Here is a 72,089-nt window from a genome sequence, read left to right on the forward strand (position 1 = left end):
GATATTTGGTATTACGTCAGGTGTGGCTAGCCCCCCCACATGCAATTTTCAGGTAAAATTTGATGCAGACTAATAGGCCTTCGTTAGATCCGGTAAGATCAAGTGGTTTCAACGTTAGATCTCATATAATTACAGAGATATTATGGATATTTGGTATTACGTTAAGGGGGGCTAGCCCCCATAATGCACTTTTCAGGTAAGATTTGATGCAGGCTTATAGGCCTTCGTTAGATCCGGTAAGATCAAGTGGTTTCAATGTTAGATCTCATTTAATTACAGAGATATTATGGATATTTGGTATTTTACGTCAGGGGGGGGCTAGCCCCCCCACATGCAATTTTCTGCTAAAATTTGATGCAGACTAATAGGCCTTCGTTAGATCCGGTAAGATCAAATGGTTTCAACGTTAGATCTCATATAATTACAGAGATATTTCACATAAAAATACAGATATTAGGTAGTAATAAATAGGGGGGCTAGCCCCCCACATGCAATTTTCTGGTAAAATTTGATGCATACTAATAGGCCTTCATTAGATCCGGTAAGATCAAGTGGTTTCAATGTTAGATCTCGTATAATTACAGAGATATTATTGATATTTGGTATTATGTCAGAGGGGGCTAGCCCCCCCACATGCAATTTTCTGGTAAAATTTGATGCAGACTAATAGGCCTTTGTTAGATCCGGTAAGATCAAGTGGTTTCAACGTTGGATCTCATATAAATACAGAGATATTATGGATATTTGGTATTACGTTAGGGGGGGCTATCCCCCCATAATGCAATTTTCAGGTAAGATTTGATGCAGGCTTATAGGCCTTCGTTAGATCCGGTAAGATCAAGTGGTTTCAACGTTAGATCTCATTTCATTACAGAGATATTTCACATAAAAACACAGATATTAGGTAGTATTAAATAGGGGGGCTAGCCCCCCCACATGCAATTTTCTGGTAAAATTTGATGCAGGCAAATAGGCCTTCATTAGATCAGGTAAGATCAAGTGGTTTCAACGTTGGATCTCATATAAATACAGAGATATTATGGATATTTGATATTACGTTAGGAGGGGCTAGCCCCCCATAATGCAATTTTCAGGTAAAATTTGATTTAGGCTAATAGGCCTTTGTTAGATCCGGTAAGATCAAGTGGTTTTAATGTTAGATCTCATATAATTACAGAGATATTATGGATATTAGGAATTACATAAGGGGGAGCTAGCCCCCCTATTTAATACTTCCTAATATCTGTGTTTTCATTTGAAAAATCTCTGTAATTATATGAGATCTAACGTTGAAACCACTTGATCTTACCGGATCTAACGAAGGTCTATTAGCCTGAATGAAATTTTACCAGAAAATTGTATGTGGGGGGCCAGCCCCCCCTTATGTAATACCAAATATTTATAATATCTCTGTAATTATATGAGATCTAAACGTTGAAACCACTTGATCTTACCGGATCTAATGCAGATCTATTAGTCTGAATCTAATTTTACCACAAAATTGCATGTGGGGGGGCTAGCCCCCACCATTATGTAATACCAAATATCCATAATATCTCTGTAATTATATGAGTTCTAACGTTGAAACCACTTGATCTTACCGGATCTAACGAAGGCCTATTAGCCTGCATCAAATTTTACCAGAAAATTGCATTATGGGGGGCTAGCCCCCCTAACGTAATACCAAATATCCATTATATCTCTGTAATTATATGAGATCTAACGTTGAAACCACTTGATCTTACCGGATCTAACGAAGGCCTATTAGCCTGAATAAAATTTTACCAGAAAATTGCATGTGGGGGGGGTGGAGGGGGGGGGGGGGGGGGGTAGGGCTAGCCCCCCTATTTAATACTACCTAACATCTGTGTTTTTTTTTATTTTTTATAATATCTCTTTATTAAGTTTTGTGAGTCTCCATACAGTATCATACAATTCGGAAGCATTACAATCACTTCCATTCAGCATTGCGATACAGAAATCAGCTTAAAATATAGCATAATTGACATAGCACAGTTGGAGACCCCCACCCCCCTTGGATCACCCATACCCATGAACAAAAGTCCCTTCCAACTCCCTCCCCCCTCCCCCCCTCGGATGATGCGGTATGTTGCCCCAAACAGCAATCAGTAGAGTCGCACTCCCCCTGAGGGCGCCTCAACCTATACACTCTTATAATGCTGGACTATCATTTACTCCTCTGACATCACTTGCGTCCACTTGACGCCTCAAACCCTGATTGATTCTGGGCCTAACAATGAGACATTAATTGGGAATTTTAAATTTAATAGTCCCAGGTCCCCCCTCAAATCTTCTTTTAGATACTATCTGTGTTTTTATGTGAAATATCTCTGTAATTATATGAGATCTAACGTTGAAACCACTTGATCTTACCGGATTTAACGAAGGCCTATTAGTCTGCATCAAATTTTACCAGAAAATTGCATGTGGGGGGGGGGCTAGCCCCCCTATTTATTACTACCTAATATCTGTATTTCTATGTGAAATATCTCTGTAATTAAATGAGATCTAACGTTGAAACCACTTGATCTTACCGGATCTAACGAAGGCCTATTACTCTGCATCAAATTTTACCTGAAAATTGCATGTGGGGGGGCTAGCCCCCCTCATTAATCACTTAATAAGTCTGCAATTATGTGAGATCTAACAAAACAACTAGTTGATCTTACCAGATCTAACAAATATCTTCCAAAATAGCTAATTGTTTGGTCAATTTTTTGATAAGGGGGGGCTGATGACGGGTTAGCCCCCCCTGCAAATAACTGTTAATATCTCTACTTCTGTATGAGATCTAACGCAAACAACAATTGATCTAACCTGATCTAACAAAGATCTAACCAATTGCATATGTTTTGTTCAAAAATTTTGATATGGGGGGGCTAACACGGCTGAGGTGAACCTAACACTAAGGCTACTTTCACACTTACGGCAGAGTGATCTGCTAAGAAGTTCCGTCGCCTGAACTTCCTGGCAAAACGTATGCCAACCGATGGCATTAGTAAGACTGATCAGGATCCTGATCAGTCAGAAAAATGCATTGAAATGAAGGATCAGTCTTTCCGGTGTCATCCGGTCTGCGCATGCGGATCCGGCACTAATACGTTCCTATGGAAATAAATGCCGGATCCGGCATTCAGGCAAGTCTTCAGTTTTTTTCGCCGGAGATAAAACCGTAGCATGCTGCAGTTTCTTCTTTTGCCGATCAGTCAAAATGACTGAACGGAAGACATCCTGATGCTCCATTCAGAATGCATGGGGATATGCCTGATCAGTTCTTTTCCAGTATTGAGCCCCTAGGACGGAACTCTATGCCAGAAAAGAAAACCGCTAGTGTGAAAGTACCCAACACTTCCTGAACATTATGGCGCATAACAGGTAAAATTTATTGTTAGGACCCATCTTACAGAGATCGCCTTTACGTTTGGCAGACGGGCTCGGTTTTGTACAAAATGCATTGGCCAAGCATCTCACTTTATAAATAAGCGCAGCATTAGCACTAGAATGTGTGTTGTGACTATGGCATTGTTGTACTTCATCTGGTTTGCACAGTGCTGTTGCATTGTCTTTTTTCTCTATGTTTCTAGCCATGGCAACGTGCACCTGCGCATTGGGATGTGCTGACTAACCCCCCTTTTTTTTTCACGATGAGAGTAGTAGTCATATTTTTTAGTAAATGCATTATTTACATGAAGAGTTTAATGAATAATGTGGCTGATGTGAATAGACACCAACAGGATTCACATACCTGAATGGTACGGGCTGGCAGCATGGCGGGCACGTCCCCTGTAAAATATCATGACATATTGCAGTTCGCACGCTTACCGCTAGAGCAGAAACAATACGACAACACTGCCTTCTCCCTACTGCTTACTTGTCAGCTTTGCTGTGTAGACTGGGACAATCATTTCAAATTTTGAGTCATATTGTTAGAAGGAAAACTTATCAGTCAACTAATGGTTATATGTGGTCATCAGAGTCATCTCATTATCGTTAGAGGGTGGAGCATTGCCATTAGAGAGCTGGCCAGCAGAGTCATCTCATTATTACAGGACAAGGTCATCAGAGTAATCCCATCATTAGTAGAGTTTGGCATCCGTAGAACCTTCTGATTACCATTATGGGACAAGGTCCGTAGAACCTTCTCATTACCATCATGGGGCGAGGTTCTCAGAACCTTCTCATTACCATCATGGGGCGGTCAGCAGAACCTTCTCATTACCATCATGAGGCGGTCAGCAGAACCTTCTCATTACCGTCATGAGGCGGTCAGCAGAACCTTCTCATTACCGTCATGAGGCGGTCAGCAGAACCTTCTCATTACCGTCATGAGGCGGTCAGCAGAACCTTCTCATTACCGTCATGAGGCGGTCAGCAGAACCTTCTCATTACCGTCATGAGGCGGTCAGCAGAACCTTCTCATTACCGTCATGAGGCGGTCAGCAGAACCTTCTCATTACCGTCATGAGGCGGTCAGCAGAACCTTCTCATTACCGTCATGAGGCGGTCAGCAGAACCTTCTCATTGCCGTCATGAGGCGGTCAGCAGAACCTTCTCATTGCCGTCATGAGGCGGTCAGCAGAACCTTCTCATCGCCGTCATGAGGCGGTCAGCAGAACCTTCTCATCGCCGTCATGAGGCGGTCAGCAGAACCTTCTCATTGCCATCATGAGGCGGTCAGCAGAACCTTCTCATTGCCGTCATGAGGCGGTCAGCAGAACCTTCTCATTACCGTCATGAGGCGGTCAGCAGAACCTTCTCATTACCGTCATGAGGCAGGGTCCTCAGAGTCAGGTGTACATTTAAAAAAAAATAAAAAGTATAAACTAGAACATGTAAAAGCAGAATGTGCAGAATATTTCTCCTCTGCAGAGTAATCTCTAATGAATGATACTGGAATGACACAATCCCTCTGATTCCATCATCACTGTCATTGTCCTCTGTACTTTAGAAGTGGCCGATGAGGTCGCGGCTGTACGCTGAAGCCCTGGAATGGGAGGTGTCCAGCAGATCCGCAAGCAGCGAGGACTGAAGAGAAAAGAATCTCAGACAATAGAGGAAGCAGTCCCGAGAAGATGTGGAATTAAATCCTCCTATGAATCATCCCCGTTATAATGTATATTATAGAACATTCTCAGGGTCTGTCCACCTATCGGCACTAGATTTGCATTGCTAATGTTAAGTTATATGAATGCAGCTCTGGAGTATAATACAGGATGTAACTCAGGATCAGTACAGGATAAGTAATGTATGTACACAGTGACTCCACCAGCAGAATAGTGAGTGCAGCTCTGGAGTATAATACAGGATGTAACTCAGGATCAGTACAGGATAAGTAATGTATGTACACAGTGACTCCACCAGCAGAATAGTGAGTGCAGCTCTGGAGTATAATACAGGATGTAACTCAGGATCAGTAATGTATGTACACAGTGACTGCACCAGCAGAATAGTGAGTGCAGCTCCAGAGTATAATATAGGACAAGTATTGTATGTACACAGTCCCCTGCTCGGACAGCCTGCTGGATCCTTACCGATATTTGTCTGGCTGCATTCAGATCTCCACCGATCCCCATTATAGTGAATGGGGTCGGATGGATTTTGGGAGCGCACGGTAGTTAGTAATCCAGCAGGCTGTTCCCCTGCCAGAGCCATTAACGCCAGTGTGAAACAAGCCCCAGTCTGAGTCTTGCTCTGCGTCCCGTTTTATGAACACCTTACTTACGCGCGCGCGCCCCCCATATCGCTGCCGTCTATACAGCTGTATACTATCACTATCCTTGTAAATACATTAATGCACAAGATTATTTATTGGCTTCAGCTATTTTCTTCTGAAAAATTATATACTTCTGGCTGCCTGCAGCCTCCACTAGGGGCGCTCACTGCCTATGGGTTTATACATTTGTTGCATAGAGCTCCCTCTAGTGGTGACTGCTTATTCCATCCTGTCTAGGTCACCTTAGTGCTGGTGGGCTGGTCCTTTGAGAATAATCCTTGATCTAGAGCAGTGATGGCTAATGGCACCCCAGTTGTGGTGAAACTACAACTCCCAGCATGCTCCATTCATTTCTGTGAAGTTCTAAGACCAGCCAAGCAAGTGTGCATCTTGGGAGTTGTAGTTTCACAGCAGCTGCTGGAGTACCGAAGGTTGCCGATCCCTGGTCTAGAGGGACCTTGACATAAAAGGAATCCGATGCATGTCCCCCTATGTTTTACTCTCTGCCTCCTTCACATTTAGACGCAATGATTGTGTCCAGGATCGCTTCTGCCCCAGTGCGGCTGGCAGGTAGACCTGGCACCGACTACCGGGGGTCTGCTCCACCCTACTCATCAGAGGATCCAACTAATGATGCCAATCATAGCACCATACACCGTCTAGTGGCAGTGAGTGGTATTGCAGGCTTGTATGAGCCTAGACGCGGCTCAGTCTTTGTCCGATAAGTGTGACATCACTGATTGGCAGCGGTGTGGGGGTAACCACCGAGTAGATCCTGAGGATATATTCAACTCCCAGAGAACCCCTTTTGGTAATAAAAGCTGTATTAGGATGAATGATGGGAGTGATGGATTACATACCGTATAGGAAGATCTGATTGGAAGCTCCTGGAGAGCTGAGGTTGTGAACACAGATTTGTAGAGCTGGGTGACAACCCTTGGGGTAGGGTAATGGCACCCGGTGGTCGTTGTCACTCTGCATAACGGATCTTACATTTCTACTCAGCAGATACAACACACATCAGACAGGGGGCGCCACACTGCAAAGACTTTTATTACTACATCTGATCCTGGAATGACATCATACGCTGAGAAATTAACAACATTTATGAAAAAAAACAAAACACAAAAAAACAAAACCCCTACAAATTCAGTGCATGAAATGATCCGGGAGACACGTCAGTTGTGGCTTTGGCACAGTCAGGACGAGGCGCCCGCTGCTCAGGACGAGGCGCCCGCTGCTCAGTGGGTTTCCAGACCACAGATTCACATAGAAGCGGCAGATTCCTTATCATACAAGATTATGAAACACGTGAGCACAAGTATATTAAATGTATACACAGTAGGCGGAGGGTGCAGAGCGGGGACCTTCCTGTAGTAAATGTCCCCTCCGGCATGACGCTGGAGCTCCCGTCCCCAGACACCGTCTGTGCGCGAGTGTCCGTCGTGGGACCTTAAGGCGCATTGGGCACAGAAGCTCCGGCTGTAACCCGAACAGAACTGTTATATTTACGGGGCTTGCTAACGAATGGCAACCAGAAATGTAAAATGTAGCAAAATAAAAATATTTAAATCCATCAATGATCGACTAATCAGTGATGGAGGCCAGGAGGTAAGTCATCCCCCCCAGAGCCCCCCATTCACTGCAGACAGCAAGAAGATCGCAATGGCCGCCCCTTTAACCTCTATTTTCTTATATAATCGTCTTCTTCCCGTGGGAAGAAAATCACACCGAATACAGAAGTCTGGGAAGGCGCCAGTCAAATCTCACTCGTATATCACAAGGTAATAGAGTCTCTTCATGTATCCTTCGCTTTACTAGTCACATACTCCAGTCACATCCAAAGCTGTGAACCTACAGACCTGCACCTACCGAGGCTCTGGTGCACTGCAGAAGACATAGCTTTCTCTACACCACTGCTTTATACTACTCTACCCAACATCTGCCTCGATGCAACAGAGCAGAGCATGCAGTGACAACGCTGCCTCAGCAGGGGGCAGTAGGCAGGACCTATTTTCTTTTTGCCGCCAGGAAATCAGCAGAACTTTGGATACAGCTTTGGGCTCATTCAGACGACCGTATGAATGCGTCCGCATACGTTTTGCAAATTTTAAGTAACAAGTGCGGACCCGTTCACTTCAGTGGGGTCTCAAAAGATGCGTACAGCCCACACCCTTAGTGCCGTTCCACGGCCACGCAAAAAAGATACAACATGTCCCATTCTGGTCTGCAATTGCGGACAAGAATAGGCATTTTCTAGTGTAGCGGCGGCCGTGTGCAGTCTGCAAATTGCGGGATGCACACGGGCCAGTCTCAGTGTTGTGCGGATCCGCAAATCACTACGGTCAGCTGAATGTAGCCAATGGCTGAGACAACATGAAAGAGGATTGTTAATGCAGCTTTGAATGTAACTGGAGTATAAAACAAGATGGAACTCAGGATCTGTACGTAAAGTAAAGGATTAGCTAAATTTAGAATCACGGGAAGGTCTTGCCTTCGAATGAGGCTAAATCTGTACATCTCATAGTCCGGCGGCTGTCCTGGATTACCAGAATTTTGCCCCGATTGGACTAAACTTCAACATTTCACTCCCTGAGACAAAGTCCGTTATAATCTACAATAATTATCGCCATTTCTGCTGGTGGCAGCAGTCACACGTCTCTCCCTGTCCACCACTGGATGAGAGACTGAGCAGACTCTACACACCCGACTACCAAACAGCTGAAATTTCTTGCATTTAAATACAAAAAAAATATAATAAATTTGAAAAATATTTTTCGACACTCTGCCACACTACACGGTATAATTATATTAAAATAAATTACATTTTCATTGGTCGAGGCTCTGTACAAATAATTCCCAACATCTTACGAAACTCTCCGGAACCAGAGGACGCTTCAAAGACCAAAAAAAAACAACAACTCCTCTCTTGGGCAACCTTTTGGCAAGATAGTGTTACCTCTGGACTTCTACACTAGTCACATCCAGAGCAGCACTCAAAATGTCTGCAGGTTTTTGGGTTGGAAAGAGTAATGCAAGGAAAGTCGAGGTATGGCTCTTAGACAACGGAAAGGCTAGATAGCACTTTACTCATTTTGGGCTATATATAATTGAGCCATGCTGTCAAAGGGTTAATCATTTTCCTAGCTGTGTGACTGGTACTTTTTACTTTCACATTGTGCCGTCATCTACTAACCCTCATCTCTAAATTATTAAGAGGTTAAACACTTATTTAAAGCTGATAAAAATTTGGCTTAACGACGTTTATAAAAAGGTCAGAGATCAGGAGCCGTCAGGTGAGCTGGCTGACTGAACAGTGTAAATTCAGATCCTGCTACTAGACAAACTCAGCCCTGTACAGAGACAAGGGCTCCTCATTTTTAATAAAGGCCAATTAAAAAAAAATGCTTTTTAGCTCAAAATGAGCACAATTCAATAAATAAAGGCCATGTACACCTTTAGTGGCATTTTATTACATTTTTTGCATTGGACTCCTGTATGGCAGATAACCACCGACTGACTCCAAGAAACAACAAGTCAAGGTGCACTGTTGCTTTGGATGTGACTGAAAGATAAATCATGATGATAGAACAAGACCACAAAAATATATATATTTTTTTTTTAAAAGGTTCAACCCTTAGAGATGGTAGCTGTGAAAGACCTTAAAAAAAGTGGAACTCTCCTATCTTGGAGACTCTTCTCCTTCCCCATGAGAGGAACTTATTGGCAGATACTTTTTGGGTAACCTTGTTTAGGGAACAGCTAATCTCGATGGACAAAGTCTAATGCGGTTCTTGGGGCATCCAAAGAGCTCCTGGTTGTTACAAAGAATTTGGGAAGGTTGACCGAAACTTCTTCCGAGAGTGTGGTAGCCTATGGACTCTTATTCAGCTAGACACAGTCTAGAGCAGCTGGTCATCTAACCAAAATGGACTGTTTAAACCAGGCCTTGGACAAATTTCAAGAGCATGCCACCCTCTAGAGAGCCTGCAGGTCCATCCACAGTCTGATTAACCATAGAAGATTGGTTGAGTTTTCACAAAAGCCAAAAGGAAACCAAAGTCCCTGGTGCGACCTGAACGTCAACCATAACCGATTCTAGTAGACCAGGGTTGCTCAACCTGCGCCCCTCCAGCTATTACAAAACTACAATTCACAGAATGCCCCAATATCTGTAGGCTGCCCAGGCATGCTGGGAATTGTAGTTCTGCAAAAGCTGGAGGGATGCAGGTTGGGTATCCCTGTAGTAGACCATGTGGTGGAGAACCTTGAAGGCATAAAACGCCATAAGAGGAAAGGTCTTGACCACCCAAGATGAAGCAAAGAATAGATTGCTCAACCAATTATCTCAGTCTACCATAGCCCAATCCCAAGTCAAATCCTTCATAAGACAAATGGACAGTCTTGAAAATGAGAACAAGAACTTCAAGGGCACAAAGGTTTGGGTTCCAACTCACTGACTTGGCACAGAAAAAATAAAAATAAAAAAACTCCAAAAGGTTTAAGACAACACAATAGTCAAGAGATCCTTCAACATTAGAGTTCAGTCTTCAAGACTCAAGGCCAAGGAAGGCTTAGAAGGTCCTCCAGATTTTGGGGGTGGAGGAGGGGAATCACTTACTCAATGCCATCTTATACTACAGCCACCTACAGCTTCATTCACAATTCGCACCGTGTACTAGGTCAGTCAAGTCTTTCGGGGAGATGGCCACTCAGCAATTTTCCACAATCTGCTGCGTTGCTTTCTTTGGCACAGAAGTTTAAATGTAGACAATTGACAGCTCCCACAATGCAAAGCCAAGAAGATAGGCAACAGAACTGTAAATGCAGCTCTGGAGGAGACTGGAGTAGAAGACACAGGGTTACTGAAAAGCATAGCAAAGTAGTTACCAGGCTGGACTCCTACAAGAACGCTGATAAATAAGACGAGCGCAACGTTTACTGCAGGACACTGGCAGGAGGTGGGTGCGATACTTTTCCATGACAGGTCCAGGATATTATAATCATACACCCATCCAGAGCTGGGCACTACATACGGCACATAAAGCTAGAGTGGCCATGACCAGGTTACAAACACAGACAGATCGGGGTAGGACGTCCGCCCAGACTCCAGGGGGCCCTCATTCAAGTTGCTCTAAGGCAGTGGTCTGTAACCTGCAACTCCCAGCATGGCCTGACAGCACATGGTTGTAGTTTCAGACATTGTAGAACAGCTCCACATTCTGCCTGCATTAAAGGAGTCCTCCAGCAGCACATACGCAACTTTTCTGAGGTCTCTGCTCGCTGTCAGTGAATGGGAACATCAGGATCGTGGCCGGTGGTGGACTTGTGGCAATGTCCCAGCTCCAAAATGCTACTGATCAATTGTGACAAGCCCTCAACTGTAGTGTTAGCTCTGACTGGTTTCAGCATCTGGATGCTCCCATTTCCTGACAGCAAGCAGAGATCATAAAATAGTGAAACCATATAACAAGAAACGCAGTACCCCGAGCTTTACGTTCAGTGGTCTGCCATAGAAAGGGGTGGTGTAAGTGGTGGAACCTCCCCCTCAGTGATCACATGTACAATACTAGGACCAACACACGGAAAGACGCGGTTCTAGACTGGGGCCAGACTGCTACGATCAAGGCGGCGGGCGGAGATATAAACGTAGATAGTCACATTAGACAGGTCACTTGAGAAGATCCTGAGTCCAGCTCAAGATGAAGATCACTGATCAGCACGATCAGTGAGATCACAGAATCCATCGATCGAGGGGATCAGACGTCAGCTCTTTAAAGGGAACACAACACCAGGGATGCAACTGTAACGACACCACCCCCCCCCCCCCCACTGACGCAATCAAGGGCATGTCATATTCAAATTTGCACCTACAAGACAACCTCATATCCCTTAACAGCCCAGGATATATTTATGCAAGGACATCAGCACCCACCTGAAGAGAACGCAGTGTCCTACAAGTCCTTGGCATGGAGGATGGGACAATCATAGCAGGCTCCTCCTTATAGGAATTGTACATCCCAGGGCACACATTAAGTATCTGAACCCAATTATAGAGGCAACACATGGGCTTTGAAGGGACTCCCATTATTTTTACCAACTAAAGTTATCTGAGGTGGAGAAGCCCTTTAAGAGGTCTGTCCTGGTGAAGTGTCCCCTTTAAGAAGGTGCCACGATCTAGTTAGCAGCGCAAACGCCCCGGACTGAAGGCATTACCCACCGAGAATCTCGACTACTAGCAGGTAACAAGGCAGGAAGAAAAAGGTCAGGACCAGAAGGAGCAACTTGAGATTTCTACACGTTACATCATGGCCTGAAAGTCTTAAAAGATTGTGGATGAAAAGATCATTGAAGGAACCACAAGGAGAAAACAGAGGCCAAGAACGATGGAACGACCTCCACATTTGCCACACTCCTGGAAGACCACACACCATCATGGAGGCTCCTCAGGCACAGACCGGCCGACTTCTCCGAGGTCCCAGATGTCTTGGGTCTGGCACATTCCATCACAGGGAGGTCTCCTGGACAATGTAGGAATGTCCGCCGTTGCAGCGGGAGTAGCCGGCGTAGTGCTCTTCCATCTCGTCTTTTTCTGCTCCTTTGGCGCTGCCGTTCAGGAAGCCATTGCAGGATTTCTCCTCAACATTAGGGTCTGGAGAGTTCAGTTTATCCTGGAGTAAAAAAAAAAAAAAAAAAAAAGGACAGCTTTAGGAGGAACATCGTCTGAGCTGGAGGTACTGCAGCTAAAATAAACTGAATGCAGCTCTGGAGGCGACTGGAGTATAAGAAACGAGAGCAAGATGAGGAACCGCACAGGAACATAAGGGTTTGTTCACTTTAGACATCGGTTGCTTTACTCAAGTGGAGGACATCACTAGTTTCCCATACAGTGATATCTTCCAGAGAACCCCCACCCCCTTCCTCAAATGAATGACATTCCCAGTCCTCCATGCATCACCTGCCCCCTCACTGTGTGATATCACCAGTCCTCCACTATGTAACCCCGCCTCCTAAGTGACATCAGTCCTCCAAAGATAACTCCTACCTATCTGCTCTTTGTAGACTGTAAATTGCGATGCTTCTGCAGTATGGTTCTTTTGACCACTAGATGTCAGCACATGTGAAAAAGCCATTTTTTGTCAGAATGAGGAAAAAAAAAATATATAAAAAAAAATAAAAAGGCAGTGTGTACCTTTAAGAGCCTGGTGGCGTGACGGTCCCCTACCTCAGCAATGTGTGGCACCCCGAACCTCAGCCTCTCCTTGTATCTCTCCGGCAGGAAGAACAGCAGCTTGGGCAGGACGAGGTACACCGTTCGGGGGTCCACGTCCCTCCCCTTCATTGGGCCTGAAACACGTACGTATGTAGAGATCAGAATTAATGGCCTGGAGATGATGGGAGTGGTCCATTGTGTGAGCAAGCAGGTTAGATTGTGAGCTCATAGGACCACAGACTTCCTTTAGGCATAGCACATAATATATCCACTTTGTAATGTAACTTCTCCCCGCTTGCTGTCAGTGAACGGAATACAGTCTAGAGCAGTGCTTCCCAACCAGTGTGCCTCCAGCTGTTGCAGAACTACAACTCCCAGCATGCCCGCACAGTCAAAGGCTGTCCAGGCATGCTGGGAGTTGTAGTTTTGCAACAGCTGGAGGCACACTGGTTGGGAAACACTGCTCTAGAGAGCCCTCTGTGAGGCCAACACATCAGCAGCATCATCATCTCTTCCCTCTCCTGATGGTTTGTTACAATGTATCAGTCTGGGGGTGCAGAATGTTGAGCACCGGTCTACAATCATTACAATCCTCTGATGTAAACAAAACAGTTTAAATTCCCTGACAGCAAGGACCGGACTGGGTAAGAAGGGGTTAACAGGACACTGACCGGTGAGCAGGCTGACGACGATGCCCACAATGACCACGGTGGTGGAGTTGTGGGCGCTGTACCACATGTAGGACAGGGCGTGGAACTTCTTCAGACCGCTCAGGCTGGAAGGCGAGAAAGAGATATGAGAAATTACATATGGTAGACGCCACCCCGGGACCTGCAGCATAACTACTACCCCCACAGCAGACCATCAGGATACGTTGAGAGTTGTAGTTTTGCAACAGCAGAAGAGCCATGAGCTGAAGCGCCCAGCTGTACAGGTCACTCAGTGATAAAGTCACGATTACTCAGAAATTCTCTGGATGGAGCCTGACAAGCAGTTTTATTTAAGCTTCCATTCTTTACACTGCAGGCTGCATCCCAGACTGGAAAAGCTCCCAATGACTGAACAGATTCACTTTTTGCTTGCAATAGTATTCCACACCCCATAGCCCCCAACAGCTTGTGCGGGGCAGACGTCTACTATCTATATATTTGCTCCCTGCCCCTCACCTCTTGGTGGCCACAGCAGATGTTAGCAGTGTTGTCATGACGGTCGCGGTGACATTCCCCACATCCGGGGTGCTGGTGACGTTCAGCATGGGGACGGGGGAGTCCGCCATCCTGTCCACAAAACTGCCAATGCCGATCCAGAAAGCCATGACTAGTCCGGCCAGTAGACCAGTGACGGCGCCCTGCGGAAGTGTGAAGAGATGGCAGCAATGAGCAAAAAGCACACGGACAGATGTATGTATGGAATCTAAAAATATAATACACACCAACATACAGTGCCTTGAAAAAGTATTCATACCCCTTGATTTCATGTTACAACCACAAACAAATTTATTTTATTGGGATTTTAGGTGATCGACCAACACAAAGTACAAGTATGTGTGAAGTGAAAAGTAAATTATACATGGTTTTCAAATTTTTTCATAAATTAAAATCTGAAAAGTGTGTTGTGCATTAGTATTCAGCCCCCCTGTACTTTGATACCCCTAAATAAAATTCTGTGTGACCAATTGGCTTTAGAGTCCACCAGTGTGTAATGTATTCTCAGTATACCTCCAGCTGTTCTGAAAGCCTCAGATCAGTTAGAGAACATTAGCCATCAAACAGCATCATGAAAACCAAGGAACACACCAGACAGGTCAGGGATAAAGTTGTGAAGAACTGTAAAGCAGGGTTAGGTTACGGAAAAAAAAAAAAAAAAATTGCTGTTCATGGATGCTTGCCATCCAATCATCCACTAGATGTGCAAAGCTGGCAGAGACATACCCCAAAAGACCTGCAGCTGTAATTGTGGCGAAAGTTGGTCCTACAAAGGTGGCTTAATACAAGTGTACATCACACTTTCCAGATTTTTAATTTCTTAAAAATCTTGCAAACCCTATATCATTTCCTTTTCACTTTTTGTTAGTCCATCACATAAAATACATTAAAGTTTGTGGGTGTAATGTGAAAAAAATTCAAGGGGTATGAAAACTTTTTCAAGGCACTATGTCTCCTCCAGTGCTACAGATGTACTCACAATGGAATTGGTAAATGGAAAAAAGAATCCCAAGGAGAAGATGCCGAGAAGGGGTCCTCCGACAATGCCGAAGATACTCAGGGCAGCCTGTGGGGAGGAGAGGAGACGTTAGGGCATTCACCTGCAGAGTAAGGATCCTAGTGTGCTGGGGATGGACAATACCATTACACAATAAGCCTCAAGTCAGAAAATCTACTTTATTTTATCCCAAATTAAATTATATAAAAAAAAAAATATATCCCCTATTTCTTAAAGCTGCAGAGCACAGGGTCCTTCTACACAGTGTCCAGGGAGTGGATGAAGAATGACGAAGGGAACCTATTATCTTAAAAAGGGGGTTTTCTGAGACGTAGTACTGATGACCGCTCCTCTGGATGGGTCACCAGTATCTGATCGGTGGAGGTCCTGCCGACCAGCGGTTTGCGAAGGCGCCTGTGTGCGCAGTGGCCAGTGAGGTCACGTGGCCAGGGAGCAGCTCAGCCCCATAGAAGTCAATGGGGCTGAGCACGATACCAAGCACAGCCGCTATACAACGCTCAATCTGTTAACCCCCTCAATATCCGTACACCCCTCTTCTGAAACACTCTGTACTGCTGGGGGCTCCCATTACCAATGGTCAATGCGGCACTTACCTGCAGCACGGAGCCCATCAGCGAGGAGACGTAGGCCATTCCCAGGCAGAGGAGTCCATACATCATGGCTGTAATGAGACAAGACGTTAGATCCGGCTGCGAGGGCAGCGCTCAGGATGAATGAATGACTGATGAACGCTGCTGTGGATGGAGAGGGGGTGGGGAGGGAGCTGCAGGAGCACAACTCCATCCGAACAGTTCAGCCCTCCCAGCAAAGAGGCGCCATCATCATCATCCAGACTCCAGAACGTCTAGAAAGCTAGATATAGCTGGGTGACAACCCTACTGGTCACCATGGCAACCACCATTACACTCAGGAGTCTGGGAAAGCTGGGTGACAGCTGTGAGATGAATGGAAAATCTGGAAAGGGCCATTCAGGACCCTGGAAAAGCCGGAGGGCTGGAGCGTTCACACGGGGGACGGGGGGGGGGGGGACGGGTTCGGTGTAGATGGTGGAGACGTTACAGTGACCTCATGCGCCACTTGGAGCTCTCATACCCAGAATCCAATGGGGCGTCAGTCAGGATACCTCAAACTGTGTGTGGCTCCCATGTCCGCGGTAGGCGGGGGACCTGCGCAGGACATGAGCATTTACCGCACAGTTGTAAAGTATGCGCTGTGCACAACATCACGTGGGATGGCCGGGGGCGCAAAGACTAACGCAACAGACGCACACATATGGAGGAGATGGATCACACACACCATGCAGCACAAGATTAACCTCCTGGGGAAGGGGGGGGGCTGCCGAAAGATGGGGAGCACAACAGGGAATTACACAACGGGAGAGCGCCACCTAGTGGACAGATCAGGTAGAGCGCTGCAGTGTGACATGGGTTACTTAACGGAGCCGCTCAGCTTTGTGCAATTAACACTTAAACGTATTGCGAGCCCAAAATAATACTGCACTGCCCCCCGCCCCCCCAAATTAAAGCGACAGTGCACTGTGGCTTACCTTACACTTCATGTTTATTCCAGCATCTTTTATGACATTTTTTTGCCTTTAGTTTCCCCTGTGCAGTGCAGAAGAAATCTGCTGCTAAATGGAAACCATCAACAAGCAGGACAACTGCTGTCAATGCATGGGACGTTAGGTTTAATTCATTATTAGGTCTCGGACAGTTCAGTTGTACAGATCACTAATTGCAGGATGCCTACTTGTTGATGGTTTCCAAGTGGCAACATCACTTGGGCATTATGACAGATGCCAGATTGTACATTTCCTGACTACAAAGACAACGTTATTTACAGGGATGCTTCACTTTTTAAATAAGGAGAAGTAGATTCACAAATATTTAACATAGACCTATAGTACAGCCCGGTCCATCCCTGACATAATGGTACGGTCCGGCAGCTGCCGCAGCGCCGATACTCACCCAGACACTTGGACAGCAGTGTTGCTCTGGACTCGGTGAGGTTCGGGAAGTACGGCTTTACCAGGTCCTCCATTGTAACCGTGGCCAAAGAGTTAAAGGCTGAGGAGATGGTGCTGAGGACAGGAGCAAAAATGAAAACCAAAGCCTCGGGAAATGGTGACATGTCCCCTTTAAATGTGTGTGTTACAGTAGATGCTAGCAGTAGTCCTATGTAACACCATAGAGTCATTGTGACATCACTAAGAGCTACATTAACGCGTTCAGCTCTGCTACATCATACCCATGTATATGAGAAGGGTGGTAAGAGGCGAAGGTCACAAACTCACCTGAGGGCTCCGCTGAAGAGACAGGCCACAAAGAGTCCGGGGAGACCAGGGAAGTCCTTCAGGATGTCCATGACAAAGTACAGCACCAACTACAGCGGGGAAACCACAACCATCAAAGTGATCGTCCAAACAGGAAACCACAACATGACTCCGCCTCTTCCTCATAATATGCCCCTCCCACCAAGTGACCTACTCCCCAAGCACCTGCAGAACGTATCGTGTGCAGTTTCTGGTCTGTGGGCATCTTGAATGATCCCAAGTCCCTTTAAGACACAGATTCTTGGGGAACTCACTGCCTCCATCTTGGAATGTGCCCAACAAGCGTCTAACAACTCCCACAGCTTCCTTGCGCCCCTTTAAAGGGGCTCTCTTGCATAAAATGAAGCTCATTGAGAAGACATTCAGCCTGCTAATATACTTCAAGATCTCTGCTTGTTGTCAGCGAATGCAAACATTGTTTACAGCCTAAGCTTGAAAATCCTGGGACTAGACTGGTTCTCTTAGGCCTCTTTCACACAGATGTCACGGATTTGGGTCGGATAGGATGCGGGTGCATCGCTGGAAAATGCACGATTTTTCCGCGCGAGTGCAAAGCATTTTAATGCATTTTGCATGCGCACGAGAGAAAAAAAAAGCCATGTTTGGCACCCAAACTTGAACTCTGACTTCTTCACAGTAGTTCGGGTTTGGGTTAGGCGTTGTGTAGATTGTATTATTTTCCCTTATAACATGGTTATAAGGGAAAATAATACATTCTTAATACAGAATGCATAGTACAATAGCGCTGGAGGGGTAAAAAAAAAAAAAAAAAAAAAATGAATAATTTAACTCATCATAATCCACTTGTTCGCGCAGCCCGGCTTCTCTTTTTCTTCTTTAATGATAAGGAGGAAAAGGACCTGTGCGCTCATCACATGGTCCGTCACATCACCACAGGTCTTTTTCCTCAAAGAAGAAGAAAGAAGAGAAGTCGGGCTGCGCGAACAAGTGGATTAAGGAGAGTTAAATTTTTTTTTACCCCTCCATCCCTATTGTACTATGCATTCTGTATTAAGAATGCTATTATTTTTCCCTTATAACAATGTATAGGGAAAATAATGAAGATCGGGTCCCCATCCCGATAGTCTAGCAACCATGCGTGAAAAATCACACCGCATCCGCACTTCCTTGCGATTTTCACCCAGCCCCATTCACTTCTATAGGCCTGCGTTGCAGGAAAAACACACAAAATAGAGCATGCTGCGAGTGATGTGTGAAAATCACCGCTCATGTGCACAGCCCCATAGAAATGAATGGGTCCGGATGCAATGCGTTCACCTCACGCATTCCACCCGCGCGGAAATCTCTCCTTAGGGTATTTTCACACTAGCGTGTTATACCGGAAAAATAATAAAATCAGTTTGGTCCTAATGCATTCTGAATGGAAAGCAATCCGTTCAGTATGTCTTTTGTTCCGTCCTTTTTACGGCATTTGGGCAGAGAAAATATATCGCAGCGTGCTGCGGTATTTTCTCCCGCAAAAATTCTGGAACACCAGATCCGGCATTAATTTCTATTAAAATGCATTAGTGCCGGATCTGGTCTTCCTGTCTGAATGTACAAAAAAAAAAAAAAAAAAAAAAAAAAATGAATACCGGATCCATTTTTTTTCAGATGACACCGAAGAGACGGATCCGATATTTCAGAGCATTTGTCAGACGGATCCGGATCCATAAACAAATGATATCCGTTTGCAGACGGATTTCTGGATCCGTTGCTGGAACTGCCTGCCAGAACCCAACAACGCTAGTGTGACAATAGCCTTAAATGTGAATAAGCTTTCCATTCATCGAAAGCAAGCAGAAATCATGACATACTCCCATCAGTACAAAAATATGTATATTTTTAAAATTAGGAAACTTATTAGTTTGTCAGCTTTGTATTCCTCATCACTTTCTCATTCCCTTCTGCGGGGAATTCTGAATCGGGTAGCTCCTGCTTCTTGATTGTTTCCAATCTGTATACAAGCACGGGTTAGGAAATGCAGGATGGGCCTTAACCCCTCAGTGACCAGCCTGTTTTGTGCCTTATTGACAAAGCAATTTTTTTCCCCTTCATTTTATTTTGCGTATTAGAGCCACAAGGGGACTTTGACAGGCGATCTTCTGATTGCTTCTATAATACACTGTACCGCTTATGCAGTACAGTGTATTATACGGTCAGTTCTTTACTGACAGGCACCACCAGGCTGCGCGTCTGGCACATCCTAATAGGGCGTATACACAGGGTAGAACTGGGGGTCTTCAGCAGGCCTCTGGCTGCAGTGTACTGGCATGCCTCAGAGAGGATGCTCCCTCCCTCTAACCCCTTAAATGCCACGACCAGTAGCAACCGCAGCATCTCTAGTGCGAGACCCATGCTGCGCTTAGACTAGAGACTGTTGTGAAAAGGCCACTAAGGAGCAAAGCTGAAGAGGTTCCCATTATACCAGACCCAACCATTGTCTAGTTCAAGGGCATGGGGCTCACCTGGTCTGGGACTGCAATCATCTCTGGGTTCTGGATTTCATTCTTCTGGTAATAGGCAAACATCACCAGTCCGGTGAGACAACCCAGAGCCAAGACCAGCTGCTGGCAGGGGAACACCGCGTAACAGGACCTGGCGGGAGAAATCCAGAAAATCCTTGAGATTCAGTCCACGTTATGCCATAAGCACTGGGGAGTCTGGTGCCTACGGCGGCAATCTACGAGGGGCAGCAACAAGCACGCTACTGGCAGCAGCAGGACAGTGATAAAGGTTTGGTAGTGGAGATTTGTTTTTCTATGGATGGCAAGTAGGAGCTGGAGAAGTAAGGAGACAAAGATGTCCAGGCAGGAAAGGAGAAGTCATCATAGAGGTCTGGGAGGGTGGAGAAGATAGAAAGACAGCAAATTCCTCTGCACTACTGTAAAACCGCTCACATCACTGCATTGTCACTGAAGTTATACAGTTACAGTACACCGGTATAACAACATCACAAATCTAGCAAGCTCTGTGCAGACCCTGAACAAGCAGGGAAGGAAAGGATATTTTAGATGAGAAGTCAGCAGAATAGTGAGTGCAGCTCTGGAGTATAATACAGGATGTAACTCAGGATTAGTACAGGATAAGTAATGTAATGCATGTACACAGTGACTGCACCAGCAGAATAGTGAGTGCAGCTCTGGAGTATAATACAGGATGTGACTCAGGATCAGTACAGGATAAGTAATGTATGTACACTGACTCCACCAGCAGAACAGTGAGTACAGCTCTGGAGTACAATACAGGATCAGTAATGTGTGCACCTTGGGACAGAAATTCTAATTTTTTCTATAAATACCACGTTACAGATACTTACAAGATGGCCTCCCTCTCCGTCCGGGAGCTGAGATATCTCTGCACTTGTGCTTGGTTCACCCCATACAAGGACAACATTAGGAAAATTCCTCCGATGCCAAGAGACCATACGGAATGGCGCACAAACGGGTCTGGGTTAAAGCTAAAAATCAGAATGGAGCATTCAGTAAAGTACAGGGCACAAGGTGAGGGATAGTGCTCCGTCTCCACTCTAAGGGAGATTTAGGATTTGCTTAAAATGTGACTTGTATGACCCAAAATATAAACTCCCCAAATAAAGCTAAGCACCACATTATAGTGAAGGCGCCAGGGTTTCCGACCACCTATACACCGCTTACCCTATAGATCAGTGATGCCCAACCTACGGCCCTCCAGCTGTTGCAAAACTACAATTCCCACCATGCCCTGCTGTAGGCTGCCCAGGCATGCTGGGAGTTGTAGTTTTGCAACAGCTGGAGGGCCGCAGGTTGGTCTGGGCATCCCTACTACAGAGGATACCTGTACAGCCCGTCTTGGGCCAACAGGATCATTGCCCCGAAATAGGGCAGTCCTATGCTGGAACCTTTATGCCCCTACCCATTTCCTCCTGGATATCACCCAGGATTCCACGGGGCACAGACATCAGGTCACTGGTATACGACACTGTAAATCGGTACAACCATGGTAACTGTGGTAAGAGCAATTTTAGGTCACTAATGGCTGATGCCATGTACCCAACACTCAGTTACTGTCCATGTTCTATGCACACAAGACATGGTTACTGGAGTGACTACTATTTACTACAGACTCCAAGAAGAGAAAACAGAGGGGGATTTCGAAGGAAGGAAGCATAGCACAAGCCTATCATTAGGGACTACACTCAGAAGAGTTACCCATGTCCTCTCCTCTGGAGACCGACTGATCAGGTCCATCAGTTCTGCAGGTAAACCCTAACATTGATAGAAGTAGATTAGCGAGGACCTATCCTCAGGATATCCGATTGGTGGGGGTCTAACTGCACCCAGTCCAGTTTGGACGGAGTCCCTTAATGTATACATGATGGATCTACTGACAACCCATATCCAACTGGGTTGTCAGACTCCATGAGTTAGGCTGGACCTTCCGAATGGCTTCACCTGAGAAGGATTTTGATACGTCCCCTCCCCACCTCACATGGCTGGTTGGCGATGGATTTGGGTACCACAGTGTCAAGTCTATCAGCAGGCTACATGGATAGGAACAGGTAACCCTCCCAGCTGTGGCCCCTGAGGTGTTTTTCGTTGCAATGTTTCAGGGCAGAATCAGCACTCACTTTATCCCGGAGATCTTATCATGCGACATGGTGATGTTCCACACCTCCTGTATGCTGCCAACCTTTGATGTGCCGACTATGATGACCGCCAGCTGGCCTGCGAACATCACCAGGGTCTGAATGACGTCTGTCCAGATAACGGCTTTCAGCCCACCCTGTATGGAGGAGAGGAAGAGGAGGATATGGTAATCAGCAATGACTGATGGGGGCGCTGCAGAGACAAGTGCCGGAAGATATAGGGAGAAGGAGACGACTGCTGCACCCAAAGACGTTCTACAGTATCCACAGAGGGCGCCCTAATACCGCAACACAGACAGGCCGGGGGAGGGAGAGCCGCCACCCTCCTCCTATACAAGGACTGATAGTAACCAGTCAACCCAAAGTAAACCTTACCAGTGTGGTGTACAATGTGCAGACCAGTCCCATAGTCAGTACCACCCCCCAGAGGCTGATCCCAGTCACTGCAACAACAAAAGAGGAAAAAATAAAATAAATTTCTAATTCTAAAAAAGGACTGATGGGGGAGGTCTGAAACTTCTGACAAACTGCACATATGTAATACTTCTACAGCGCAGGAGCAAAGGGGAGGGGGCAGGAGCAAAGGAGGAGAGCGGCAAAGAGAGAGCAAGGGGCAGGAGCAAAGGAGGAGGGGCAGGAGAGAGCAGAGCGCAGGAGCAAAGGAGGAGGGCGGCAAAGAGAGCAAGGGGCAGGAGGGCGGCAAAGAGCAAGGGGCAGGAGCAAAGGGGGAGGGGGAAAGAGCAGAGGCAGGAGAAAGCAGGGGGCAGGAGCAAAGGAGGAGGAGGGCGGCAAGGAGAGAGCAGAGGGCAGGAGCAAAGGAGAAGGGGGCAGGAGCAAAGGAGAAGGGGGCAGGAGCAAAGGAGAAGGGGGCAGGAGCAAAGGAGAAGGGGGCAGGAGCAAAGGAGAAGGGGGCAGGAGCAAAGGAGAAGGGGGCAGGAGCAAAGGAGAAGGGGGCAGGAGCAAAGGAGAAGGGGGCAGGAACAAAGGAGAAGGGGGCAGAAGTGAGCAGAGCGCAGGGGGAAGCAGGGTGCAGGAGCAAAAGAGGAGGGGCAGGAAAGTACAGAGTGCAGGAGTAAGGCTAGGTCTACACGACGACATTTTGTCACACCAAATTTAACGCGTCATTTTTTATAATTGTAGTCTTTGGTGTCGCACTGACCCGGTCGCAAAAAATACATTAGAGATGGATTTTTCTGCGACTGTCGCAGTGTGACACCACAGACTACCAATATAAAAGTTGTTGTGTGACAAAATGTCGCAGCGTAGTTGTGCCCTGTCGCGCGACAACTGTCATCGTGTAGACCTAGCCTAAAGGAGGAGGGGGCAGGAGCAAAGGAGAAGGGGATAGAAAAAAGAAGAGCGCAGGAGTAAAGGAGGAGGGTGCAGAAGACAGGGCAGAAGACAGAGGAGGATCTTCTCCTCCCTACTACTAGTGTATAAGGCTACAACACTGGATATATCACTTCTCCACTCATTACTGAAGGGGTATTCCCATCTTGGACATTGGGGGCACATCGCTCTTTAGAATGGTGCCTGCAAAGTGCTGGAGGTCGCACCACCTGTGCGTGGCCGCCTTCCATTCATTTCTATTGGACCGATGAAAATAGCCAAGCGGCACGCTTCATTCACTTCTATGGGGCTTATTTAAGTAGCCGAGCTAGCACTTGGCCATTTTCAGCTCTCCCATAGAAAATGAAGAGGGGGCCACACGTGTGTGGTGCGTCCTCCATCACTTTGCGATATGCCTCCAGTGTCCAAGATGGGAATAGCCCTTTAAGCTGAATTACCTGCATTAAAGGCCAGGGCCGGAGCGTACAGGACCACCCCCATGTAGATAACCTGCAGAAAATAGAGAAGAAGGAGGAGAAGTTTATTTTAGTTAGGCAGATTTGTGCGGAATAGCAGAGCTGTGCGCAGACCCTTGTCATAGTGCCCACAGCTACCATACAGGTTACTGAATAACCATAAGACTACAGGATACAACAGGTTAATGTGCGCCTCCGCCTGCACAACGTATACGGCACACGGCTGAAATACAGTGCCTTGCATCACCACTAGCCATGCTCTTCTCCTCCGCATTTTTCCAATCCGTTGGGGCGATTTGCAATAGAAAAACCTTCCATTTCTTGCAGGTAAAAAAAAAGGAAAACAAACAGGAAGTGTTGTCATGGGCTCGCCCCGGCCTGTAGATTTCACAATAGCAGCAAAGTATAAAACATGAAGAGATGGCCGTCCCCGCAGCCTTCAGGAAATCCTCCCTTTTCAGGATCTCCGCTTGCTGCCAGTGAACAAAACCTTATTCCACTATTACAATAAATATCGGTTCTCCTTTATTTGCCTCATGGGATCCCACAACACCTTCCGTTCAGTGCGCGGGCGCAGGGAAGATAGAAGATGACGGGACTCACCATCTGGAATATGAAGGTGATGGTGCCGCAGAGCCGCGCGGCTTTATTAAACCGCAATTCCAGGTACTACGAGAGAAGAGAGACAGGTTATAAGGGAGGGGCGCGCAATTCTCACAGGTTTCGGGAGGGCACGGTTGCCCTTGGCAGCCCCATAGCCCTGGTAGACACTCTGGTCTCATCCTCCACCCCACATGTGATGGGGCCATGGAAGACATTATCTTTGGTTAATAAACCCTGCTCCGCCTGCACGGGGATGGAGAGAAGCAGGTATGGAGTGCGGCACGCGGCGCTGGAGGAATTCTCCACGTGGGGCTGATAACACAAGGCAACGTGATCAGCCCTCCATTATCAGAATCAGCAGATACAGACATAATAAATCCGTGATTGACCCGTGACCTTGGAGCCATCATGTAATAATCCTGATAACGGCCGGTACTATTAGTGCGCCCCCTCCCCCAATACTGGCTTCAAAATATACACAGTCCTGCAAGGTTAGAACAAGGAAAGTCAGGGGACAACTACGCCTGACATTGTACCCCGCTGTGGGAGTTGTCATACAGCAATCCAAGGGTAAGGGAAGCATCACCAGCTACCAGGACAGACTTAGGAGCCAGGGAAAGCTGGAGGACAACCCGAGCAGGAGCTGTAATATTGGTCACCACCCATCTTTCCCAGAAACAGACACAATGGAAGAACACAATTACTGACATTAGAGGTTGGTCACGGGTGGTACCTCGTAGGTGCTGGTGAGCCGCAGCCGGTAGAAGACGGGGATGAAGATGTACGCCGGGATGAGCAGCCCCAGGATATAGGAGCAGCCGAGGAACCAGTACTCCGTCCCAAACCGGTATATCTCCGACGGGACGCCAAGAATGGCCACTGCCGACTGAAAGGTCGCCAGGAGGGAAAGGGACACCGGAATGAACCCCATGTTGCGATTGGCCAGCAGAAACTCCTGGGTGGTGCGCTGCTTCCCTCCGCTCAGCGCGTAATACAGTCCGATGGCCGAGGACAGGATGAGCAGCAGAGCAAAGATGATGTAATCCACCGTGGTGAACCTCATGGCTGCCGGATGGCGTGACGCTGCCCGGTCACTTACAATGGATCAGATATAGCCAACGTAGTGTTCTCAGCGATTCCACGCGATGACCGTCCACGTGTCATAATATCGAAGCCTGACGCGGAGCTCGCCTGTGCTCCATGGAAGTGATGGACGCCAGATCTGAAGAGTGGTATTTAAACCTGGAAAAAGAAAATCCAGTCAGGGGTTAATCAGTGGTCCAGTCATAAAGAGGTTAATGCTTTACTCTGCAGAGGAGCGCGGCACAGGCTGAAGTCCAGTAATAAAAATTAAGCAAACAGGAACATTAAAAAACATAATGTGTTAGACCGCCACTAAAAAGTCTCCTCCTGAGATCCCGCTATAATCGGCTTGCTGCAGTCCTCCAGCAGAACTACTTTGCTGCTGCCCCTCCTCCCCCGTACATATCTCTTCCATTCCCAAAGTCCTTTTATGATGCCCTTTCCCCTTAGATCTCTCTGGCACTTCTACCATCCCGTGCTGCCCTTTCCTCTAGATGTCTCAACCACTCCTCTGGTGCCGCACCTTCCCCTCCATCTCTTTTCTCCAGAACTCCTCTGGTGCTGCCCCTTCCCCCTAGATCTCTCGACCACTCCTGGACTCCTCTGGTGTTGCCCCTTTCCCCTTAGATCTCTCTGGCACTGCTGACCTTCCCGTGCTGCCCTTTCCTCTTGATGTCTCCATCACTCCTCTGGTGCAGCCCCCTCCCCTCCATCTCTCTTTTCTCCACCACTCCTCTGGTTCTGCCCCTTCCCCCTAGATCTCTCGACCACTCCTGGACTCCTCAGATGCTGTTCTCCCCTTAGATCTCTCCTCCACTCCCACCCAGCAATTAAGAAACATTGCCATTACTAATCGACAGACAACAGTCCCAACGTGAAAAGACACAATCAGTTGTAGTACTGGAGGTAAGAGGTCAGCTAGAACTAAGAAAAATTCCCCAAACAGGTTATAATATAATTACAGGGTTGGAGCAACACAAAAACAAAAAGTCTATCAAGCTCAACCAGAGGAAGGAAAAAATAACGGCGGAGACCCAACTCCTTCCTGCTCGCGATTGGACAAATCACAGGATCCATATTCTATAATAATATCAGTAACTACATATAATGTGCTCCACAAGAAGGACACCCAACCCCTTCTTGTATCTCTCCACAACATCAGCCCTTACTAAATCCTGAGACCTCATGTTCTCCGCTGGGTCCATGAAAGAAAATTATTGCGTAGGTTATGACATGGACCATATACATAAAGACATCATGCCCCCCTCAATCTTCTCTTCTCAAGGATAAATAAATACATTTAGTTTTGATAACAGATCTTCCATGGCTCCTAGTCTTTAGGCAGATCTATTTTTTTTTTTATGGACTGGTGCCCAAAACTGGACTATCTACTCAAGATCTGGTGACACCGATGCTTTTATAAAGGGGTTAAACGAGAGCCTCTTCTCCAGAAGCCAGTTTGTTCTTAAAACAGGACAATATATTGTTGGCTTTTGAAGCAGCAGACTGGCATTGAGAATTCAGTTTATGATCAATAATTACACCCAAATCCTTCTCCATCGTAGACTCACCCAATAGTCATCCATCCAGGGTATAGACTCCAAGGCTCTGCAATTCTTGCCATCAAACCCAGACTAGACCACGGATGAAGTCAATGGGTGGTCACAGGGAGGACGCATCAGCACTGCGTCGGGACTTCTGATATGAACCCAAAGCCTTTATTTACACAAAGTCAATCCACAGCACCCACCCCCCCTCGGTGCCCCTCCCCACATCACACTATGATAGTCATATGGTAGTCACTAATTACATTACAGTTAATCATTGTGATCCCATCATCTCAGGACTGTGGGAAAGTCTCCGGCTGCCGCTTATTATCAGATCCCCTAAGCCAAGGAGTACAGGACAATACCCTATGCTATCTCCCAGTCTCCAAATACAGTCTACTGCTCCCTGTTATCAGCCATTCATTGAAGCGCCTGAGCCGCCCAAGTCTCTCAAGGTCTTTGCATAGTCATCACCCAACTTTCCCTCAAGCAGATATAAGAAGCCCAACCTCAGGGGTCACCAGACAGATGAACTTATCTTCAGAGCAGACATTAGGTTTCGAATTATTGGAATTCACTTTGTGCCCAGTTCAACACACCCGGGTGACAGGTGAGGCGCAGAGCTGACGGTCGATATCCCCCCACCTTTCCGACATATCCGAGGCAGGATAACCCCGTCTTTAAAGGAATGAGGGGGAAAGGTCGGGCAACAGTGACTGTGCAGATACACGAGTGTGCCAAAGGCTCGGTCTGGGCACCGGTGGCTGTGGTATCAGATGCCGGCGGCGGGAGGACTGTGCCGTTACATCACTATTACAATGTAGCCTCTAAACGAGCCCCTGAAGGGTTAATTAGGGGGGCCTAAGAGAGACAAGGAGAGCCGACTGGAGTCGTGGCTCTGTACATTATATACCGATAGTGTACAGGTGCTGCGCATCCATCCTCCAATCCCCAGAGGAGGCGGCAAGGTAGCAGCAACAGGTCACCCCCGGCATACGCTGCCGCCATGGGCGCTCACAGCCCAGCATCCCCTCCGATCTGGGATACGAGGAATTCCATGGAGCGTAAATAAGCAGCGAGACGCCAATAATCCCTGAAAACTCCTAAATCTCCTATAATCCAGGATTAGCGCTGAAATAAAACCATTTAAAAAATGTATTCCATTTAAAGCTACAGAGTCAGGGTTAAATCTACCTGCATCTTCTGATCAAACACCCACCGACCACCTAAACCTGAATATCTAATGAGAAGGACGCCTACTCAACCGGTGATGCAAGTTCTTTATCCTAAGCACTTAAAGGGGTTTTCTGGAAGTTTTATACTAACGACTAGTGTCGCGACGGTCGTTTGAATGCCGTACGGAGATCCGTCTTCAATTGTATGGGCTCCACGGAATAACCTCGAACCTCGATTTTTAAACTTGAAATCCTTTTAAAACCGGGATCCAAAGTCGGCTTTGGTACCTACTAGTACCTGGGTACCGATGCCCTGTTAATCTGCTCGCTGCAGCAACGAGCAGTGTATTTACAAGCATGGCGCCCCCATTAACTTCTATGGGACAGTTCTGTAGTCTTCACTTGTTCGCCACTGCGGTGAGCAGGTAAACCGAGCAGAGAAGGCAGCGCCAAGAGTGGAACTCTGCAGATCCGATATTGATGACCTGGGGATAGGCCCATCAATAGTTAAAAGTGGACAACCCCTTTAAGCAAATACTTTCATGCATCCAGAGATGGGACACAATTTTAAGCCGATCCGATCATCATAAGCTAGGGGGTCTATCATATGTAACTATTGGCCGACAACTCCGAACGCGACAAGAACGTTCCTGCACAAGGACTATTCAGTTGCAGGAAGCCGGGCGTAGAGAAGGCAGAGACTTTTTTTTTCCCATAGCGGTGTAAATAGCTCCCAACGTGCACGGCGCACACAGCTCAGGAAACGGCCGCATATGATAGTCGTGTATGTGCGTGAGCTGCCGGGTCTTAGCAGGTCCAGATCAACTCTACGTACAGCCTGTAACCAGACCAATTATCGGAAATGAGCGTTTGTAAGAAAGGCTCGTTCCCAATAATCGGCCTGTGGTCGAGGTTCCTGCGATCACCCGATCATCCACCAGATGATGGTCTTCTCCTGGCACCAAAAATCCCTGTTCCCGTTCAGCAGGTTGTGCCGTCTACACAAGGATCGGCTGCCCAGGAACAGTGATTTACTACAGGGATGCGCGATCGCTGTATCACTCACTTGTCCCCATACGGCGGAGGCAAAAACGTGGCGATCAGGCAATTAGTTCATGCCTGATAATCGGTCCGCGTTAAAGGACCCTTATACATCAGCCCCAGTCATGGAAAAACCAGCAATGAAAAAAAGTCAAGGCCTCATGCATGTGACCGTGTCCGTTTTGAGCCGGCCGTGTGCATTTTCATGGAACGGAATGGCCGGCCCTCAATAGAGCAGGACTATCCTTGTCCGTTCCATGGACAAGACGACATGTTGCTTTTTCTTTTTATGGGGCCGCGGAACGAAGATGGTAGAACAACTGGTTAATCTGCTGCAATGGCCAAGTGGTGGCTGAGCAGGTAACATGGCTGCATTTTCAGGATTTTTGCCCTCTGGCTGTGCTTGCCTTAAAGGGATATTCCATTTGTTTGAAGGAAATGAACAGAGCAGCCGGTCGGGCATGTGTGCAGCCGCTCTGTTAATTTCTATGGGAATTCCAGAGATGGTGGGGCGCTGTACTCGCCCATCACTGGAAGACGTCAACGTCTTGTACTAATTAAAAGGTCACATTTTGGAGGTAAGTGTCTAATGGCTCCACATTAGCAGGGCTTGGCTTCTTACCCTGCGCTAGGAGGCGGCAGCGATGTCGGGCCCGCACTTGTAAGAGTTTAAACAGGCCACAGAAGAGGGAGCGTGCCGGCACTCCAGCACGTTCATACGTGGCACACGTTTAGGACAACCACCCGACCCCCATATGACATCACAAAACCTGACCTGAAGAAAACAGAGGCAAAGTCACAACCCTAGACCGGGGGTCTTCTCTCCGCTCACCAAGCACATTGTATAGCGTCTGTGCTGACCCTAGGCCACGTGACATCACTAGCCTAGGGAAAGCTGCGAGAAGAACCACTGTCTCCTCGAATAGCTGAGCAGCGAGGGTCCTGGGCGTCGGACCACCACCGATCAGATACCAGAGGATAGGTCATCAGTTATAAAGTCCTGGAAAACCCCTTTAAATTAGAATTTTTAATTGCCCCCATCTTGCGAGCCGGCTCATTTGCTTAGTAATCTCGCAGGACGCTTGACGACATACTTAGAAGTTGTGTCATCTGAGACAATGGGGGACATAGCGCTAGGATATGCCCCCACCCATTGTCTGTTCGAGTCACACACCTACCTCCTAAACGGAGCTGATAAAGTCCAGGAGGGTGCACTGCGCATGCACGGCCGCCCTCCATTCATTCATTTCTATTGGGCTGCCGAAAAAGGCGAGTGGTGGCTCTGCCATTTCCGTCAGCCCCATAGAAACGAATGGGAGAGGTGGCCGCGCAAGTGCGGTGCGCTCCCATTCATCTCTATGGGGATTCTGACAATAGCCGAGCGTGCCACTCCGCTGTTTGTGGCGGGCCAATAGAAAGCCTTGGGGGGTGGCCACACCTGGCACCGCCGGCCACCACTTTTCCAGCCTTGTGTTAGCGATGGGACCAGCACCTATCAGACAATACTGGCATATCCTAGCGACATGCCCCCATTGTCCGACATGGAAACACCCCTTTAGAGGGATAGGCTAGTTCCCCCTTTATCAGGTCTCAAGGCTTGTTAAAAAGCGGGACTTTGTCTTATCGGGCGTCACAATGTTTGTCCACGGAGTCCCGATGCAACATGGCGTAACCGCTGCAAAAAATACAAACCCAACACTGCTGGATTTTTGGTCACCGGGCAATCAAACTGCGACTTTTTTTTCCCCTGGAGACAATCTGTGGTTCCTCACCATGCAGTCCAGCATTTAAGCAGAAGCTGCACTTGGCGTAATTTCCGCTGCTCATTTTCTCCTGTTCCCTCCGCAAAACCGGTGTGAGACATAAGGGAATGTCACCCCTTGCAGTATGAACTGACACGGAGGATTTAAAGGATAGCTGTCATATTTTCATTATTTTTTTTATTTATTTTTTAAGCATATGTTACTGCTGCAGCAGCATTATGCATAAAGCAATCTTTAGTTTCTTCACTTATCACTGTTTTCCTTGAGTTTTGCATCCTACATTATGAGGATCTTCTCAAGATGGCTCCTCTGCCAGTTCTCTGAGGCCAAAACTGCTTTCCCTCAGGTCACATACAAACTGCTGTAACCAGCAGCTTCCTGCCAGCCAATCAGATTGGATTACTGAGAGACACGCCTCCTCACTCTGAAGCCTAATGCAGGCATGCAGTGTGAAGGCCCGCCCCTCCTTTCTAGTCACAGACAGAGGAGCCATAGCAACGGTCTTTTAAAGGGACAGAGGACATTAATGAAAGCTATTATAAGGTAATTACAGATCTTTTGGCAATCACTGACAGACTGACTCAGGTATACATGCCTAGCTCTAATAAACTAGCAAATAAAAATTTAAAAAAAATGACGGTTTTACTTTAAAAACTTTTTTTTCCCCCCAGTCATGTCATTTCTTACAATCTGCTGATGCTGTGGAGTTGGCGCACACAAACCCATGGAAGCGAATGCACAGCTGCGGTCCTGAGGAGACGTGACACCATCAGTTCCCTTCAGGCTGCAGCGGTCACGAGGGGTGTACGGTCACATCACCGCTGCAGGCGTGTAAACACGAGGGGGGGGGGGGGGGAAATCAGGTCGTACAACCCCTTTAAATATCCGCCATAGTTATATCCCCATCATAAAAGTGAATCCTGAGCGATGGTCTGGTTGTCACCCAGGTTTCCTGCAAACAGGATTTTAACAATGTGACAGGAAACAACAAAACCCAACAAATTTAAAGGGGCGGCGTCCTTTTTTCCACTAGGTCTGTTGCGACCCTTTTAATAAGGCAGCCCTTTAACCCCTTGCCATTGTGGTCTAGTTTTTACTTTTAACCCCTTGGCTCCCTACAGCCTCCCTCGGTCACCATTGACTGGTGCATCTAAGGGGGGGGGGGGGGGGGGGGGTGTTACGTGGCCGGGATCGGCATTAAAGTTAAGGTCAGCTCCTCCATTCTGCAGATATTGGGGACCCGCCACTTTTCCTAAATTTATGGAAACAGACGCTGATCGCCCCAGTCCAGCTGCCGCCATCTTGCAGGATGAGATCTGAACCCAACTGACTCCGGCATCCCGCAGTCACTCATTAACAGCGATTGTTATATGGGAGTCAATGTATAGCTAGGATCGGAGCCCGTCCCGTACCCATTAACAAGATTCCAGGCTGTTAAAAAAATAAATAAAAATTTATTATATATAAAACACGGATGACGTCTGTAGGGCATCCGTTTTTTTGCAGATCCATTGTAACAATGCCTTTCCTTGTCCGCAAAACGGACAAGAATAGGACATGTTCTATTTTATTTTTTTGCGGGGCTACGGAACGGAGCATCGGATGCGGGCAGCACACGGAGTACTGTTCGCATATTTTGCAGCCCCATTGAAGTGAATGGGTCCGCACCCAAGCTGCAAAAAGTGCGGCTCGGATGCAGAACCAAGCCATGTTTCGTGTGCACAGGAGCGAGTCCCACACATCAGACTCAGTGTGCGTCAGGGAGAGCACCCGTCCCGACCTCCCAGCACCGCGCGGGGAATCACATAGCATTATATTGATTTAGGATGCCATGTGACCCCGGCAGTGCTGGGAGGTCGGGACGGGTGCTGTGCTGCGAGTCCGGAGCGCTACATGCATGCATAAAATAAAAAACGAGTCCATTAACAAACATTTTCCGTTTTTCATGACCACTTCTCAACTATTTCCGCATCCATTTTCATGGTCAATAAAAACGGATGAATTTCATTGGCTTTTTAATAAAGTTACTAACCCCTTCAGTGCGCATAATGTCCCCCACAATGGACCCCAGCAGTAATAACGCCCCCCATAGTGGCCACAAGCAGTAATGTTTTGCTGTAGAAAAAATATAGGTAAATTCCCCTCATCCACTTGCACGCTCAGAGGCCGCCGCTCCTCTCTTGATTGAAGAGGACCTGTGATGACATCACAGTATGCTCCCAGCATGAGCGCCTGATGACATCACGCTGAGCGCAGGTCCTTTATAATAAACCGCGCAGAGCCTGCAAGTGGATGAGGCGGGTATTTTTTTTCTATTTTTAGCTTTCTACAGAGGCTGAGAACCTCAAGCCTAGAAGCCCCTTCCTAAGCATCACCCACCGCCGTCTGTGTACCCCGACTTCACCCCACCGGTGTACGACGGCGCACAGCGAGGGCGGCAGACGAAAATACTCAAAATAGGAAGGAGGGAAGAGGCGCTTCTTCTGTCTGCGTCAATGGCAGTAATTACTGCCTGCAATTAAAGCGACAGCGCGACATGCAGCAATACAGCCCAACCCCCGGCTGGCGAGACCCCCTCCCAGTCCACTCTGTTACCAGGGAAACTCACCGGAAGGTGGTAATCAAAGCTGCGGCTGTCTACGAGTGTAACGTATAGATGAATAGCTGTATAGATATACTGCACAACCTGCAGCTCACAAACGCAAGGGCTCCGTGCTGCGGACCGCAATGCATGGGCACCGACCGCGGGGAAGCCAAATGCGGATCACAGACCCATTCACTTGAATGGGGTCCGCAATCCGCATCCAACCGCTTTTTTGTGGTGCGGAGGCGCAGCCAGAAACGCCACGGAAGCACTTCCGATCCGTGCTTCCGCACCACATCTCTGGGTTTGTGTACCCATTCGAGTGAAAGGGTGCGCATCCGTGATGTGGGGTGCACGCGGCCATTACCCCGTGTATTGCAGGGTAACGGCTGTGAGCATGAGCCCTTACTAACAATTTTTTAAGATCTCTGCTTGCTGCAAGGATTTTCAGAGGATTTCTAACTGATGTGATGACCTAAGTTACCAGTATTTGATCAGTGGGGGGCCGACACCCGGGACCCCCACCAATCAGCTGTTCTTCAGTCACATGACTGAGACAAAGCTCAACCCCATTGAAGTGAATGGTGCTAGGCTGTAATACCAAACACCACCACTATACATTATATGGCGCTGTGCGGAGAGAAGGTTGCGCCAGTGCCTTCTCAAACAGCTGATTGGCGGGTGTCCCAGGTATCGGACCCCACCCCCACTGATCAGATACTGGTGAACTGTCTGGAGGGTTCTGAAAAACCCCTTTAATAGACACACCGGGTCGGAGTCCTCACCCCCCCCCCCCCCCACCGATCAGCCGTTACAGGAAGCCGTAGCGATCACCGCAGCTCTCTAAAACAGCACCGTACATTGTATAGTGGCTGTGCTTGGTATTACAGCCCGGACCCGTTCACTTCTATGGGACCGAGCTCCTCCTAGACCACGTGACTGATGTATGTGATGTCACTGGCCTAGAAAAGAGAGAAGTTACTACTCTAGGGGTGCGTCAGGGGGTCTTCAACTGCAACATGGCAACTTAAAATGATCACAGTGGAATCTGCCCTTCAAAATCCATATATCGCTCCTTCCCTTCTGCGCCCTACCATGCGCCCATACAGCAGTTCACCTGTTACACATCAGGGTAATAAATATTAAGGTTTGTTGCTGTTAACCCTTGCTGTATTACAGGGAAAATAAAAATTGGAATGCAAGCCCCACAAAGGGACTTCAGACCTGAACTGGTCCTAAAAATGTGGGTTTGGGGGGGGGGGGAAAAAAAAAAAAAACACACAGCATCTTTTATAATCTGCGTTTTCCCCGCAACGCAGGCCCCATAGAAGTGAATGGGGCAGCGTGAAAAATCACAAGCACGTGCGGAGGCGGTGCGATTTTCACAGATAGTTGCTAGGAGACGATGAGGAGCCCCGCGACCCCATTAAAGTCAATTTACTGTATTATTTTCCCTTATAACATGGTTATAAAGGGAAAATAAGAAACTCTACAGAACTTCTGCGAAGAAGTCGGGGTCTGTGTACCACATTCAGTTTTTTTTTTTTATCACGCGCGTGCAAAATGCATTGCACTTGTGCGGAAAAAAAACGTAACGCAATTACAGACAAAACTGACTGAAATTGCGTGCCTACTCGCGCGGGTTTGATGCAATGAATCCGGACAAAATCCGTGGCGCCCGTGTAAAAGAGGCTTTACAAAGTGATGCCAACGTGAAGCATCGCAGAGAAATTGCTAATTTGGGATTTTTTTTATTCATGTTTACCACCAACATGAAGTACGATGTGCCCTGAGAAAACAGTCTCAGAATGGCTTCGATACGTAGAAGCGATCCAGAGTGATCACCACAGAATGTGACAGGTCAGATTTACAGAAATCGGAAGGTGAAAAACTGACCCAGGGGAGAAGGGGTTAACCATAGCCAAAATCTCTGCCTGCTGTCAGTGAATGGGAACATTCACAGCCAGGGCTGCTCTCAGCTGGGAAGAGGATACAGTTGTACCCAGTGCAGACAATGCTCTGTGACTCCGTTACAATGTGTCGGTCCGGAGTGTTTACTGCATTGTGTAGACTGATACAATCGTCTCCGCCTCTTAGCTGAGGAAAGGGTTACTGCCTGACAGCAAGCAGAGCTCCTGACAACAGGCAGGGATGGAACTAAGTCTATTAGGAAATTGTAGAAATTTTGGTGTGTAAAGAGCAAAACCAACATAAAACCAGAAAACCCTCCACATCAGGAGGAAGACTCCGGGAACGGCGACTCCCAGTGCGGAAACCGCCAGAGACGTTCCGGATTATCAGAATGCACTTACCGGTCACTGCCCCCCCGTCATCACCAGCGGACGACCGACCCCCAAACAGACAAATCACTTCTGCAAGAGGAGAGGGAACAAGAGTGAACGTCCAGCACAGGGGAAAACCAACTGTGTGTGCGCTGTTACATGGGACTGCAGGTGACAGCTACTACATTATCTGTACTCAGAACTATCACTGTCTTATCTGTGGTGTTACATGGGACTGCAGGTGATATTTTAGAACTTCCTCTCATGACCTCCAGTGACTGGATGTCTTGTGACCTTTCCTCCAGAGCTGATGTTCGGTGCCAGGGTGAAGGTCCGGGGTGAGATCTTCTGCCTCGCTCAGAGGGCAGATAACCAATTACATATTACCAGAGGCGGACGCACCTGCGACAGAACTGCAGCTCTGCTGTGTCACCGATCAGGAGTTTCAGGAGGGAACCAAAGTTCATCTCATTTGGACGGCTCAGGTTTTCCTGAGAGGCAGAAAATAAAGAGTTAAACACGGACGGATCCAAATCCGTGGTCACATGATGCGGATTACTCATAATGACAAGTTAGAGAAGAATGGAGGATCCGGGCACAGCGCCACCTGGAGGAGATAGGAGCCTGTACAGATAACGCGTTACATTGTTTCCAGTGGGCAGACATGTCACCTGTACAGGTATCACTGAGGGGCGTGCTGCGCAGGGACGCCCCACGTCCGGCGAGAACGACCTACACAGCGAACTACTAACCCCAGCATGCCGCCCTGTGAAGCACAGAGGAACTACAAATCCCAGCATGCCCCCCCTGTGAAGCACAGAGGAACTACAAATCCCAGCATGCCCCCCTGTGAAGTCACAGCAATAATGACCCGCACGTGGTGAGGGACAACAAAACCCAGCATACCCCACAATGAACTACACGTCCCAGCATGCCCCGCGGTCAGTACCGCCTGCGATCACCACACGCCGTGCACATTGCTGCGCTTCTATGACTGCACACAGCACATGGGGGCGCAGGGAATGCTGGGACTTGTAGTAGTAGCGGCACCACGCACGGTACCTGTCCCGTCCTCCTGACCGCAGCCGCCGCGGACGAATCTCCTCACACAAGGACGAGCGTTTTCTCCTGCGAGCCTTGAAGCCATGAGGTGGGCGGGGACATGTCACCATGCCAGCCAATCACCGGGCTCCGATATCATACTGACCCTCTGATTGCTAATAAGTAGCGTGCAAAAAGCATACAGCCTGCGGGGACGGATGCGCATGCGCAAGCGGCGTCATGGTGCGCGGGTCTTCAGCCAATCAGTGACGGGAACTTTGAACATCCAATGTTGAGGGGGAAAAAATTGTTAATGCGCCTGTGCAGTTCACATGTGAAGCCACGAGACGCCATGTTTATTGTGGGAAGCTTTGCTGTGTTATAGTGAAGGGAAGTGAAAGACCGCAACAGTTACATAACAGACTGTGATAGGCTGTGTATCTAATCTAATCCTGTGTGATACTGCCTGGCGAGCTGTGTATCTAATCCTGTGTGATACTGTCTGCTGAGCTGTGTATCTAATCTAATCCTGTGTGATACTGCCTGGCGAGCTGTGTATCTAATCCTATCCTGTGTGATACTGTCTGCTGAGCTGTGTATCTAATCCTTTCCTGTGTGATACTGTCTGCTGAGCTGTGTATCTAATCCTATCCTGTGTGATACTGCCTGCTGAGCTGTGTATCTAATCCTATCCTGTGTGATACTGCCTGCTGAGCTGTGTATCTAATCCAATCCTGTGTGATACTGTCTGCTGAGCTGTGTATCTAATCCTATCCTGTGTGATACTGTCTGCTGAGCTGTGTATCTAATCCTATCCTGTGTGATACTGTCTGCTGAGCTGTGTATCTAATCCTATCCTGTGTGATACTGTCTGCTGAGCTGTGTATCTAATCCTATACTGTGTGATACTGCCTGCTGAGCTGTGTATCTAATCCTATCCTGTGTGATACTGCCTGCTGAGCTGTGTATCTGATCCTATCCTGTGTGATACTGCCTGCTGAGCCGTGTATCTGATCCTATCCTGTGTGATACTGCCTGCTGAGCCGTGTATCTGATCCTATCCTGTGTGATACTGCCTGCTGAGCCGTGTATCTGATCCTATCCTGTGTGATACTGCCTGCTGAGCCGTGTATCTAATCCTATCCTGTGTGATACTGCCTGCTGAGCCGTGTATCTAATCCTATCCTGTGTGATACTGCCTGCTGAGCCGTGTATCTAATCCTATCCTGTGTGATACTGCCTGCTGAGCCTGTGTATCTAATCCTATCCTGTGTGATACTGCCTGCTGAGCTGTGTATCTAATCCTATCCTGTGTGATACTGTCTGCTGAGCTGTGTATCTAATCCTATCCTGTGTGATACTGCCTGCTGAGCTGTGTATCTAATCCTATCCTGTGTGATACTGCCTGCTGAGCTGTGTATCTAATCCTATCCTGTGTGATACTGCCTGCTGAGCTGTGTATCTAATCCTATCCTGTGTGATACTGTCCTGCTGAGCTGTGTATCTAATCCTATCCTGTGTGATACTGCCTGCTGAGCTGTGTATCTAATCCTATCCTGTGTGATACTGCCTGCTGAGCTGTGTATCTAATCCTATCCTGTGTGATACTGCCTGCTGAGCTGTGTATCTAATCCTATCCTGTGTGATACTGTCTGCTGAGCTGTGTATCTAATCCTATCCTGTGTGATACTGTCCTGCTGAGCTGTGTATCTAATCCTATCCTGTGTGATACTGTCCTGCTGAGCTGTGTATCTAATCCTATCCTGTGTGATACTGCCTGCTGAGCTGTGTATCTAATCCTATCCTGTGTGATACTGCCTGCTGAGCTGTGTATCTAATCCTATCCTGTGTGATACTGTCTGCTGAGCTGTGTATCTAATCCTATCCTGTGTGATACTGTCTGCTGAGCTGTGTATCTAATCCTATCCTGTGTGATACTGTCTGCTGAGCTGTGTATCTAATCCTATCCTGTGTGATACTGCCTGCTGAGCTGTGTATCTAATCCTATCCTGTGTGATACTGTCTGCTGAGCTGTGTATCTAATCCTATCCTGTGTGATACTGTCTGCTGAGCTGTGTATCTAATCCTATCCTGTGTGATACTGTCTGCTGAGCTGTGTATCTAATCCTATCCTGTGTGATACTGTCTGCTGAGCTGTGTATCTAATCCTATCCTGTGTGATACTGTCTGCTGAGCTGTGTATCTAATCCTATCCTGTGTGATACTGTCTGCTGAGCTGTGTATCTAATCCTATCCTGTGTGATACTGTCTGCTGAGCTGTGTATCTAATCCTATCCTGTGTGATACTGTCTGCTGAGCTGTGTATCTAATCCTATCCTGTGTGATACTGTCTGCTGAGCTGTGTATCTAATCCTATCCTGTGTGATACTGTCTGCTGAGCTGTGTATCTAATCCTATCCTGTGTGATACTGTCCTGCTGAGCTGTGTATCTAATCCTATCCTGTGTGATACTGCCTGCTGAGCTGTGTATCTAATCCTATCCTGTGTGATACTGTCCTGCTGAGCTGTGTATCTAATCCTATCCTGTGTGATACTGTCTGCTGAGCTGTGTATCTAATCCTATCCTGTGTGATACTGTCCTGCTGAGCTGTGTATCTAATCCTATCCTGTGTGATACTGCCTGCTGAGCTGTGTATCTAATCCTATCCTGTGTGATACTGTCTGCTGAGCTGTGTATCTAATCCTATCCTGTGTGATACTGTCCTGCTGAGCTGTGTATCTAATCCTATCCTGTGTGATACTGCCTGCTGAGCTGTGTATCTAATCCTATCCTGTGTGATACTGCCTGCTGAGCTGTGTATCTAATCCTATCCTGTGTGATACTGTCTGCTGAGCTGTGTATCTAATCCTATCCTGTGTGATACTGTCCTGCTGAGCTGTGTATCTAATCCTATCCTGTGTGATACTGTCTGCTGAGCTGTGTATCTAATCCTATCCTGTGTGATACTGCCTGCTGAGCTGTGTATCTAATCCTATCCTGTGTGATACTGCCTGCTGAGCTGTGTATCTAATCCTATCCTGTGTGATACTGCTGCTGAGCTGTGTATCTAATCCTATCCTGTGTGATACTGCCTGCTGAGCTGTGTATCTAATCCTATCCTGTGTGATACTGTCTGCTGAGCTGTGTATCTAATCCTATCCTGTGTGATACTGCCTGCTGAGCTGTGTATCTAATCCTATCCTGTGTGATACTGTCTGCTGAGCTGTGTATCTAATCCTATCCTGTGTGATACTGCCTGCTGAGCTGTGTATCTAATCCTATCCTGTGTGATACTGCCTGCTGAGCTGTGTATCTAATCCTATCCTGTGTGATACTGTCTGCTGAGCTGTGTATCTAATCCTATCCTGTGTGATACTGTCCTGCTGAGCTGTGTATCTAATCCTATCCTGTGTGATACTGCCTGCTGAGCTGTGTATCTAATCCTATCCTGTGTGATACTGCCTGCTGAGCTGTGTATCTAATCCTATCCTGTGTGATACTGTCTGCTGAGCTGTGTATCTAATCCTATCCTGTGTGATACTGCCTGCTGAGCTGTGTATCTAATCCTATCCTGTGTGATACTGTCTGCTGAGCTGTGTATCTAATCCTATCCTGTGTGATACTGTCTGCTGAGCTGTGTATCTAATCCTATCCTGTGTGATACTGTCTGCTGAGCTGTGTATCTAATCCTATCCTGTGTGATACTGTCTGCTGAGCTGTGTATCTAATCCTATCCTGTGTGATACTGTCTGCTGAGCTGTGTATCTAATCCTATCCTGTGTGATACTGTCTGCTGAGCTGTGTATCTAATCCTATCCTGTGTGATACTGTCTGCTGAGCTGTGTATCTAATCCTATCCTGTGTGATACTGCCTGCTGAGCTGTGTATCTAATCCTATCCTGTGTGATACTGTCCTGCTGAGCTGTGTATCTAATCCTATCCTGTGTGATACTGCCTGCTGAGCTGTGTATCTAATCCTATCCTGTGTGATACTGTCTGCTGAGCTGTGTATCTAATCCTATCCTGTGTGATACTGCTGCTGAGCTGTGTATCTAATCCTATCCTGTGTGATACTGCCTGCTGAGCTGTGTATCTAATCCTATCCTGTGTGATACTGCCTGCTGAGCTGTGTATCTAATCCTATCCTGTGTGATACTGTCTGCTGAGCTGTGTATCTAATCCTATCCTGTGTGATACTGTCTGCTGAGCTGTGTATCTAATCCTATCCTGTGTGATACTGTCCTGCTGAGCTGTGTATCTAATCCTATCCTGTGTGATACTGCCTGCTGAGCTGTGTATCTAATCCTATCCTGTGTGATACTGCCTGCTGAGCTGTGTATCTAATCCTATCCTGTGTGATACTGCCTGCTGAGCTGTGTATCTAATCCTATCCTGTGTGATACTGCCTGCTGAGCTGTGTATCTAATCCTATCCTGTGTGATACTGCCTGCTGAGCTGTGTATCTAATCCTATCCTGTGTGATACTGTCTGCTGAGCTGTGTATCTAATCCTATCCTGTGTGATACTGCCTGCTGAGCTGTGTATCTAATCCTATCCTGTGTGATACTGCCTGCTGAGCTGTGTATCTAATCCTATCCTGTGTGATACTGTCTGCTGAGCTGTGTATCTAATCCTATCCTGTGTGATACTGTCTGCTGAGCTGTGTATCTAATCCTATCCTGTGTGATACTGCTTGCTGAGCTGTGTATCTAATCCTATCCTGTGTGATACTGTCTGCTGAGCTGTGTATCTAATCCTATCCTGTGTGATACTGTCTGCTGAGCTGTGTATCTAATCCTATCCTGTGTGATACTGTCTGCTGAGCTGTGTATCTAATCCTATCCTGTGTGATACCTGTCTGCTGAGCTGTGTATCTAATCCTATCCTGTGTGATACTGTCTGCTGAGCTGTGTATCTAATCCTATCCTGTGTGATACTGCCTGCCGAGCTGTGTATCTAATCCTATCCTGTGTGATACTGCCTGCCGAGCTGTGTATCTAATCCTATCCTGTGTGATACTGCCTGCTGAGCTGTGTATCTAATCCTATCCTGTGTGATACTGCCTGCTGAGCTGTGTATCTAATCCTATCCTGTGTGATACTGCCTGCTGAGCTGTGTATCTAATCCTATCCTGTGTGATACTGCCTGCTGAGCTGTGTATCTAATCCTATCCTGTGTGATACTGCCTGCTGAGCGCTCTACCACTCATAGTTGTCAGCACGATTTCCACTTGTCCCATAGATTGATACATGTGCTCAATGTGGGGGAAATCTGCCTTGTTCTCTGCTGCCATCTAGTGGATTTCTAGCTCCTAGCCCGGGTGATATTCTCTGCTTTCTGTGCTCTCCTCCGCTGCCGTCACAGTGGGGGAGGATTTATTTTGTTGTCTGTGAGTTTATTTTTTACCATTATAAGCTTTTGGTAAAAATTGTCAGGGTGCTGGACGACCCCATTAGGCTGCATTCAGACGACAGTTACATGGTCTATAAGACTGAAGATGCCTCCGTCCATCCAGTTCGGCCTGTCATCCTGCAAGTTGATCCAGAGAAAGGAAAAATATTCTCATGAAGTAGAAGTAAAAAATTTTTATTTTAGGGGGAAAAAATTCCTTCCCGTCTCCAATCAGGCAATCGGAATACCTCCCTGGATCAGCGACCCCTCTCTAGTAGCTATAGCCTGTAATATTATTACGCTCCAGAAATACATCCAGGCCCCTCCTGAATTCCTTTATTGTACTCACCATCACCACCTCCTCAGGCAGAGAGCTCCATAGTGTCACTGCTCTTACCGTAAAGAATCCTCTTCTATGTTTGTGTACAAACCTTCTTTCCTCCAGACGCAGAGGATGTCCCCTCGTCACAGTCACAGTCCTGGGGATAAATTGATGATGGGAGAGATCTCTGTACTGACCCCTGATATATTTATACATAGTAATTAGATCTCCTCTCAGTCGTCTTTTTTCTAAAGTGAATAACCCTAATTTTGATAATCTTTCAGGGTACTGTAGTTGCCCCATTCCAGTTATTACTTTAGTTGCCCTCCTCTGGACCCTCTCCAGCTCTGCTATGTCTGCCTTGTTCACAGGAGCCCAGAACTGTACACAGTACTCCATGTGTGGTCTGACTAATGATTTGTAAAGTGGTAGGACTATGTTCTCATCACGGGCATCTATGCCCCTTTTGATGCAACCCATTATCTTATTGGCCTTGGCAGCAGCTGCCTGACACTAGTTTCTATAGCTTAGTTTGCAGTTCACTCCAGATTCAGGGTGGTTCAGGTTCGATGATACTTTCCAAAGTTTGGTTTGGACCCTAATCAATTCTCTCTGAACCAAAGTTGCTCCAATTGCCCTGAAAGTTGGTCTATAACGCCCTCTCGCCTCCTAGGACCTCTTTAAAAAAAAAAAAATGTAATGATTTTTTCCTCCGCTCTGGAACGCGATGATAGCAGTAGTAAATGGCGTCTGAGGGACACTGACATACACAGGGGTACAGGTGATTCCCACTGTGGGCCCCAGAGCAAGTTGGGCCCCTCGTCTCCCATAAGTGGCACATTGGACTGACTGACTACATATAGATAGACCGCAAGATGCCTCGGGTGGTGGAGATGACTTCTCGGTACCCGTCAGACCAGCCTTTATCCTGCCCTCTCCAAGTCGCCGCAGGGACCCCAGAAACATTCATCTTGCTGCGGCCACTGTGTGGGAAGGTACTATTTGTGAGTAGCTTTACAGTGGCCCCCCCAGAATCAGTTTTACTGCTGGGCCCTAAGTTCCCCAGTCCGACACATAGCTGTGGGTAAACATACATTTAACGGCATTAACAGCGAGTTTTAAAACGCACCGCGCCGACACATGTTCTGCTTTTTTATCTTCCAAAGCTTCCAAAAAAGATCCCTTATTGGGGGCGCACGGTGTTATGGGACAGAAGTAAAAGTGGCTTGTTGAGGCCAAGTGTCCAAAAATGATACCTTGGCAGGGTCAGAAGGCGGCCTGTACGACTCGAAGAAGTGCTGATGGTCAGAAGAAAAAGTGGCTCCTTGTGAACAAGTCTAAAAAAAAGTGCCCTTTTAAAGGGGTTATCCAAAACTATAAACTGCCCCCCCCATACCCCCATATACCGGGCTCCTCGCACGGAATATACTTACCCAACTCCCCATGCCGCCATGGCGGATATGTGCCTGGTGTGGAAGCCAGCCTGATGCAATCAGGGGAGGGCTGCAAAAGGACCTGGCCATGTTGCTGTGGTGCTGTCGCTCCACTGCCACAAAAAACATTGACCCAGTGGACAGTGACATAGTTGCAAGTCCAATATATAAATTGGACTTGCAACTTATATCAGGGGGGCTGGAGGGGTGAAGGTGGGGATATGTCTGAACCCAGACAACCACTGTAAGGTGATTGGTAGATGCAACTCTTTCAACAGAGCAGGTATGTAGTTTAATGGTAACTCTTCTGCCTGACATAGAGAAAGTGTGAAATTCAAATTCTGATGACAACATGTTCAATAAAATTTCTTTAGCAAAAATCTATGTACTTTAAGAGGGCCCCTTCCCCAACCCATATCTAACACCGTTTCATTAGTATTCACTGTGTTGAAGCGAATCCTAATGAGGCGGCTTTCCTTGCTTGGATCTGTGATGTTCCAGCTGGGAGGGGAAGAAGAGGCAGAGACCTGATGCTATAGACACTCCCCATGAGTCTTGCGCTGAGATGTAGGCATCTGACTTAGGCCTCTTGCACACGACAGTATGCCCTCCGAGACATATGGTCTGTATTTTTTACATAGTTATTTCCTTAATTTTAAGCACAGCGAGCAACTGTATAGTGTGCAAGAGCTACTGGACATCGGAATGAAAGGTCCTGTTCCACCACCACCTCCTAATATCCCGGATGAGATTCTAAGGACATTGGTGCCCGAGTGGATAATTATACAGTCGAAGCGACGGCACAGGAGGAGATGGGAGAGGAAGCAGAAGCGGGGCGGCATCAATACTCCATTAAAGAACCCCCCAAACAAGCAAGCACTACCCAGCCTGTTCGTCGCAAACACCTACTCTATAGTGAACAAGATCGATGAGCTGAGACTGAGGATCTCGTCTAATAGGATGAACACTTGCGCCTAATTTTTCACCGAAACCTGGCTTAATACTAACTTCCCGGACGAGGCTATTGAACTTGCGGATCGGACTGTTTATCGAATGGGTCGAACTGCTGAGTACGGTAAGAAGAAGGGAGGTGGAGTGTGTATTTATGTCCATAATGCTTGGTGCACCTCCACAGTCACTGCTGAACAATATTGCTCCGCTGATTTAGAACTTATGACACTTAAGTGTAGACCTGTAAAGAATAAATCAAGGCAACTGGACGTACTGTAGATTTCTTGAAAACGTTTCACTCGTTCTTCCAACGAGCTTTCTCAATTCTGAGTGACTGTACAAAAATTCTGGGAATAAATATGTAACTGAATCAACATCTGGTAATTCTACCCAGCATTGGGTCAAAGGTGTTGATATCCTAATTGGAGTCAGTAGGTGATAATGACCTCCCAGAAAAAGGTGTCAAGACAGCATTGTATGTGGCAGACAATAGATGTCTAACCCCCCCACCTCTATTCAAGCTTGGCTTCTCCATTTTTACGTAGATGGCCTCCTTCACGCCTCGTTTGTACCAATCTGCCTCCTTATCCAAAACACGTACTTGACTGTCTTCGAAGGTGTGACCTGTTCCTTTTAGATTCAGCCAATCTTGACCAGAGGTTTTGGCTCTTCTATGCTGAGCCATACGCTGATGTAGTTGTTGTTTTGTTTCGCCGTTATACAGTTCTGAGCATTCCTCAGTCCAGTGCAATGAAGAATGGTCAAGATTCAGCCGTGTACTTACATCTAAAAGAAACAGGTCACACCTTTGAAGACAGTCAAGTACGTGTTTTGGATAAGGAGGCCGATTGGTGGGAAGGAGGCCATCTACGTAAGAATGGAGAAGACATCTATTGTCTGCCACGTATAATGCTGTCTTGACACCTTTTTCTGGGAAGTCTTTATCACCTACTGACTCCAATTAGGATAATGGAATCAACACCTTTGACCCCATGCTGGGTATAATTACCAGATGTTGATTCAGTTACATATTTATTCCCAGAGAATTCTTGTACAGTCACTCAGAATTGAGAAAGCTCGTTGGAAGAACGAGTGAAACGTTTTCAAGAAATCTACAGTACGTCCAGTTGCCTTGATTTATTCTTTACAGATATACCATGACCTGGATAAATGAGAACCTTCACAGACTTAAGTGTAGACCGTTCTACTTACCGAGGGAATTCACAGTCGTGTATCTCACCGTAGTCTATATTTCTCCACAAGCTAATATTAAGCTGGCACTGTCCAAATTGCGTGACATTACGAAGAGTCTGCAAAATATCCATCCAGATGGAGCGTTCATCTTCGCGGGTGATTTTAACCAAGCCAATCTCAAAATTGTGCTCCCCAAATTTTACCAGTTTGTTAAATTCCCAACTAGGGGGAGAAATACATTAGACCGTGTTTACTGCAACATAGCAAATGCTTATACAGCATCCCCTGCCCCCCATCTGCAATAATTTCAAAACTAATAGACCACAGCACTCTTTCTGAAACTGGCAAAGGTGGGTGCACGTCCGGATTATGTTCTGTAGCTCCACCTGAAGAACTGTAGATCTTGGCAGGTCAGATCACATTTCTTTGTTTTTAGCTCCAGCATACAAACCTCTTATCGCCAGGATTAAGCCCACTTTGCATACAATCAAAGTTTGGCCTGAAGGAGCCACAATGAGACTACAGGATTGTTTTGAGGACACAGATTGGGATTTGTTTAAACAGGCAGCTACAAAGGAAAATCACACAGACTAACATATATGCCTCCTCTGTCCTATCCTATATAAAATTTTGCATGGACAATGTCACTGATGCCAAAATCATCCGGACCTTCCCAAATAGGAAACTATGGATAAACAGAAATGTCCAAAACCTTTTGAAGGCACGTGACATTGCTTTCCATAAGGGAGACCCAGAGGAGTACAAAACAGCCAGGTCCAATCTGAAGAGGGGCATTAAGGAGGCGAAGCGCTGCTACAAAATAAATACAACATCATTTTACAAGCTCTGATTCCCGACGCATGTGGCCGGGTATCAAGTCCATTACGAATTATAAGAGCAACACCTGTTCTATCAACACTGGAAATTCTTTCTCTCCTGATGACTAGGGATGAGCGAACTCGAACTGTATAGTTCGGGTTCGTACCGAATTTTGGGGTGTCCGTGACACGGACCCGAACCCGGACATTTTCGTAAAAGTCCGGGTTCGGGTTCGGTGTTCGTCGCTTTCTTCGCGCTTTTGTGACGCTTTCTTGGCGCTTTTTGAAAGGCTGCAAAGCAGCCAATCAACAAGCGTCATACTACTTGCCCCAAGAGGCCATCACAGCCATGCCTACTATTGGCATGGCTGTGATTGGCCAGAGCACCATGTGACCCAGCCTCTATTTAAGCTGGAGTCACATAGCGCCGCCCGTCACTCTGCTCTGATTAGCGTAGGGAGAGGTTGTGGCTGCGACAGTAGGGCGAGATTAGGCAGATTAACTCCTCCAAAGGACTTGATTAACTGATCGATCTGCAGCTGTGGATCATTGAGCTGCTGATCCTCAATTGCTCACTGTTTTTAGGCTGCCCAGACCGTTTGTCAGTCACATTTTTCTGGGGTGATCGGCGGCCATTTTGTGTCTTGTGGTGCGCCAGCACAAGCTGCGACCAAGTGCATTTAACCCTCAATGGTGTGGTTGTTTTTTGGCTAAAGCCTACATCAGGGTGAAGCTGTCACACCAAGTGCATTTAACCAGCAATAGTCTGTTCATTTTTTGGCCATATACAAAATCAGGGGCAAGCTGCGCCTGTCACCAAGTGCATTTAACCCTCAATGGTGTGGTTGTTTTTTGGCTAAAGCCTACATCAGGGTGAAGCTGTCACACCAAGTGCATTTAACCAGCAATAGTCTGTTCATTTTTTGGCCATATACTAAATCAGGGGCAAGCTGCGCCTGTCACCAAGTGCATTTAACCCTCAATGGTGTGGTTGTTTTTTGGCTAAAGCCTACATCAGGGTGAAGCTGTCACACCAAGTGCATTTAACCAGCAATAGTCTGTTTATTTTTTGGCCATATCCCAGTCTAATTCTGTCACTAAATCCATACCGGTCACCCAGCGCCTAAATACTAGGCCTCAAATTTATATCCCGCTAAATCTGTCCCTAGTGCTGTAGCTGGGCGAGTTATTTAGTGTCCGTTCAAGCACATTTCTTGTTCTGGGTTGAAATACAATTCCCAATTTAGCAATTTCATAATTTAGTGGTTTCTGCTATATCAGAGCTATTTGAAATCTATCCCTAAAAGGGTATATAATATTCAAGGTGCACATTGGGTCATTCAGAATAACTTCACACACACCCGCTACTCTGTATTTCCAAGTCTAATTCTGGCACTAAACCCATACCTGTCACCCAGCGCCTAAATACTAGGCCTCAAATTTATATCCCGCTAAATCTGTCCTTAGTGCTGTAGCTGGGCGAGTTATTTAGTGTCCGTTCAAGCACATTTCTTGTTCTGGGTTGAAATACAATTCCCAATTTAGCAATTTCATAATTTAGTGGTTTCTGCTATATCAGAGCTATTTGAAATCTATCCCTAAAAGGGTATATAATATTCAAGGTGCACATTGGGTCATTCAGAATAACTTCACACACACCCGCTACTGTGTATTTCCAAGTCTAATTCTGTCACTAAACCCATACCTGTCACCCAGCGCCTAAATACTAGGCCTCAAATTTATATCCCGCTAAATCTCTCGTTACCGCTGTCCTGTTGTGGCTGGGAAAGTTATTTAGTGTCCGTCAAAGCACATTTTTTGTTCTGGGTTGAAATACAATTCCCAATTTAGCAATTTCATAATTTAGTCGTTTCTGCTATATCAGAGCTATTTGAAATCTATCCCTAAAAGGGTAGATCATATTGAAGGTGCACATAGGGTCATTCAGAATAACTTCACACACACCCGCTACTGTGTATTTCCAAGTCTAATTCTGTCACTAAATCCATACCGGTCACCCAGCGCCTAAATACTAGGCCTCAAATTTATATCCCGCTGAATTTGAATACAATACATTGGGCCAAATAATATATTTGTTGTTGTGGTGAACCATAACAATGAGAAAAACATCTAGTAAGGGACGCGGACGTGGACATGGTCGTGGTGGTGTTAGTGGACCCTCTGGTGCTGGGAGAGGACGTGGCCGTTCTGCCACATCCACACGTCCTAGTGTACCAACTACCTCAGGTCCCAGTAGCCGCCAGAATTTACAGCGATATATGGTGGGGCCCAATGCCGTTCTAAGGATGGTAAGGCCTGAGCAGGTACAGGCATTAGTCAATTGGGTGGCCGACAGTGGATCCAGCACGTTCACATTATCTCCCACCCAGTCTTCTGCAGAAAGCGCACAGATGGCGCCTGAAAACCAACCCCATCAGTCTGTCACATCACCCCCATGCATACCAGGGAAACTGTCTCAGCCTCAAGTTATGCAGCAGTCTCTTATGCTGTTTGAAGACTCCGCTGGCAGGGTTTCCCAAGGGCATCCACCTAGCCCTTCCCCAGCGGTGAAAGACATAGAATGCACTGACGCACAACCACTTATGTTTCCTGATGATGAGGACATGGGAATACCACCTCAGCATGTCTCTGATGATGACGAAACACAGGTGCCAACTGCTGCGTCTTTCTGCAGTGTGCAGACTGAACAGGAGGTCAGGGATCAAGACTGGGTGGAAGACGATGCAGGGGACGATGAGGTCCTAGACCCCACATGGAATGAAGGTCGTGCCACTGACTTTCACAGTTCGGAGGAAGAGGCAGTGGTGAGACCGAGCCAACAGCGTAGCAAAAGAGGGAGCAGTGGGCAAAAGCAGAACACCCGCCGCCAAGAGACTCCGCCTGCTACTGACCGCCGCCATCTGGGACCGAGCACCCCAAAGGCAGCTTCAAGGAGTTCCCTGGCATGGCACTTCTTCAAACAATGTGCTGACGACAAGACCCGAGTGGTTTGCACGCTGTGCCATCAGAGCCTGAAGCGAGGCATTAACGTTCTGAACCTGAGCACAACCTGCATGACCAGGCACCTGCATGCAAAGCATGAACTGCAGTGGAGTAAACACCTTAAAACCAAGGAAGTCACTCAGGCTCCCCCTGCTACCTCTTCTGCTGCTGCCGCCTCGGCCTATTCTGCTGCTGCCGCCTCGGCCTCTTCCTCCGCCTCTGGAGGAACGTTGGCACCTGCCGCCCAGCAAACAGGGGATGTACCACCACCACCACCTCCGTCACCAAGCGTCTCAACCATGTCACACGCCAGCGTTCAGCTCTCCATCTCACAAACATTTGATAGAAAGCGTAAATTCCCACCTAGCCACCCTCGATCCCTGGCCCTGAATGCCAGCATTTCTAAACTACTGGCCTATGAAATGCTGTCATTTAGGCTGGTGGACACAGACAGCTTCAAACAGCTCATGTCGCTTGCTGTCCCACAGTATGTTGTTCCCAGCCGGCACTACTTCTCCAAGAGAGCCGTGCCTTCCCTGCACAACCAAGTATCCGATAAAATCAAGTGTGCACTGCGCAACGCCATCTGTGGCAAGGTCCACCTAACCACAGATACGTGGACCAGTAAGCACGGCCAGGGACGCTATATCTCCCTAACTGCACACTGGGTAAATGTAGTGGCAGCTGGGCCCCAGGCGGAGAGCTGTTTGGCGCACGTCCTTCCGCCGCCAAGGATCGCAGGGCAACATTCTTTGCCTCCTGTTGCCACCTCCTCCTTCTCGGCTTCCTCCTCCTCTTCTTCCACCTGCTCATCCAGTCAGCCACACACCTTCACCACCAACTTCAGCACAGCCCGGGGTAAACGTCAGCAGGCCATTCTGAAACTCATATGTTTGGGGGACAGGCCCCACACCGCACAGGAGTTGTGGCGGGGTATAGAACAACAGACCGACGAGTGGTTGCTGCCGGTGAGCCTCAAGCCCGGCCTGGTGGTGTGTGATAATGGGCGAAATCTCGTTGCAGCTCTGGGACTAGCCAATTTGACGCACATCCCTTGCTTGGCGCATGTGCTGAATTTGGTGGTGCAGAAGTTCATTCACAACTACCCCGACATGTCAGAGCTGCTGCATAAAGTGCGGGCCGTCTGTTCGCGCTTCCGGCGTTCACATCCTGCTGCTGCTCGCCTGTCTGCGCTACAGCGTAACTTCGGCCTTCCCGCTCACCGCCTCATATGCGACGTGCCCACCAGGTGGAACTCCACCTTGCACATGCTGGACAGACTGTGCGAGCAGCAGCAGGCCATAGTGGAGTTTCAGCTGCAGCACGCACGGGTCAGTCGCACTACAGAACAGCACCACTTCACCACCAATGACTGGGCCTCCATGCGAGACCTGTGTGCCCTGTTGCGCTGTTTCGAGTACTCCACCAACATGGCCAGTGGCGATGACACCGTTATCAGCGTTACAATACCACTTCTATGTCTCCTTGAGAAAACACTTAGGGCGATGATGGAAGAGGAGGTGGCCCAGGAGGAGGAGGAGGAGGAGGAGGAAGAGGGGTCATTTTTAGCACTTTCAGGCCAGTCTCTTCGAAGTGACTCAGAGGGAGGTTTTTGGCAACAGCAGAGGCCAGGTACAAATGTGGCCAGCCAGGGCCCACTACTGGAGGACGAGGAGGACGAGGAGGACGAGGATGAGGAGGAGGTGGAGGAGGATGAGGATGAAGCATGGTCACAGCGGGGTGGCACCCAACGCAGCTCGGGTCCATCACTGGTGCGTGGCTGGGGGGAAAGGCAGGACGATGACGATACGCCTCCCACAGAGGACAGCTTGTCCTTATCCCTGGGCAGCCTGGCACACATGAGCGACTACATGCTGCAGTGCCTGCGCAACGACAGCAGAGTTGCCCACATTTTAACCTGTGCGGACTACTGGGTTGCCACCCTGCTGGATCCACGCTACAAAGACAATGTGCCCACCTTACTTCCTGCACTGGAGCGTGATAGGAAGATGCGCGAGTACAAGCGCACGTTGGTAGACGCGCTACTGAGAGCATTCCCAAATGTCACAGGGGAACAAGTGGAAGCCCAAGGCCAAGGCAGAGGAGGAGCAAGAGGTCGCCAAGGCAGCTGTGTCACGGCCAGCTCCTCTGAGGGCAGGGTTAGCATGGCAGAGATGTGGAAAACTTTTGTCAACACGCCACAGCTAACTGCACCACCACCTGATACGCAACGTGTTAGCAGGAGGCAACATTTCACTAACATGGTGGAACAGTACGTGTGCGCACCCCTCCACGTACTGACTGATGGTTCGGCCCCATTCAACTTCTGGGTCTCTAAATTGTCCACGTGGCCAGAGCTAGCCTTTTATGCCTTGGAGGTGCTGGCCTGCCCGGCAGCCAGCGTTTTGTCTGAACGTGTATTCAGCACGGCAGGGGGCGTCATTACAGACAAACGCAGCCGCCTGTCTACAGCCAATGTGGACAAGCTGACGTTCATAAAAATGAACCAGGCATGGATCCCACAGGACCTGTCCGTCCCTTGTCCAGATTAGACATTAACTACCTCCCCATAACCATATATTATTGGACTCCAGGGCACTTCCTCATTCAATCCTATTTTTATTTTCATTTTACCATTATATTGCGAGGCTACCCAAAGTTGAATGAACCTCTCCTCTGCCTGTGTGCTAGGCCTAAATATATGCCAATGGACTGTTGCAGTGGTGGCTGACATGAAGCCTGATTCTCTGCTATGACATGCAGACTAATTCTCTGCTGACATGAAGCCAGATTGTCTGTTACGGGACCTCTCTCCTCTGCCTGGGTGCTGGGCCTAAATTTATGACAATGGACTGTTGCAGTGGTGGCTGACGTGAAGCCTGATTCTCTGCTATGACATGCAGACTGATTCTCTGCTGTCATGAAGCCAGATTGTCTGTTACGGGACCTCTCTGCTCTGCCTGTGTGCTAGGCCTAAATATATGCCAATGGACTGTTGCAGTGGTGGGTGACGTGAAGCCTCATTCTCTGCTATGACATGCAGACTGATTCTCTGCTGACATGAAGCCAGATTGTCTGTTACGGGACCTCTCTCCTCTGCCTGTGTGCTAGGCCTAAATATATGCCAATGGACTGTTGCAGTGGTGGGTGACGTGAAGCCTCATTCTCTGCTATGACATGCAGACTGATTCTCTGCTGTCATGAAGCCAGATTCTCTGTTACGGGACCTCTCTCCTCTGCCTGGGTGCTAGGCCTAAATATATGCCAATGGACTGTTGCAGTGGTGGGTGACGTGAAGCCTCATTCTCTGCTATGACATGCAGACTGATTCTCTGCTGACATGAAGCCAGATTGTCTGTTACGGGACCTCTCTGCTCTGCCTGTGTGCTAGGCCTAAATATATGCCAATGGACTGTTGCAGTGGTGGGTGACGTGAAGCCTCATTCTCTGCTATGACATGCAGACTGATTCTCTGCTGACATGAAGCCAGATTGTCTGTTACGGGACCTCTCTGCTCTGCCTGTGTGCTAGGCCTAAATATATGCCAATGGACTGTTGCAGTGGTGGGTGACGTGAAGCCTCATTCTCTGCTATGACATGCAGACTAATTCTCTGCTGACATGAAGACAGATTCTCTGTTACGGGACCTCTCTCCTCTGCCTGTGTGTGTGCTGGGCCTAAATATATGCCAATGGACTGTTGCAGTGGTGGCTGACGTGAAGCCTCATTCTCTGCTATGACATGCAGACTGATTCTCTGCTGACATGAAGCCAGATTCTCTGTTACGGGACCTCTCTCCTCTGCCTGTGTGTGTGCTGGGCCTAAATATATGCCAATGGACTGTTGCAGTGGTGGGTGACGTGAAGCCTCATTCTCTGCTATGACATGCAGACTGATTCTCTGCTGACATGAAGCCAGATTCTCTGTTACGGGACCTCTCTCCTCTGCCTGTGTGTGTGCTGGGCCTAAATATATGCCAATGGACTGTTGCAGTGGTGGCTGACGTGAAGCCTCATTCTCTGCTATGACATGCAGACTGATTCTCTGCTGACATGAAGCCAGATTCTCTGTTACGGGACCTCTCTCCTCTGCCTGTGTGTGTGCTGGGCCTAAATATATGCCAATGGACTGTTGCAGTGGTGGCTGACGTGAAGCCTCATTCTCTGCTATGACATGCAGACTAATTCTCTGCTGACATGAAGACAGATTCTCTGTTACGGGACCTCCCTCCTCTGCCTGGGTGCTGGGCCTAAATATATGCCAATGGACTGTTGCAGTGGTGGCTGACGTAAAAGCCTCATTCTCTGCTATGACATGCAGACTAATTCTCTGCTGACATGAAGACAGATTCTCTGTTACGGGACCTCTCTCCTCTGCCTGGGTGCCGGGGCCTAAATATCTGAGAATGGACTGTTCCAGTGGTGGGTGACGGGAAGCCAGATTCTCTGCTATGGAACCTCTCTCCAATTGATTTTGGTTAATTTTTATTTATTTAATTTTTATTTTAATTCATTTCCCTATCCACATTTGTTTGCAGGGGATTTACCTACATGTTGCTGCCTTTTGCAGCCCTCTAGCTCTTTCCTGGGCTGTTTTACAGCCTTTTTAGTGCCGAAAAGTTCGGGTCCCCATTGACTTCAATGGGGTTCGGGTTCGGGACGAAGTTCGGATCGGGTTCGGATCCCGAACCCGAACATTTCCGGGATGTTCGGCCGAACTTCTCGAACCCGAACATCCAGGTGTTCGCTCAACTCTACTGATGACCTAAATAATTTTTTTGCACGATTTGACAAAGGCAATGAGCTGCCTATCATCAAATTAGCCCAGCAAGAGGCTCCATCATGTTCCCTGATGCTGAGAGCACATGAGGTAGAATGGGCCTTCAGCCACATTAATCCCCACAAAGCAGCTGGCCCTGATGAAGTTCCTGGAAAGGTCCTAAAAAACTGTGCTAAACTTAGCTGAAAACAGTGTTTGCCGGTATATTTAACAGCTCACTAGAGCAGGCCATTGTCCCCACTTGCCTGAAGTCCTCCACAATTGTCCCAATTCCAAAACAGGCCGGGGTGAAGACCTTAAGTGATTATCGCCCGGTGGCTCTCACTCCTATTGCTATGAAGTGCTTCGAACAACTTGTCCTCAGCCCTATGAAGAGCAAGATCTGCACCTCCATGGACCAATACCAGTTTGCTTACAGAGCACATAGGTCAAATGAGGATGCTGTCTCACTTGCCCATCACACCTGGAGCAGAGAGACAGCTATGTGCGGATGCTGTTCATTGATTACAGCTCCACCTTTACCACCATTCCTCCCAACAAGTTGGCAACGAAACTGAACAACTTGGGTCTTAGCTCACACCTGTGCAACTGGATACTGGATTTTCTTACAAAAAGACCACAAGTCGTACGCACGGGCAAGCCCTTCTCTTCATCCTTAACACTAAACACTGGGGTACCGCAAGGCTGTGTGCTGAGCCCTCTGCTTTACTCCCTCTTCACAAATGACTGTAAACCTATTCACAATACCAATACCATTATAAAATTTGCAGATGACACGACCGTGATAGGCCTAACCTCCAACAATGATGAAACAGCCTATAGGAAAGAGGTTGAGAACCTAGAGAGGTGGAGTAAGAACAACAACCTCATACTCAATACCAAGAAAACAAAGGAGCTAATTCTGGATTTTAGGAAGAAGAAACGAAAGGGACACCACCTCATTAGCATTAATGGTGTAAATGTGGAGGTAGTTCAAAGTTTCAGATTCTTGGGCATTCATATTAGTCAGGACCTGTCATGGGTAAAAAAAAACACAACAGAAATTACCAAAAAAGGCCTTCAGAGGCTTCATTTTCTGAGGAGTCTGAAGAAAGCACAACTCCCAAAACAGCTGCTAGTCAATTTTTACAGGTGCACCATAGAATCTGTTGTCACATACTGCATTACAGTGTGGTCCTCCGGCTGCTCCTCTGAGGACAAGAAGACCCTTAAGTGCATCATCAGAAAGGCTGGCAGAATCCCTGGTACTCAGGTACCATCACTGGATGACATCTTCACTGCTCGCAGCAGCAACAGGGCAAAAATTATCTGCGGGGATCCAACTCACCCCGGCCACAGCCTTTTCACTCCCCTACCCTCTGGTAGGCGTCTTAGAGCCCTACATGCCCGCACCACTAGGCTGAAGAACAGCTTTTACCCCAAAGCAATCAGTCTCCTAAATGCTCAGAGACTATTGCCCCTTCCTAGGATAGAAACTACCACAGACTGAAAGTGACTGCTGCATTCATGAACCCATGATGACCTCTTGTCTGCAGTGGTGTCTGAATCAGTTTTTATATATACTGTATATTTATAAGCACTTCCTACTTTGCTCTTGCTATATATATATATATATATATATATATATATATACAGTACAGACCAAAAGTTTGGACACACCTTCTCATTCAAAGAGTTTTCTTTATTTCCATGACTATGAAAATTGTAGATTCACACTGAAGGCATCAAAACTATGAATTAACACATGTGGAATTATATACATAACAAACAAGTGTGAAACAACTGAAAATATGTCATATTCTAGGTTCTTCAAAGTAGCCATCTTTTGCTTTGATTACTGCTTTGCACACTCTTGGCATTCTCTTGATGAGCTTCAAGAGGTAGTCACCTGAAATGGTTTTCACTTCACAGGTGTGCCCTGTCAGGTTTAATAAGTGGGATTTCTTGCCTTATAAATGGGGTTGGGACCAACAGTTGAGTTGTGGAGAAGTCGGATACACAGCTGATAGTCCTACTGAATAGACTGTTAGAATTTGTATTATGGCAAGAAAAAAGCAGCTAAGTAAAGAAAATCGAGTGGCCATCATTACTTTAAGAAATGAAGGTCAGTCAGTCCAAAAAATTGGGAAAACTTTGAAAGTGTCCCCAAGTGCAGCCGCAAAAACCATCAAGCGCTACAAAGAAACTGGCTCACATGCGGACCGCCCCAGGAAAGGAAGACCAAGAGTCACCTCTGCTGCGGAGGATAAGTTCATCCGAGTCACCAGCCTCAGAAATCGCAGGTTAACAGCAGCTCAGATTAGAGACCAGGTCAATGCCACACAGAGTTCTAGCAGCAGACACATCTCTAGAACAACTATTAAGAGGAGACTGTGTGAATCAGGCCTTCATGGTAGAATATCTGCTAGGAAACCACTGCTAAGGAGAGGCAACAAGCAGAAGAGACTTGTTTGGGCTAAAGAACACAAGGAATGGACATTAGACCAGTGGAAATCTGTGCTTTGGTCTGACGAGTCCAACCACCGTGTCTTTGTGCGACACAGAAAAGGTGAACGGATGGACTCTACATGCCTGGTTCCCACCGTGAAGCATGGAGGAGGAGGTGGGATGGTGTGGGGGTGCTTTGCTGGTGACACTGTTGGGGATTTAGTCAAAATTGAAGGCATACTGAACCAGCATGGCTACCACAGCATCTTGCAGCGGCATGCTATTCCATCCGGTTTGCATTTAGTTGGACCATCATTTATTTTTCAACAGGACAATGACCCCAAACACACCTCCAGGCTGTGTAAGGGCTATTTGACCATGAAGGAGAGTGATGGGGTGCTGCGCCAGATGACCTGGCCTCCACAGTCACCGGACCTGAACCCAATCGAGATGGTTTGGGGTGAGCTGCACCGCAGAGTGAAGGCAAAAGGGCCAACAAGTGCTAAGCATCTCTGGGAACTCCTTCAAGACTGTTGGAAGACCATTTCAGGTGATTACCTCTTGAAGCTCATCAAGAGAATGCCAAGAGTGTGCAAAGCAGTAATCAAAGCAAACGGTGGCTACTTTGAATAACCTAGAATATGACATATTTTCAGTTGTTTCACACTTTTTTGTTATGTATATAATTCCACATGTGTTAATTCATAGTTTTGATGCCTTCAGTGGGAATCTACAATTTTCATAGTCATGAAAATAAAGAAAACTCTTTGAATGAGAAGGTGTGTCCAAACTTTTGGTCTGTACTGTATATATATATATATATATATATATATATATATATATATGCTGTGAACTGTGAGTAGTAATGCTTTCTAGTGCAATGTGTTTCTTTTTATCTATTGTAATACTTTAATTTAAATGTCAGTTCTTGTTCCTCTGTCCATGGCATCTAGGATTGCTCCAAACAACATTTCATTGTATTGTACATTGTATTCATTGTATTGTACAGTGACAATAAAGGCATCTTATCTTATTAGTATTGCTGCAAAAAAAAAACATAAAAAAAAGGTTATTTTAATAAACACTCCACATCTTCAACGCTCTTGAACCATTTAATTCTGCTGATAAATTACAAGGCTGATCTTAAACGTAGTCCACTGAATATCCGCCGAAGTCCAATCAACTTATCTGTGAAAAAAAGAAATAAAAAACGGATACAATAAACCTTTTCAAAAGCACCTCCTTTAGCGCGCGCTGGCGCCAATCATTTTTTATTTGCCCTTTACCGCTGATGTATGGTTATGTAAAATCACAGGCTAAATGGTGTATAAATTATTTAGGAATTTGCAGCAATGAGTGAATATGCGCTTTATCCCTATCCATCCTTATGCATTCATTTCTATGGGACTTCTGAAAATAACCGAGTGCGCCGCTCAGCTATTTTCGGCATTCCTATAGGAATGGATGGCAGCCGCACATGCAAGGTGCGTTCTCCTTCACTTAGGCCCCTTTCACACGGGCGAGATTTCCGCACTGGTGCGATGCGTGAGGGGAACGCATTGCACCCGCACTGAATCCAGACCCATTCACGTCTATGGGGCTGTGCACATGAACAGTGATTTTCACGCATCACTTGTGCGTTGCGTGAAAATCGCAGCATGCTCCTCTTTGTGCGTTTTTTCCTCGCAACACAGGCCCCATAGAAGTGAATGGGGCTGCGTGAAAATCGCAAGCATCCGCAAGCAAGTGCGGATGCGGTGCGATTTTCACGCACGGTTGCTAGGAGACTATCTGGGTGGGGACCGGATCATTATTATTTTCCCTTATAACATGGTTATAAGGGAAAATGATAGCATTCTGAATAAAGACTGCATAGTACAATAGCCCTGGAGGGGTTAAAAAAAAAAAAAAATATATATTTAACTTACCTTAATCCACTTGCTCGCGCAGCCGGCATCTCTACTGACTTCATTTTTGCTGTGCACAGGAAAAGGACCTGTGGTGACGTCACTGCGCTCATCACATGATCCATCACCATGGTGATGGATCATGTGATGCACCATGTGATGAGCGCAGTGACGTCATCAAAGGTCCTATTCCTCAAAGAAGAAGACAGAAGAGAAGCCGGGCTGCGCGAGCAAGTGGATTAAGGTGAGTTAAAAAAAAATATTTTTTTTTAACCCCTCCAGCCCTATTGTACTATGCGTTCTGTATTAAGAATGCTATTATTTTCCCTTATAACCATGTTATAAGGGAAAATAATAAAATCTACACAACACCTAACCCAAACCAAACATGCCGATTTTTCTCACGCGCGTGCAAAACGCATTACAATGTTTTGCACTCGCGCAGAAAAATCGTGCATTTTCCCTTAGTTCCCCCACACAGTAGTTATGTCCCCTTAGTTCCCCCACACAGTAGTTATGCCCCCTTAGTTCCCTCACAAAGTAGTTATGCCCCCTAAGTGCGTCCACACAGAAGTTATGCTCCCTTAGTGCCCCCACACATTAGTTCAGTGATGGCTAACCTCCGGCACTTCAGCTGTTGTGAAACTACAAGTTCCCAGCATTCCCCATTCATTTCTATGGAGTTCTGAGAACAGCCAAGCAAGTGTGCATCTTGGGAGTCGTAGTTTTACCACAGCTGGAGTGCCGGAGGTTAGCCATCACAGCATTAGTTATTCCTCCTTAGTGTCCCCACACAGTAGTTATGCCTCCTTGATGCCCCCATACAGTAGTTATGCCCTGTTAGTGTCCCACACAGTGGTTATGCCCCCTTTGTGTACCAACATAGTAGAATGTCCCCTTAGTCCCCTACACAGTAGTTATACCTCCTTGGTGCCCCATGCAGTAGTTATGCTCTTTTAGTGCCCCACAGAGTGGTTATGCCCTTTTATGTACCAGCATTTAAGAATGACCCCTTAGTGCCACCACAGAGTAGTTATGCACCTTTGTAATCTCAGAATAACCCTTTAAGTGCCCCCTATTTTAATACATACCTAACCCACATCCCACAAGGAGCAGAGTGGAGCACCGTCTGCTCTGCTCTGTACTGTGCTGTCCGAGGCGTGATGATGTCACTACATTACACCTGCTTGTGCTGAAGTGCAGACAGCGAGGGAATAGTGAAGCAGAGAACTGGCGGCCTCTGCTTCACCCTTGTATTCAATCAAATCTGCATTTCGAGGACACAGATACAGTTGAAACTAGAGATGCGCTGTGGTCTTGATATTTTTATAATGGTATTTTTATTTGATTTTATATTTGATATGGGTTTTGTAAATAATTGCGCCTTTTTGACTAACACTACTTAAAAAATGAGGCATAATATACAGCAGTATGCCTTCCCCGCCCACTTTGCACTACAAATAACTAGTCGGGCATGTTTTATTCTATACTCTACTGTAGGTTTTTATTTTAAAATATGGTCTACAAATGATCTCTTTTTGGTGGCAGATGCCTTCCTCTATGTCTTCTGACCTTTAAAATGGTTGCCACCCTTTCAACAGATTTTTTGAATTCGATTAGTTTTGATTCACTCATCTCTATTAACTACAAATGGAAAAAAAATCAGGACTGCTGCTAATAATTAAATACTGATTGGTTCTGTCCACTGTAATTGTTATATCACCTTTTATATTCCTCGTAATGTAGTGAGGGATTGTTAGATAACATCTAAATGTACAACTATATATACAACCCCCCCCCCCCCATTGTGCTGAGAAGGCTGCATTCCTGAGTGATTATCTCACATGCGTACTGGACACCTTTAGGAGAAGGGACTGAAGGGTATAAACCTTGTGCACAAGGATAAATAAGTGGACCTCTGCCAAGAACATCGTCCAGGTAGGATGTTGTAGGTCAATATCTCTTTCTTGTATCGCCTTGGGTGTCAGCCATATGCTACGACGTGGTGACAGGAGTTTCGCCCATTGTGTTGCATGCCAGTGATTGTTATTTACTTTTACTACTTTGAATGTGATTTGTCCGTTTTACAGTTTTTATCACGTTTAGTATATTTATTCACTTAGCCTGCTTATGCCTATTTATTCTCAAATCGGCAAATTGACGTTAAAACAGCTACTTTCCCTTTAAGTAAGCATCTTATTAAAATACTTCAAGCACACAGTAAATTCTGAATGAGGTAAGAAAGAACCCTAGGCTAACAGCAAAATAGCACCAGAAGACCCTACAAACTGTTTGTGTACACTGTAAAAAAAAAAACTGAACTGGACTGGTTTTCTTGAAAGGAAATCAAGGAAACCAATACTGTTTAAAAAATTTTAATGAATATTGTTACCTGTTTTCCCAAGACCACCTGAATGTTCCACATTCAAAAACTGGAACTTTTTAACACAAATGTACAATGGTATTTTTGGAATAAAAGGAGCACTTCAAGTGAATGGTGTCACTACCAGACATCTGAGAAGCTCTGACAGATGCCTTTCAGAACCTCCTCCTTGAGCTTCCTTTGTTTTGCTTTCAGTTCCTCATCTCGTTAGCCTCTCTCAGCTGTCTTGTAGTTGCACTGATTGCATCCCTTTAAATCCCTTCCCATACTGCATCACTTTGCGGTTTATATTACTTCCTGGAGTGTGTGCATGCTGATCCTACTTCCCAGTCTTCTACAAGATAAGTGTTGTGCTTTCATTTGTGTTTTCTGTTTGCTGGATCCCAGATGACCCTGACTCCCTCCGTATCTAGTGTAGGGAGCCGGTGGTCGTGTCCCCTCACTATTATAGGGTGTTCAGGTGTTATACAGTCGAGGTACGAGGATATGCGATCGTCTACCATTGGGATTTTCGCATAGGCTGAGCAGTCAGGGAGAGTGCCAGGTCTGATGCAGGGGTCTCCCTTTTTGTTCCTTAGTTTCGGATCCAGTCAGTCGTATATTCATTTTGTGTTGTCTTGTTTCCTGTACACCTTCCGTGACATTATAAACCGTCTCAAGCATGGATCCGGTTTCACTTTTGACTGAACGCTTGCAGGGTCTTTCATTGGAGGTAGCAGATCTCCGTAAGACTCTTTCTCAGTTTCAAGTGACCGGTTCAGCTTGCGTTCATGGAGTTTGTTCTGAGCCTAAGATGTCGCTCCCGGATACGTTCTCCGGGGGTTGTGAGAATTTTGTGCGTTTTAGAGAGGCTTGCAAACTCCATTTTCGCCTTCTACCCCATTCCTCTGGTGATGAGGAACGGAGGGTGGGGATCATTATATCGCTGCTCAGGGATAACGCTCAGTCCTGGGCCTCTTTGCTGCCGGTGGGGGCACGGCCCCTCCGTTCAGCGGATGAATTCTTTTTAGCCCTGGGTCAGATATATGATGATCCGGATCGTATTGCTTTGACTGAGTCTAGACTACGTCTGTTATGCCAGGGTAAACAATCCGCAGAGATACACTGCTCAGAATTTCGGAGATGGGCAGCTGATACTGGTTGGAATGATGCTGCACTCCGAAGTCAATTTTGCCATGGTCTTTCAGAGGGATTGAAAGATGCATTTGCCTTTCATGAGAAGCCTACCTCCTTGGACTCGGCCATGTCTCAGGCCGTTCGTATTGACAGGCGTCTTAGAGAGAGAGGAGAGATCACTCCTTCCTGTCATACTCAATCCCAGGACAGTGCAGCGGTCCCATTCTGTGCGCAGGGGTCTCAGTCGCCGTCAGCCCCTTCTGAGCAGGAGCCCATGCAGCTGGGGTTGATTGCCTCTGACAATAGAAGATACAGCCCGCATGGGAAGGTTTGTTTTTGTTGTGGAGGTATAAATCATTTGGCAAATGTTTGTCCCTCTAGGCGATTCAGACAGTTTTTTGGGAGTAATAAAGAAACAAGAAGGAAAAAATCCTTTAAAAATGTTCCATCTGTTAACATTGGCAGGGTTGAGGCGGAAATTGAAGGTTTTCCGTTTGCTTGTAGTTCCCGTTTTGTCCTGCCTGCCAGGGTGGCGCTAGAGAGCAAGAACATTTTTGGTGAGATTTTTGTAGATAGTGGAGCAGCTGTCAATCTCATTGATAATCAATTTGCGATAACTCATGGTTTCCAGGTATGCACTTTGGGAAAGGATATTCCTGTTTTTGCTATTGATTCCGCTCCACTTTCTCAGAAATCATTAAAGGGCATAGTTCACAATATCCGTTTAATTGTGAGTGATGCTCATGTTGAGGATGTGTCATGTTTCGTCCTTAGCGGATTGCCTACTCCTCTAGTGTTGGGGCTACCCTGGCTCACTAAACATAACCCCACCATTGATTGGCAAGCGAGGCAAATAAATGGTTGGAGTGACTTTTGCAGAGAGAATTGCCTCACAACATCTGTTTCTGAGGTTTCTACTAAGACTGTACCATCTTTTCTCTCTGAATTTTCGGATGTCCTCTCTGAGAGTGGAGTTCAGGATTTGCCCCCGCACAGGGAGTATGATTGCCTTATTAATCTCATCCCAGGCGCCAAGCTGCCTAAATCTCGTTTATACAATCTCTCCCAACCTGAAAGGGTCGCTATGCGTGCTTATATCTCTGAGAGTCTGAGAAAAGGACACATACGACCCTCGAAGTCACCTGTTGCCGCTGGGTTTTTCTTTGTTAAGAAAAAAGATGGTTCTTTAAGACCTTGTCTGGATTTCAGGGAGCTGAACAGTATCACAATTCGTGACCCTTATCCGCTTCCTCTGATCCCGGACCTGTTTAACCAGATTGTTGGGGCTAAAGTTTTTTCCAAATAAGATCTAAGAGGGGCATACAACCTGGTCAGGGTCAGAGAAGGAGACGAATGGAAGACGGCCTTCAATACCCCTGAGGGCCATTTTGAGAATTTGGTTATGCCTTTTGGTTTGATGAATGCTCCAGCCGTTTTTCAGCATTTCGTGAACAGCATTTTTTATCATTTAATGGGGAAATTTGTATTAGTGTATTTGGATGACATTTTGATTTTTTCTCCTGATTTCAAAACTCATAAGGAACACTTACGTCAAGTCTTGCTCATCCTTCGGGAGAATAAATTATACGCGAAACTGGAAAAATGTGTGTTTGCGGTTCCAGAAATTCAATTTCTGGGGTTTCTTCTCTCCGCTTCTGGTTTTCGCATGGACCCCGAGAAGGTCCGCGCTGTGCTTGAGTGGGAGCTTCCTGAGAATCAGAAGGCGCTGATGCGTTTTTTGGGCTTTGCCAATTATTACAGGAAGTTTATTTTGAATTATTCCTCTGTTGTTAAACCACTCACTGATATGACCAGAAAGGGGGTAGATTTTTCTTCCTGGTCGGTAGAGGCGCGTAAGGCCTTTTCTGATATCAAGGAGAGTTTTGCTTCCGCTCCCATCTTGGTACAACCTGATATTTCTCTACCCTTCATAGTTGAGGTTGATGCTTCTGAGGTGGGTGTGGGTGCGGTCTTGTCTCAGGGTCCCTCTCCTGCCAAATGGCGACCGTGTGCCTTTTTCTCGAAGAAACTCTCCTACGCAGAGAGAAATTACGATGTGGGAGATAGGGAATTGTTGGCCATCAAGTTGGCTTTTGAGGAATGGCGCCATTGGCTAGAGGGAGCCAGACACCCTATTACCGTGTTTACTGACCATAAAAATCTGGCCTACTTGGAGTCAGCCAAGCGTCTGAACCCGAGACAGGCCAGATGGTCTTTGTTTTTTTCAAGGTTTAATTTTGTTGTCACGTTCCGCCCTGGGGTTAAGAATGTGAAGGCAGATGCCCTGTCACATTGTTTTCCGGGAGGTGGGAATTTTGAAGACCCGGGTCCCATTTTGGCTGAAGGTGTGGTGGTCTCTGCTCTTTTTCCTGAATTGGAAGCAGAGGTGCAGGCAGCCCAGTCAGAGGCTCCTGATCTTTGTCCTCCTGGGAGGTTGTTTGTGCCTCTCGCTTTAAGACAAAAGATTTTTAAGGAACACCACGATACAGTCCTTGCTGGGCACCTGGGGGCAAGAGCCACAGTGGATCTCATCGCTCGGAGATTCTGGTGGCCGGCGCTTCGTAAGTCGGTTGAGGGTTTTGTGGCAGCCTGCGAGACCTGCGCTCGTGCCAAAGTCCCTCATTCACGGCCATCAGGTCCTCTCCTTCCCTTACCCATTCCTTTCCGTCCTTGGACACATCTGTCCATGGACTTCATAACGGACCTGTCTCGTTTCTCGGGGAAGACTGTGATTCTGGTGGTGGTGGACCGTTTTAGCAAAATGGTGCATTTCATCCCTTTTCCTGGCTTGCCCAATGCTAAGACGCTGGCGCAGGCATTTATTGATCACATTGTCAAATTGCATGGTATTCCTTCAGACATAGTCTCTGATAGGGGCACGCAGTTTGTTTCCAGATTCTGGAAGGCTTTCTGTTTTCGCTTGGGGGTTCGGTTGTCATTCTCTTCTGCTTTCCACCCGCAGTCGAATGGCCAGACAGAGCGCGTCAATCAGAATCTGGAGACATATCTGCGCTGTTTTGTGGCGGAGAATCAGGTGGATTGGTGTTCTTTTTTGTCCCTTGCTGAGTTTGCTTTAAATAACCATCGTCGGGAGTCCTCTGATAAGTCACCATTTTTTGGTGCTTATGGGTTTCATCCGCAGTTTGGGACATTCTCGGGAGAGGGGTCTTCTGGTTTACCTGATGAGGACAGATTCTCCTCGTCTTTGTCATCTATTTGGCAAAAGATTCAGGATAATCTAAAGAGCATGAGTGAGAGATATAAGTGTGTGGCAGATAAGAGACGTGTGCCTGGTCCAGACCTGAATGTTGGTGATCTGGTGTGGTTGTCTACTAAGAATATCAAATTGAAGGTTCCCTCCTGGAAGTTGGGTCCTAAGTTTATTGGGCCTTACAAAATCTTGTCTGTCATCAATCCTGTCGCCTACCGTCTTGATCTTCCTCAGACTTGGAAGATCCATAATGTTTTTCATAAGTCCTTATTAAAACCTTATGTCCAACCCATTGTACCCTCGTCTTTGCCTCCTCCTCCGATTATGGTAATCTTGAATTTCAGGTCTCTCGGATTGTGGATTCTCGTGTTGTCCGCGGTTCTCTCCAGTACCTCGTTCATTGGGAGGGTTATGGTCCTGAGGAGAGGATGTGGGTCCCAGTGACGGACATTAAGGCCACTCGTCTCATCAGGGCTTTCCATAGGTCCCATCCTGAGAAGGTGGGCTCTGAGTGTCCGGAGTCCACTCGTAGAAGGAGGGGTACTGTCACTACCAGACATCTGAGAAGCTCTGACAGATGCCTTTCAGAACCTCCTCCTTGAGCTTCCTTTGTTTTGCTTTCAGTTCCTCATCTCGTTAGCCTCTCTCAGCTGTCATGTAGTTTTACTGATTGCATCCCTTTAAATTCCTCCCCATAGTGCATCAGTGTGCGGTTTATATTACTTCCTGGAGTGTGTGTGCATGCTGATCCTACTTCCCAGTCTTCTACAAGATAAGTGTTGTACTTTCATTTGTGTTTTCTGTTTGCTGGTTCCCAGGTGACCCTGACTCCCTCCGTATCTAGTGTAGGGAGCCGGTGGTCGTGTCCCCTTACTATTATAGGGTGTTCAGGTGTTATACAGTCGAGGTACGAGGATATGCGATCGTCTACCATTGTAATTTTCGCATAGGCTGAGCAGTCAGGGAGAGTGCCAGTTCTGATGCAGGGGTCTCCCTTTTTGTTCCTTAGTTTCGGGTCTAGTGAGTCGTATATTCATTTTGTGTTGTCTTGTTTCATGTACACCTTCCGTGACAAATGGGTCCACATCGATGATGCGGAATGCACACGGCTGGTGCCCCGTGTATTGCGGACCCACCGTATGCGGGCCGCAATACGACCACGGCCAACACACGGTCATGTGCATGAGCCCTAAGGGGGAGGTCCCAACCTTTTGTATGTTGTTAGCCACATTCAGTGATGGTCGGGAGCAGCAGGGAATTCAAAAATAGAGAGAAATTTTGAATGTGGAGAAACAAAAAACATAAAATTGCAAACATTTGCTCATATAATTATTTTAGTGTAAACTTTAACACTAGTATTATACCATTCAAAATGGGACTGTTTGGTGGTAAATCTTGGATAGGTCTGCAACAATGTCAATTGCCAGTACATACGGTCATAACTCCCATGGTGGGCCACCACAGCAGGGGTCCGGGAGCCACATGTGGTTCCCAAGCCACTGGTTGGGGACCACTGTCCTAAGGTCAGGACACCTTCTGATCACTGAGGGAATAATGAATTCTAAGATAAATTTATAATGTAAGGGCAGTGAAGAATGCTTTGAAGAAGTGTTTTGGAATTTTTAAGTTCTAGCTTTGTGAATTTTTACATAACAAGTTCAGTTTAAGATCTGACAGCGTGTTAGTAGTTTAGTGATACTGTGCTTGTCTGAAATTGTAACTCCGATAACAATCGGATCACATTTTAGTAATCAATGCTGAAATCCAGATAGTTCCACTTACTTTTTCTTTGAACTTTCTGTCCTTTGATTACGTGTCCTCTTCATGTTAGAATTATATCGGGCGAGATGCGGAATGTTTCATCAGAATTTTTCCAAATGCTCTTTTCACTTCGTTGTTCCTCAGGCTGTAGATCAGTGGGTTTAATACGGGTGTAATAGCTCCATAGATGATAGAAACATATTTTAAGTTCGCTAAAAAAGCTTTCTTCTGTCCTATGTATGTGGTCATACTTGTCCCATAAAACATAAAAACCACGGTCAGGTGGGAGGCGCAGGTGGAAAAAGTTTTCGATCTGCCTTCTGAAGATTTGATTTTTAGTATCGATCTAATGATACAAATGTAAGAGACCACGATGATCGCGAAAGGTAAGAACTGAACAAATATACTGATAATGAATATCTGAAATTTATAAGCGACAACGTCTCCGCACGACATCCGAAGCATTTCTAAAAGCTCGCAAGAAACATGGTCTATCCTGTTCCCTCTGCAGAATATCATGGGTCTCAGGATGGTTGAGACTATACAGAGAAAGAAGCTTAGTGACCAAATCATAGCCGTGAAGTATCTGCAGACCCTCCAACTCATGATGGTGGTGTAATATAAGGGGAAGCATATGGCGACATACCGATCGTAGGCCATCACAGCTAGTAATATGCATTCAGCGCCTCCTAGAAACACGCCGAGATTCATTTGTATCATGCATCCAATGTAGGAAATCTTTCGAGTTTTAGAAAAAATATCAACCAAAAGTTTTGGCATAGAGCACGATGTAAAACACAAATCAATAAAAGAGAGATTACAGAGGAAATAATACATAGCGGTGTGCAGCTGAGGACTGAGGATGACGGTGAAGATCAGGAACCCATTTCCCAGGATGGTCAGTATGTAAATGATTAAGAACAGAATGAACTGTAATATGCATATCCAGAGGGTTTGGGTTAAACCGACGAGAACAAATTCAATAACCGAGGTTTGGTTTACGAGATCGCCGTTGAACTGACCAGTTAGACTTCTGTCATCCTGTAAGACACAAAGAGGTGTCACTGGTACCAGAATATGAGAAGATTATTTCAGTTTTCGATTAAGTCAATTGAAGATGCTTCTGACTCCGAAGGCCACCACTAATTCAGCATGATCTACAGACGTCTTAAAGGGAATGTATCATTAGAAAATGGCCTATTATTTAAATCACATTTTTATGTTTAATATATTTTCTAAGAATTTTTGGTGATTTAATTTAAAAAAAAAATTGCCATTTCAATATCTATATTTAAACAAAAAACATAAAACCCTGCAGTTTTCACATTGGCCACTAAGCCTAATAAGAGGCGCCACTTCTTGGTCTGTACAGATCACTTTACTGCAGTTACCTGCTTATCTGTACACAGAGGCGATATCATAAGAAGGATTAAAATGACAGATAAGACAGGATCCACCATTCACAATAGGTGACTGTCAAAGCTGATCTATTCTTTGCTTGTACAATGACCTCTGCACAGGTCACAGAGCAGGCCTAGAAAACTCTCCCATAGAAGTCCATGAGGTCCCCTTCTGACCATTGTGTCCATGGGGCTGCAATACAGCAATTTTCTTAATGCTTTCTAAATGCTGTTAAGAACAGCTGAGGCAAGAAGGAGATGTGTTTCTATCTGGTTTTAAATGGGAGATAAAAATTTTGGTGACACATTTCCTTTATGACAAGAAGAAGGAAAAGATCAGCTCACCATCTTACGTACAATGTAGATGGGTCTCGCTGAAGGTGTGAGGACAACACCAGGCCGGTTCCTGGGTAGATTATGGATAAAAAGCATATAAAATCCAGCATCGATGATAAAAGTGAGCTGCAAAGGGGTTGTCTCCCCTCATACATGGGTGAAGTCAATGGGGACCCGAACTTTGGTGCACTAAAATGGCTGAAAAATAGTCATAGTAAGGGCTAGAGGGCTGCAAAATGGGGGTAAGAGCAGGACAGTTGCCCTGCAAAAAAATGTGGATAGGGAAATGACTTAAAATTTCATAGAATCGAAAAAAAAATATTTGTGAAGACCCCAAAACATTAGGAAATAGAAAAGAGAAAGTGCGTTGCAGTATAACAATGGATGGTTAGTGCCGGTATACATGTCTATTCTGCACAAGGTACGGACAAGTCCTGTGGGGTCCATGCCTGGTTCTTTTTAATGAACGTGAGGTTGTCCACATTGGCTGTGAACAGGCGGCTGCGCTTGTCTGTGATGAAGCCCCCTGCCGCGCTAAACACACGTTCAGATAATACACTGGCTGCAGGGCAGGCCAGCACCTCCAAGGCGTAAAGGGCAAGCTCAGGCCATGTGCCCAATTTGGAGACCCAGAAGTTGAAGGGGGCAGACCCGTCATTCAGTACGTGTAGGTGTATACACACATACTGCTCCACCATGTTGGTGAAATGCTGCCTCCTGCTAAGACGTTCCATATCAGTTGGTGGTGCTGGTTGTTGTGGCGTGCTGACAAAGCTTTTCCACATTTCGGCCATGCTAACCCTGCCTTCTGAGGTGCTGGCGGTGCACCAGCTGCATTGGCGACTTCTTCCTCCTCCTCTGCCTTCGCCTTGTGCTTCCACAGTGCCCCCACTGTCAGGTGGGAATGCCACCAGCAGCGCGTCTACCAGTGTGCGCTTGTACTCGCGCATCTTACGATCACGCTCCAGTAAGGGAATTAAGGACGGTACGTTGTCCTTGTAACGGGGATCCAGCAGCGTGGCCACCCAGTAATCAGCACAAGTTAGAATGTGGGCAACTCACTGATATGACCAGAAAGGGGGTAGATTTTTCTTCCTGGTCGGTAGAGGCGCGTAAGGCCTTTTCTGATATCAAGGAGAGTTTTGCTTCCGCTCCCATCTTGGTACAACCTGATATTTCTCTACCCTTCATAGTTGAGGTTGATGCTTCTGAGGTGGGTGTGGGTGCGGTCTTGTCTCAGGGTCCCTCTCCTGCCAAATGGCGACCGTGTGCCTTTTTCTCGAAGAAACTCTCCTACGCAGAGAGAAATTACGATGTGGGAGATAGGGAATTGTTGGCCATCAAGTTGGCTTTTGAGGAATGGCGCCATTGGCTAGAGGGAGCCAGACACCCTATTACCGTGTTTACTGACCATAAAAATCTGGCCTACTTGGAGTCAGCCAAGCGTCTGAACCCGAGACAGGCCAGATGGTCTTTGTTTTTTTCAAGGTTTAATTTTGTTGTCACGTTCCGCCCTGGGGTTAAGAATGTGAAGGCAGATGCCCTGTCACATTGTTTTCCGGGAGGTGGGAATTTTGAAGACCCGGGTCCCATTTTGGCTGAAGGTGTGGTGGTCTCTGCTCTTTTTCCTGAATTGGAAGCAGAGGTGCAGGCAGCCCAGTCAGAGGCTCCTGATCTTTGTCCTCCTGGGAGGTTGTTTGTGCCTCTCGCTTTAAGACAAAAGATTTTTAAGGAACACCACGATACAGTCCTTGCTGGGCACCTGGGGGCAAGAGCCACAGTGGATCTCATCGCTCGGAGATTCTGGTGGCCGGCGCTTCGTAAGTCGGTTGAGGGTTTTGTGGCAGCCTGCGAGACCTGCGCTCGTGCCAAAGTCCCTCATTCACGGCCATCAGGTCCTCTCCTTCCCTTACCCATTCCTTTCCGTCCTTGGACACATCTGTCCATGGACTTCATAACGGACCTGTCTCGTTTCTCGGGGAAGACTGTGATTCTGGTGGTGGTGGACCGTTTTAGCAAAATGGTGCATTTCATCCCTTTTCCTGGCTTGCCCAATGCTAAGACGCTGGCGCAGGCATTTATTGATCACATTGTCAAATTGCATGGTATTCCTTCAGACATAGTCTCTGATAGGGGCACGCAGTTTGTTTCCAGATTCTGGAAGGCTTTCTGTTTTCGCTTGGGGGTTCGGTTGTCATTCTCTTCTGCTTTCCACCCGCAGTCGAATGGCCAGACAGAGCGCGTCAATCAGAATCTGGAGACATATCTGCGCTGTTTTGTGGCGGAGAATCAGGTGGATTGGTGTTCTTTTTTGTCCCTTGCTGAGTTTGCTTTAAATAACCATCGTCGGGAGTCCTCTGATAAGTCACCATTTTTTGGTGCTTATGGGTTTCATCCGCAGTTTGGGACATTCTCGGGAGAGGGGTCTTCTGGTTTACCTGATGAGGACAGATTCTCCTCGTCTTTGTCATCTATTTGGCAAAAGATTCAGGATAATCTAAAGAGCATGAGTGAGAGATATAAGTGTGTGGCAGATAAGAGACGTGTGCCTGGTCCAGACCTGAATGTTGGTGATCTGGTGTGGTTGTCTACTAAGAATATCA

The 72,089-nt window shown here is 46.9% G+C and overlaps 1 protein-coding gene across 6 annotated transcripts; it reads right to left on the reverse strand.

Annotated features, from left to right (window-relative positions):
• Window positions 1-6,769: 6,769 nt before the first annotated feature.
• Window positions 6,770-37,211, reverse strand: SLC5A6 (solute carrier family 5 member 6). 6 transcript variants are annotated; one of them, XM_044289404.1, is made up of 18 exons: window positions 37,075-37,205; window positions 36,415-36,503; window positions 36,043-36,102; window positions 25,271-25,779; window positions 24,538-24,603; window positions 23,917-23,968; window positions 22,505-22,572; window positions 22,112-22,266; window positions 20,822-20,962; window positions 19,971-20,100; window positions 17,464-17,552; window positions 17,138-17,250; window positions 15,764-15,831; window positions 15,132-15,218; window positions 14,114-14,295; window positions 13,619-13,722; window positions 12,960-13,081; window positions 6,770-12,405 (listed from the first exon to the last, which is right to left on the reverse strand). In XM_044289404.1, exons 4-18 carry the CDS (start codon window positions 25,598-25,600, stop codon window positions 12,241-12,243), a joined length of 1,872 nt encoding a protein of 623 aa, XP_044145339.1. In that variant the 5' UTR covers window positions 25,601-25,779; window positions 36,043-36,102; window positions 36,415-36,503; window positions 37,075-37,205; the 3' UTR covers window positions 6,770-12,240. The 6 variants fall into 6 exon arrangements, with proteins under 6 accessions (XP_044145339.1, XP_044145334.1, XP_044145336.1 ...); XM_044289399.1 differs by having other exon boundaries at window positions 12,927-13,081; XM_044289401.1 differs by lacking the exon at window positions 36,043-36,102 and having other exon boundaries at window positions 12,927-13,081.
• Between the last annotated feature and the right edge of the window lie 34,878 nt (window positions 37,212-72,089).

Source organism: Bufo gargarizans, chromosome 4, assembly GCF_014858855.1.
Source record: "Bufo gargarizans isolate SCDJY-AF-19 chromosome 4, ASM1485885v1, whole genome shotgun sequence".
Classification (NCBI taxonomy): domain Eukaryota; kingdom Metazoa; phylum Chordata; class Amphibia; order Anura; family Bufonidae; genus Bufo; species Bufo gargarizans.

Coding starts and splice junctions, on each gene's coding strand:
- SLC5A6 (XM_044289403.1), bottom strand. CDS start 25,600: ATGAGGTTCACCACGGTGGATTACATCATCTTTGCTCTGCTGCTCATC. Junction 15,832..17,137: donor ACTGCTGTCCAAGTGTCTGG/GTGAGTATCGGC, acceptor GTCTCATTACAG/CCATGATGTATGGACTCCTC. Junction 13,082..13,618: donor CGTCGTCAGCCTGCTCACCG/GTCAGTGTCCTG, acceptor TACGTGTTTCAG/GCCCAATGAAGGGGAGGGAC.